Here is a 70,774-nt window from a genome sequence, read left to right as displayed (position 1 = left end):
CAGTTACTAGCCCAAGTAGGATTGAATGGTGCAGCTATACTGATAGGCTTCAGGGTAAGTGGATTCTTAACGTTCACTCCAATCAGTTCCTATGAATAGACAAACAGAGTTCAAGGTAGGTTTAAAATAGCATGAAATGTCATTTTTGCTGTGAAATCTGTTTCCTTCAGGATAGTAAGGGATAGACTTCAGCCTGCTTTCCTCTCAGACTCCTTATTTGTAACATAACTATTTTAATTAACTCTTAATTTTCTCCTTTTGTTTAGAGCCAGCCTCTGTAACTTAATATAGTATGGGTTTACTACTACTGCTAAACTTCCTCTGCCCGATTAAAAACTGGACAGGTGGTTAGCCACCATTTTATGAGCAGTTAAACCATTTAGCACATCACCACTAGTTTTGCATTAGCACCAACCCTGGGATTCATTACATGGTTCAGCAGTAGAGAAACCTAATGCATTATGCCCCAGCAGGGTTCACCTCAGGCTGAATTCTCTCTGTTTTTCACTCTTGGTACAGATGCAAAAAGTCAACAGTGTTGCAAGAGGCATGGTTACGCTAGACAGCTCGTCTTTGGACCATCTCTGTACACTTGCAGTGAATCCAGTTAGTGAAAAGTGCTGAATTGTCACCAAACCAGAGTCCTCCACCCACCCCATGAAGTTGCAGATGCAGCTTGGGTGCCTGATGTGCAGCCCTTGCTGGGAGGGTGCTTCCCATCACAGGCTGGCTTAGGGGAGGAGGGAAAAACAAAAAAAAACAAAACAAAAAAAAAAAAAGGAAAAATAATGGGGGGAGGGAGGGGGAAGAAGAAGAAGAAGAAAATGTTCATGTTCTCTTAATCATTTGCGCCCACACGCACCAATGAAGCTTCCAGCAGTTACTGCTAACCTCTGAGATGGTGTTTGTCATGTAGATACGCAGCCATTAGAAATATGAGAACCATCTGGTTCCTTTCTCCTCAGAGAGCAAACAGCTATCTGCCAAGGTGGGCTGAAGTCAGATGGATTGTTTCAAGATAAAAGGCTTGTTTTCTTGCTGTAGTTTCTCTCAGCCACCCAAAATAACTGCACCTATTTATTTTTTTCCCCTGCTGTTACAAAGTATAGCTATATGAGGGTCCCCCTTTTAGCCCTCTTTTTCTATCCGTTTGCCCTTTTACGTCCCCTCCCATCTCTTTCACCATTTGCATTTAATTCCAGCTCGGTATTTGCCTGAGTAAAGCAGTGAAATAGCTGTGTAGTCAAATCTACAGTAAAGATTAAACTTGATCTGTGAACTGAGTTTTAAAGAATATTTCATGTATTTCTTTAAGAACGGCTAGGATTTTCAAAGAGCTGTCTCTCAAAGGAGGAAAAAAAAAAAGGCATAATTTTGAATGGCTGATGTTTTCTCATAGACTTTTACCCTGAATAAAGAGGAGTCTTCTCAGAAGTTAGACAACTTTTCAGGACAGTCCAGTTCTTAAAGATGACTATATGGATAATCATATATGCAAATGTGGTCTAACAAGTCGGTCTGACTTAATTTTTTCTACTGGGAAGTTTTGAAACTTGCAGAATCCCCTTTGGGATGTTGGAGCTGAACCTGTGCCCTCTGAGGCTCCTTTGGCCCCTGCTGCTGTGCTGCTCCTTCCCCTGGCAGCCTGATTTTGGGAGATGCTCGGCCAAGGGTGCAAGGAAGGCTGTGAGCCACCAGCCGTGTCCCCTGGCACCCTGCTCTTTGGGGAAACTGCAAACTGTGCGATGCCAAACTGCCAAGAAATTTGCAAAAAAAGAGAATTCTTTCTGGCAAGCAGAGAAACAACAGTTTACAAGTTGGAAATATAGCTATTGACGTTTCATTTCTTGCTGCTCAAACATACTTCGGGGCTTCATTTAGCCTGAGCTCAACTGCTGGTTGTTTATATAGGCTACTGGCTGTTTACATTAGGTCAACACACAGGATGGACTGTTTATACCAGACCAGCAACAAATTCCACAGCACGGCCTGTGTCTACCACTGCTGCTCTTTTATATCTGCAGAGCTGGAAAGAAATAAAAACTCAGCTCTGGAAATAAACAAACAACAAACCCTCCTATGTATGGAGTATTCCCTCTTGCCTGAGAAGTGACCAGCACCATAACTTTTTAATGGTCTGTTCAAAAATATACAGCATGGGGAATTAGCCCAGCCCAACGTAAATGGCAAATGATGAAGAGCTGGGAAGAAAGCAGATGGTCCAAGTTGATGTTTGTCTCCATCTGCAGGGGACACAGAAGACCCATCTGTCACCACTTCTTGGTCTCTAGTTCAGCTGCAAACGCAGGTTTGCAGTGCACTTTGCTTGGGGTGTGGCTGCTCCAGCTCCACAAATGCAGGGACTCCCTATGTTTAATTTAATTCAAGTATTTCTCTTTTAAATTACTTCATAGGTTGCTCTGGCAGAGCTACCACAGAGCTCAGGTCTCCCTCCCTGGATAAGCAATGCTATTTGTATCCTTTGCAACACCAATAAACATCTGCAATGCTACTAAAAGCTGCTTGGCCACAGAGCAGTGGGGCCCTGTGAGGCTGTGGGAGAAGGCGGCTTTCTGCTCTGCTGCTCTCGGGAAGCCCCTGCTGAGCTGAGCTGCCAGCGTCCATCCCTGTGGGATTCCTCCCAGAATGGAGGTTGTAGCAGGTACGTTTGGTCCTGTCTCTGGCCCCAGCTCCTCACCTACCTCTGTAGCGTTCCTCCTCTGCTCCTGCCCTTTCCCAGGAAGGGTGCTGCCAGTTGGAGGGAAGACAAGAGAAGAAAGCCTGTCTTCAACTTGCTTATCTTGCTGGTTCCAGCAACCCCATCAAGACAGGTGCTGACTGTCCCGATGCTGTGGGGGACCTCAGCCCTGTGCTGGGACAACGTGGATCCTGGAAGATGAGAAATCTCTCATTGTTTCTGGATGATGCAAGCTTGATGCCTAGACCTTTGGGTCTGTGTATTTTTTGCACACCTCGGCAGTTTTGTTTGCATTTGACTTTAAACTGCGAATGCATTTTGACTGACTTTTGATTCTGGGCCCGCAGCTGCCTGTGTGCTTTCCCAGCTGTGACCCTAGGGAGGAGTGCAATGAGAAAGGGCGTAAGGTTGAGCAATACCCATCCGGAAGGGCATTATCTCACCTACCGCCAGTCAGCTCAGCACCCTTAACAGCTGATGTAGAGAAGAGGAATCTCCCAAGGGTGATTCTTCCAACCAGACCCAGAAATGGGCAAAAAGCATGTGAACAGTGTCTCATCCTACCTCACCTATGCACTACTGATTACAGAGGAAGCCTAGATGTGCAGCTTGCACTAGCTATCTGACTTCTCAATGACTAAAGCGAGAGCAGAGGAGTCCCACCCTGCTTCTCTGTCCTTTGTGAGTGCCTGCGTGCGCCAGCCTCGCTGGGGCTATCATGTAAGGTATTAGCAAACGAGTTTTGTGAGGATGCATGCAGAATTTGCAATTCTGTCTTACTTCCATCTGACAGATCCAATTCCCCTGTGACTCCTGTCTTTTTTTTTTTTTTTTTTACTTCAAGATGTGCATTTCCATGTTTGTGCCATGCAGGATCAAATGTGAGTTATGTTAATGGTAGATTTTTATTAATAAATCAATTGCTCCAGGAGAGTGCAACTGGTTTAGCATAGCTTACTATTTCCATCAGGAAGTGGGAGCCTGTGGGGGCTCCCCATGCTTGCCCTCAAGCCGAGAGGTGATTTAATGAACTGCCTCCTCTAAGGGTTGGCTTACACTTAATTCTGAATAAGAAATTACTGCCATGCTAGTTCTTTTGTTTTCCCTGCAATAACATCATAAGGGTGAATTTAACACAGTATCAAGGTTCTGACCAGGTTTTATGTTTCACATGAGCCCTTCTCAAACACCCCAGTTACAGCGCTGGGTCACAAGGCACCTCACTTGGCAGGTCTCTTGGAGTGCAGTATTTTATTATTTTTTTTCTACCTGCTCTTCTTGTGGCTATTGCTAACAGCCTGAAAACTCACCATCTTGTATCTTTGAAACCTTCCAGTTAAATGATTTTAAAAAAAAATTGTTCATGAAATAGGCAATGCTGGACACATTCCTGACGGTTACACAAGAAGGAACTGAAGCTGCAAAGAAACAGAAGCTCTTAAATTTTGGCAGCATTCAGTAAACTGTCTCCCATTAATAAATAACTGACATAATTTTCAACTTTTTACTCCTTTACAGATGCCTCTCACTTGGCAGCTGGCCTCTTCCCAGCCAAGTCAGGAGTAGTAAAAACTCCGGATGGTTTCAGCTGGCCGAAGGGTCAGGAGGCTGAAGCTGGAGAGCTGGATGCTGCGGTGCTTGGGGCGGGGGGGGCGAGCAGGGAGCGGCGGCCACTCGGAGAAGCCTTGTGAGTAAAAAGGTTCAATCTGATCTTCTTTAAAAAGCTTTTCTCTGCCTTTTAATCTCGGGCATGGATGCACTCCACAGGAATTTGCTTCCAGCGCTGCTTCACAGACTCCCTTTGCTCGTACTTCATCCAAAGGGAAACAAGCTGTGTGGTACGTGGCAGGTCTGGGGAGGTGAAGACCGTGCATCCAGGCAAATCAATACCTGCCAGCAGGCATGAGGCGGCTGTACCTTTCTTTCCCTCTCCCCTAAATCAGTCCCCCTTGGCCCAGGTGAGGCAGGCTCGTGCATTGGGAAGTGACGTTACTGTGCAGCTTCCAGCGCTGTGTTCGCACTGGGGCTGCATCTGTTCCTCAGCCCCCGCTGACTCCAGGCGGGGAAGAAATGTGCCCCTTGCAGCTTATATACCTGTCGCTGGCGCAAAGCGGCACAGGCGCAGCTAAAAAAGGAAGAATAAAAATCCCACTTTTGTTTTTAAGCCCCAAGTTGCAGCACTGGTGGCTGCTCGTTGATGGTGTCTTTTATTCCAGCGGCTGAAGGCAGGTAGGAGCAGCACGCGGGCTCCGGGAGGGCGCCTGCTTTTCTCAGAAATTCAGAGCCCATCCCGGCAATGCGGCACTTACCGGTGTCAACCTTGGGGGATCTCTTCTGCACTGTGCAGGGCTGGGCCTGCAGCTCCTACACTGGCCGTTTGGTCCAGCCTAAATTTGGAGCAGCTCGGGATTTGAAGCCCTGTAAGCTGAAGCAGAAATTTGCCCTTAGCAAACGCACTACTGCTTGATAGGGCTCTGCGCCTGCTTGTTTCGTCTAACTGCACTGGTTTTCTAACAACAACTTTAAATGCCATTCATCAATAAATCCATTGGGCTGTTCGGCTTGTATTACATGCCACTGATTAACTACCATTAAATTAGCAGTTAGTGTAATCAGATATAAACATTCCTTTGTGGCTAAGCTGTTAAACTTTTTTTCCTTTTTACAATTGCGTGTAACATATGTCGGCACGAGACAGGCTCAGTAATTTCACATTACTGCAGCTAAATTATGTTTGTGGGCTCCAGAAACGCTTCTGGTGCTACCAGGCTCATAAACACCTACCTGGCAGGGAAAAGCTACAACTTCTGCCCCAGAGCACTCCGGGTTTAAGGGGATTCGGCGTAGTACAGTGAGCAAATTTATTACACAAATATGTGCGTGGACTATGAGCAAGCGATTGATACGAGGAGTTCAGAATTGATTTGCTGCCATTCGCTGCTGGTTTTCAGCCAGGGTCACGTTATTAACTGGTGTGAGTCAGCACCCACCGCGTTACCAGGGGACGTGACAGAAAGGTAGGGGTGTGCAGTTTAAAGGGAGAGCGATGTGACTTGGTGTGGCTTTCCAGCTCTGGGAACTCCAGGCTGTAGTAGTCAAAGTGGATTTTGATTTTTCAAAAGGAGACATTTTATGGGTATTGATTTGCAGAGTAGAATTAACCATATTTCTTTTCTATGTAGCTCTGCATCCTCTCCATTGCTAGGCTTTTTTGTAACTCTTTTAAAGACAGGAATGAAATACACAGCTGTGTAACGTTCATAAGCCATTTTCTTATATGCCTGTGCAGTACAGCACACAATGAAATTATTACTTGAAGTTGCTATCTCGGTGCCAATGATAAATCACAAAAAAAATAGCAACCAGCAAAAATGTTATCATAGTCTTCCGTTCCCTCACAATGCAAGAAAATAGCTACAACTTGTGGCACACCCAGAAGATGGACAAATTTATCTTCAGACAAAAAAAAGACTGTGGAATAGAAATTTTTAAATGTTGGGGTGATGTTTTGATTTTTTTTGTCTGTATTAAATCTGATTGTGTTTTCATTATTTAGATGTCATTGTATTGGCTTTTAGGTGCTTATATGCTTTAGATTGTACTTGGGTATAATTACAGGTGAAAAATTGCACTAAGAGGTACTGGTGTAAATAACTTGTGAACTGGAAGCTGACTACTAGATTAGCTGTTTCAAAAACTTAGTCTTGCTTCTTTAAAAAGCCATAACATCCAAAACATATCATTCAAGTTGTTGGGGTTTTGATGCGTTGGGTTGTTTTTTTGTTTTGTTTTGTTGGGTTTTTTTTCATTTTAGTTGTACTGTTTGGAAATACTATGTGGATTGTTATACTTTGATAATATGTTGTCATTTGCTTTTGTGGAAACCCGTAGTTTCTCCAGCTCTGTTCAGACGGCTTTCCTCAGCTGTCGGCCTTGAAACAGGAAAGGAGAGAATTCAGCTTAGCTGCATGTGTTGTCTTACATTATGTTTCACGATTTCAGAAACATATGCAACAAATGACTTGGGTTTCCAAAGCCTAATAGTGGGCCACTCTCCAAACGTATTCTCCCTCACTCTATGGGAAAGGGGAATTTATATGGCTGCTCTTAATATTTTCTTCAGGAGTGTAAACCTGTAGAAACTGGATTAGTATGTTGACTCCCTCAATTAACTTTAATCTAATATCCTGCCTATTTAAATTAGTGTAAACATTGGTGTATAGGGTTAAGGGAAAGAGTTGAACTGAAAAAGATTTATTTAAGGATTAGAGTAGTAGCTAAATTAGAATTAAATCCAGGAAGTAAACATCCCAGCAATGCAAGTTGTGGGAAACAAGAGACCACAGCAAAGACCAGCGGTTTGAAACAATAATGTGCCACCATGGGAAGAGAAAGGAAGGAGGAGAGGAACAAGTAAATCAAGCATTACTGTACAAATAAGACTCTAAGCCTATTACTGCCACACAGGTTGTGGGGAAACTCCCAATTAAATGCAATGGAGAGAAACTTTTATCCTTTTCATCTTTCTTCTTGATTTGCTCAGTTGAATTACATTGTGAAGCGAAATACCCACAGCAATTAGAGTAAAAGGATAAATTTGTAGAAGAATCCTTGAAGGTACAGAAATTATCAAACTTGCTGGCATCAGATTTGCTACAGAATCTAGTGAGGGTTTGTTAGAGCCTTTGGATGAGAAAACAAGCAAAAAAAAAAAAAACCCACAAGAAAAAAAAAGTGGCTTCACTCTGCTAGGCAGCATTAGGAATCACCTTTGCCTGGGATATAAATGCATGAACGTTTTCTCAGACTTTGCCGAGATTGTCTCTGTCCCATCCCGCAATGCCACAGCAGACCATGCGGGCTGCGGCTGGACCCTCGCTCTCGGTGCGGCCCGCGGGGCACCGTGCAGCAGCCCAGGGTTTGCTCAGCAGCACCGCGCTGGCACAGAAACTCTGGTGCGGAGCCCACTTGTATCGGTCTCCTGGACAAATAGGAAGGGTTAAGATTTGAGCGCACTCCTAAAGGAAGTATCTTGGACTCCAGGAGTCTTCTGTGTGCTGAAGGCCGAATGGAGATGACTACCCTCTCAGACTATGGAAAGTTGCCTTCCACATCTCAAATAAAAGTACAAAGTCTGATTCTGGGTGTTTGCTTAGTAATACTTCAGATAGATAGAAACATGCCATCTACTGAATTATCACTTTCAGACCCGAATTTTTGTTGGCCTTCCACGTCCCAATTTCATCAAATCGTTCTGAATCAGTGTCAAAAATTCAGCCTGAGGTAATACGGCTGAAGGCCACTCTGGCTGACTAATTTATGAATTAGATAAGGGCTTGTTCATTCAATAAATGCAGTTTTAACTGATTTTCTTCCCACGTACCTAACAGCCTCAGCAGATGTCCTCTGTTACCGTCAATCCTTATTGGCAGAAAAATTAACCCATCGCAACAGTGCTGCCAGAGAGAGCGGGGGTCCTGCGTTAGGTGAGGCTTTGCCCATCACGAGCCAACGCAGCAGTACTTCAGTGAAAGGGCCGTGAGAAGCCCGAGGAGGAGGAAAGCCTGGAGCTGCGGGCGCCCGGCTGGCGGGGCAGAGTTGGGAGCACGTGTGGGGTACTCTCTTCCAGCAGAACACACAGATTGCTTCCCAGCCACATATATAACTCATTTTTTTAATTATTTTTTTTTAATCATTTTGGCAGGGTTTGTGCTTTATGCCCCCAAAAGACCGAAATGATCCAACCAGCTTATTCCAAAGGAAAATGTCTGAATTTCAGCTCCTATGAGCTGTTGTCCTGTAAAGGCAGGCGGCTTAGTATTTCATCTTTCTGACTAAAGCAGCTTTTAACAAGCTCGTTCTTGGCAAAAGGTTTTGGACTTAACCATGACTGAAATACATCATGTGTCTTAATAGCATGCTTTGCCTGAACTGCCCGCCCTGCTGGGCAGGAGATGCAAAGAAATGTTGGTCCAGGGGTGACATGAACCCTTGTAGTGTGCCTTCTGAGGGATCAGCAGGGAGGAGGGAAAGACTGCAGCATCAGGCTTCATGTGGCATCCCCTCACTGGACAGGGGAGATGGTTTACGAGGCTGTTACTTCACAGGACAAAAAAGAAATTGCTCAGAAAACTTAATTGCTCTTGTTCTGATCCTCTTCTCCGCCCACATGCTGAGCACCCTGTCAAGCAAACCTTCTGGGTCTGTTGGGTTGGATGTGGATGGAAAATACGAATGCGACAACTTTGTTCTTCATTTGCCTTAAAAAAAAAAAAAAAAAGCACAGTGACATCAGCAGTATTAAACATGCAGCAACAAGGTCTTTGAGTAAAAGCTCAACCAAAGAATTTGCTAAGGCAAAAAAGTTTTCAGGCTGCACCTCAAATACTGTGTTCAGTTTTGGGCCCCTCAGTACAAGAAGGACATTGAGGTGCTGGAGCATGTCCAGAGAAGGGCAACAAAGTTGGTCAAGGGTCTGGAGCACAAGTCTTATGAGGAGCAGCTGAGGGAACTGGGGTTGTCTAGTCTGGAGAAGAGGAGGCTGAGGGGAGACCTTATCGTTCTCTACAACTGCCTGAAAGCAGGTTGTAGTGAAGTGGATGGTGGTCTCTTCTCCCAAGGTAACTTGCGAAAGGACAAGAGGAAATGGTTTCAAGTTGTGTCAGGGGAGGTTTAGATTGGATATCAGGAAGAATTTCTTCACCGAAAGAGTGGTCAGGCATTGGAACAGGCTTCCCAGAGAGGTGGTGGTGTCACCATCCCTGGAGGTGTTCAAAAAACGTGTAGAGGTGGCATTTTGGGACATAGTGGTGTTGGGTTGATGGTTGGACTTGATGAACTTGGAGGTCTTTTCCAACCTTAAAGATTCTATGATTCTAATAAACCTCCCCTGTCTATGTAATTCAAGCTTTCCCTGCCACTTGACACCTGTTCCAGCTGAGCTGCTTGGGTTTAGAGCTTCATGGTATTTTTAACGATGTTGCTTGACTGCGTCCTCGGTTGAGGGGTGCCACTGTGGCCCTGGGGCGCCCCGCCACAGCTTGGGTGATGAAAGTGCTCTGTTGGGGACAGAGGGTTCAGCACCCACCCTTGGGGCTGGGAAACCTTCCTGCACCCCCTGCTCGGCAAAGGCTGCGCTGCCCCAGCCTGATGCCGCGAGGCATGACTGCCCTCGTGTCCCGCCACATGCGCGACAGAAAGCAGCAGGTACAGAGAAGGCGGAGGATCAGGCATATGTCCATCCCTAATCACCATCTGCTTTAAGGTTTTGTTGCTCTTTTTCATGGTGCACAGTATCTCGCTTTGGGAGTAGTGCCCCTGGGCCAGCCATTGATATCTTCTTCATGCTAAGCAGATTTGTATTTTCCTGACAACACAGGAGGACTTAAGTCTTTTATGAGAGTCCTTTTGTCAGATGCTGGGGAAGAGAGGTCTTGCTATAAGCATGAAGTGGAGCTGGTCTGTGTAGAAAGGGCAAAATCTGTCCATAGTACCACTGGATATAAATAATTTAACTCCACTTAATTCTGTTACCTTGGAGTCCTAAAGAGTTACAAGAGGCCCCTTAGTTTCAAAGGGAGTATAAAGAAAGAGTTGAGAGTACTATTTCAAGGCTAAGTCCCATATACCTGTCTCTGAAAATGAGATCTGAAGAGGTCTCAGCTGCAGTATTAACCCTGAGCTATTCACTGGGCGCCTTGGGCCAGTTTGGATCCATTTATCGGCGTCTTGACAGGCCCCTCAAGAACATACATATTGGGAGTGTATATTATTTAAACTAACGCAGTTTGCTGCCTCTACCAGTGTCTGCCATCTCACCAGCTTTACAGTAGCCTGGCAAGGGGGAGCTTTTGCTTTACAGCAAAGCTGGCAGCACCAACCCTGGTCGGTATTTGCTGGTATTGGTTCTCTGCATGGCCACATCCACGCTCGTGCTGGCTGGAGCGAGATGGTTTAGCAGCAGTGAGGTGCGGTGGCCAGGGCAGGAGAAGGCAGTGCTGCCTCTGTGGCCGGGCTTGCCCGTGTGCATGTACAGTGCGTGTGCAAGTATGGTCTCGATGCAGGACACACGCAACTCAGTGGGGCTTTTTTCATTGACATCAACAATTTTTCAGAGCAGGTCTTTGGACAGGATCAGTAGGGAAAAAGCCAGTTTACTTGCAGTGTCGTACTGCCCATCGCATTAATCCTCTGTGTGTATATATATATATAAAAAAAAAATCACATCTGAGTAGTGGTTTCCTTCCCTTGTTTAAATAAATTCAACTGCTCAGCTTCTGATTTCCCCACCAGAGCTCCACATCAGTCAGCCCCATTTGTGGAAAAGTCAGCAAGCACGTTTCAGCCAGCGTGGGGTATTAACGTAGGAAGCCAACGCTGGGTCGGTTCTCCTTGTTCCTCTTACTGGCTATAGAGTTTCACAGCCTAGGATATTAGTAAATATTTATGTTTAATTACTTTCACTTAAGAAAAACAACCACAGCCAAGAAAACTACAGAGCAATTTAATGGGTTTTAACTTGCCACACTAAACCGCCTTCTTAAACATAATGAATTACATGAAGTCATCCGGTTTCAGACTCTTTTAAAGAGGTAATTTAATTCAAATAACGTTGCATATTACTAGCTTCAGTGTCTGAAAACATTTATAGTGCCAGTAACTGTTCCATTGCCCTGAGTTATTCTGCAGCCTGAAAGACAATAGCAAGCTAAGCTTAGAAAAGTGTGCTGTGGTTTGGTGTCACTGATAGATGAAATTGCTCGGTTCGCTGCCTCAGGCGAGAAGTGCTGCGTGAGGGTGTTGCAGTCTCCTTTTAGGTTAAAACAAAAACAGAAAAGTAAATATGGCATTAGCTGCTCAGCAGCATTGTTTTTGAATCTTTTCCACAAGAAAGCCTATCAAGAGCTTCTTCCCTCTGGGTCCTAGCTACAATGCTGCCTTTCTTACGTATGGGGATTAGGTTCAGGTATATGTCCTCTGGCTGATCGTTGCAATACAATATAAAGACACTTCTGTTCTCTGGCACCACTGCGGAGCTCATATTCAGGGAGAAAAGAAGGGGAACGTTGGGTTACCTACACAACTTTTTTTTTTTTTTCCCCCGACAGGTAATTAGTAGAAGGAACTAAAGAAAAATACCTGTACTCTTCCATCTAGAGATCCCCAACTGCTGAACTACATGTAGGGTTAGGAACATCCATCAGGGTATTTTTCCCTTGTGAGACAAACTGTTACCATTGGTTTGAGTTTGGCAGTTAAGAACCAGAAGGTCTTGCCACAAAGGCTGTAAAACTTTGTGAGGCTTCCAGTGTCCTTTAAATGGTTGTCCTGTGAAGTAATTGCATACTCTAAAGCTCCTTATGGGGCTTAAGGGCTTTTTTTTTGCCTAGGACAATTGCACACCTTGTGAAAAAAAGCTGTAATCCAAATCCTGAGCTTCATTCTGCCAACTGTCCAGATGTTGATTGCTAAACTTGCGAAGGCTGCTAGATGTTGATTGCTAAGGACGTAGCCTGCACGTATGTCTGTCAACATGTTAGAAGGTGTGCAGGGAGAGCCCCTATGTTCTTGATATTTCTGCAAAGTTTGATACACAACATCTATTATGAGCACATATAATGAATGCAAAACTGAGGAAAGATTACTATATTAGAAAGTGCTGCAAGTGTAATAAACAGTCCACGCATAAATGCAGTCCCATCATACTTGAGCTGTTCGCCATGACTAGCTGTGAAGATAATACTTTGCCCACTTTTGAATAGGAGTGTGAGCACAGACAGCATTCAGTGGAACTAGCTTTGATTTCAGAGCTTATGAGGTGCCAGTGAAATTACAAGGCAAGGCTGTTTGACGCTATGTTTTCCAGTCATCTCCTAGTTCAGATACCTTTTCCCATCGATTGAAGTCTTACCTGAGAACACATTCATTCCCCTTGATTCATACGCCAGCTTTGAAGGAATTCCATGCATTTCAAGTTGACTGATAGAAGAGGGAACCTCTGATAGTACTTGTATGGGTAACAATATCAGCTTTTGGATTGTTTGAAATCTTTGAAGATCGCTTCACAGAATGGCAAAGGGTTTCTTTTCAGTAACAGACTTGTGGGATAGGGACTGTCCCCTTCCAGGGATCACACAGCATCTGGCTGAATGGAACCGTGAGCTTGCAGGCTCTGCAAACTAAGTGACTGTATTAATTTGGTCTGATTGCAAGGTCTTCACTTCCGTTCGCATCCAGCTAGCTCTGACTGCTAATTAATTATGTGCTTTAAAGTTCTACTCTCATAATACAAAAGTCACCCCTGGGAGAACATTGCTGAACACGCTCGATCAATGTATGATGTCTTCTTTAAAATAAGCCATGTTTAAAGTTGCTTAGGTGTTCTTACAGAAGACTTCTGATAGGATTAAAAGGGAACACAGAGCAATGGAAAAAAATATTCTTCATTAGAAGGGATTACATTTAAACCTTTCAAGATGACTGATTTTTTTTTTTTTTTTCCTTTTAACTCAAACTTGAGTCAGCTGTTAAATGGAGCTCAGAGATTATTTCTTGTCAGGACCTATCAAAAAAACCTGAGGTCACTAAGGCATCTGAGCACGCTGAGAATGAAATTTTCACTGCTATCTATGTTGCATTTTTACTATGTCTAAAAAACTGTATTCACTTCTAAGTATACTTAGCCATCTTCTAGGAGAACTAATTTCATTTAAGATCATGGTCAGCAATCAGTCTGGAAATGAAACCATTAATTTTAATGCAGTAAGTGCACATATACATTAAATTTTATTGCTTTTTCTGATTTTAAAAGGGCAAAAGTAGGGTAATTTCAGGCCAGTGTAAAGTTGCAGGTGGCTGTACCTTACTGCTCACCTTTTAAGAAAGAAGAGCTCAGGGTTTCAAACTTTTAGTCCCACATGTCACTGAAATAAACCAGAAAGGTTTCAGGAAGATTTAGATCAGGCTTTTGGACTATACCATTTACGTGTGAGGATCTTCTCACCTAAAGATACATCATCTGTAAAGCGCACAACCGACTTGACAGTGTGCTACCATTACGATCGGTAACGACGCAGATTTCACGAGTCCTGAAACTTGCTACCCAGGCTTGATAAATGTAAAGATCTATTGTGCCAACTATAAATGCATTAAAGAAAGCACAACAATAAAAGCGCAACCAAAGCCAAGAATATTTCTGTTTTTTCAAAGGCTTCCAAACATTTTATATGCCGTAAGATCATATGCAGAGTCTAGGCATCACATTTCAAGTTAAAGTCAGACCTTCAGCTGTAACTTTGAATGTATGGGTTGGAATCAAACACAATATTTTCACATTACTTGAGTTTAGACTTTCTTTGTGGTTTTATGTTCCTGTTCAAAAGAAAGGAAATCCCTGATACCAAGACAAGTAATCTGTGTTCTGAGCCAATAAATCCTTGGGGAATTTGAAGCAGGTAGATTGTAAGAGGCCCTTTTGAGGAGTCTGAAAAGCAATGGGTGACATTAGACGGATCTTAATGAGAGTTGCAGGTGCTCAGCTTTTAGAACGAGGTCATTTCCCGTGTGTTGGCACAATGACAAAGATGGAAGATTGAATGGTTCTTCTAATTCACAACTCAGTAATATATATTCCTTAACTAGAAACGGCTGAAAAGATACCTTTGGAATGCTCTCGGTGGCCTAAACACGTCCTAAAGACTGCAGCCAAGTCTCAGCATCATTAAAGTAATAGATGCAAATAAGAACCTGCTAGCCAGTAATCGGCAACAGCTCCTTTCCCAACCCTTATCTTTTGGTTACCTGCTTAATAGAGATGTTCTGTGGCTTTGTTGCCATCCCGACTTCAGGAGAAAAAAACGAGCAGTGCCAATGCATGCCTTTGTATTTAATTTTAACAAGAAAAATTGCTCAGGTGGAGACTGGAGAGGCTGAGATGTCTCTCCGAGCCTTCTGGGAAAGCTTGACAACATGTCCAGCCGTGGGCCAGGCCTAAAACACCATCTAAAATCACCTAACCTTCCTTGTTTGTCTCTTGACCTCTGTTTGTAGTGTCACAGCTAAATGATTCAATACAAATTCCCTTGAATAAACCTGCAAATAAGACCGAGTATTTACATTTCAAAGGGATCGTCATTAAGGTTTCAAGCTGTCAATAGGACCAGCGCAGGAAAATGTTATTATTAGACCTGAAAGTCTTCAAGGGGATGTGTGAGAAGAAAGGCTAATATCAGGGGACCAGTAATCTGTTCCTAGCCGTCTTTCAATTCTGCTTTGCAAACACGAATGATTTTGAGCGTTGAACGAAGAAGCAAGCTACAGAACCTGCACTGGTGCATCTAAACTACAGCTGGCTGGAATACTATATGCCTGAAGGCAACATTTTTAAGTTCAAAGGTAAACATTTGGTTTTTTATAGAGAAAATTAGTTGTACAGCATATTTGATTTAGTGTACCGCTACCTAGTCCAACTTGTAATTGAAATGTATTAAAAAAATAACCCTACTTCCACTGACAGTATGCAGTTTCCTAGAGAGCCGCATGCTTGCTAGTAAACATCAGTCCTCTGGGCCAGGTCTAGAAGACAGAGGTCAGAACTTCTATAACTTAATATTTTTCAAGGCACCCTAAAGACTTCCTCTTGCCTCCCCATGTAAATTGTTTACAGCCTGCTCCAAAGAGGAACTCCCCTGCAGGACTTTGACCATGCCTGTAAACTGATAAAAAACCTCTCCCTGGAAACTTCCCCTGGTGAACCTTGCCGTAATATTTTATTGTCTTCGATGCTAAATGTATACACAGGGATCATTTCTGGTAAAAACTCAGGCAATAAATAATGCTGAGCAAGGAGAGGTCTGTACGTTGAACCTTATTAAGGAGTAACGGTGGCATTTTTGTAGTTCTTCTTGCTGTTGGATCAAAAGGGTAAAGGAAGCCTTGTAATGCTGCTCCAAACGCCAGCACACGCTGACCTGCAAAGCTGTCACATCGCATTTGCATGCCATTTTGGACATTTTAGTATGACCCGCTTAGATTTTATTTCTTACAATTGTGAGGCTTTTTTATTTTTTTTTTTTCCTGTTAAAGTAAACTTTTTAAAAGTGAGGAAAACCTGTGCTGCACAATGAGGTATTGAGAGCCATGTGTTCCATGGTACAGAAAGATATGTTATGATTCTTATCTTTGTGAGACTGTGAAAAAATAGTTCTTTGTCCTCAAACTCATTAAAAAGTTATTTAATAAAGAACTTGAAACCATTATCAATATTTACAAAAGAAATGCTTGAGAGCTGAGTTATGTGTTTTGAAATTCACAGAAGGCTCGGTGCATTGAAGCAACAATATATGTGATAGGAAGTATAGCTGACATTTTCCAAATATAAAAACCAGATGATGGAAGGTTTAATTTCTATGAATTGGAGCAGTAGCTGAGAGCCTACTAATCTCTCAGGAGTATTTTCAGCCCATCGGGGTGCTCAAAGAATATAAAATTCTCAGCATTTCTGGAAAAGCAGTTCAGATTAATGTGATTTTGCTAGATTCAGAGGTGGCTCCAGTCTTTGACCTAGATTTGAAGACTAAAACAATTTTTAAGTTGGGTTTTTTCCTGAATAACAGCATATTGGTTTTTTTGTTTCTTTGGTTGGGGTTTTTTTTTTAATTCTCAGTATAAATAGAGCCAAATTAGCAAGGAATATTTTATGAATAATAAAGGGCTTTTTTTACACAAATATACAGTTTTTTCTACTTGCAAAATAACGCTGCTGACTCTATTGGCTGGGATCTATCATGCTTTAGAGAACAGTGGGAATAAAAAGCCGCGAAAAATACCAAAGGATCAAAAATACGAAGCACCACGTTAGGCAGTACTAACAGCTACAGCCTAGGGCACGGGCCCTGCACAACACAGTGATGCCCTGTTGCCCAGGTACTTACTATTGCTGCAGGCGTACTGAGGTCTGAAAATTCCTGTCTGGGGTCCACACACACAAATATTCAATTACCAAAAGTAGTTATGTGAGATGTTCTCCCACATGATGTGTGAAAATCCTGAATGGTTTCGAGTGCAGATCCTGAAGTGCTTTTAAAAACTCTGTCTTTAGCAGGCAGTTGGGTTTTTATACACGATGCAGCGTTGATGCTGTGTTTTTTCACCGTGAGCATACTCCACTGCTCATGCTGTCAGGGCTATACATTTCCTACACTGCAGCAACAGTTGATTAAAAAATATCCAGGCAAAAGACAATAAAACCCCCACCTATTTAATTTTTAATTACACTCCAAGGACTTTAAATCTATACTTTAGCAGGCTTGAAAATGGTCAGACTGGAATGACGAGATGGCAACGGGGTCACAGAATAGACATGGCAACCAGAATCCCTGCAGAAGGTGGGAGCCTGACCGCCGAGTGCGTTAGTTTTCCCAGAAGATTCCAACTTGGTGAGTATTCAATCAATATGCTAAGGCTGAGCTTTAGGCAGTAGTTGGATGAGGTCTAATCCATACATCTGGAAACAGCCTGTGTATCACAGAGAATACGTGCAGAGGGGGCTGCTCGTATATTTGTCCCATGTGTTTGCTTTTATTTGATTTTGTATTTGGGTGGGAAAGGGAAAGAGGAAATTCTCTGACATTTTCACATGCCTTTTTTTTTAAGTGGCTCTGAGAAACAATTCAAACATCTTGTCTATTCAAACGAGAGGCTGTAAAGCGACCTGACATTTTTTGTGGATGCAGTCTTGGGTAGGAAGTACCACATTCCCATCTCTAAGAATCACGACTGCGATTATCCTGCCAGCATCCTTGGAGGTAGATACCAAAGGCATAAGAATAAATTACAGATCTAGGTCTTCCTCTTTGCCGTATCTTTGTGAACTGGTAGATAGCAAGAAGTCATCTTCTGAGTACAAAATACTCTGCTCCTAATGCTAGAAGCAACTAAGATTCAGAAAAACACCCTTACACACCTCTTCAGTCTAGCCCTTGTATTTCTGACCTGATTTTAATCCAAGATTGTTTAGGCCCTCCAAAAATCTACTACTGCTGCAAAGGATTTTACGGCCTGGTAAAATAATTGCATCAGTATCTTCTACAACCGTGTGTAAAAGCTCACGGGTCCTAAAGCTCTTCAAGACTATGGCAACAGAGATGTTAAAATAAAAACACTGGTGGTGATTAATTATGGATTAACAAAATGCCAGCCTTTGCTAGTTGTTCTGGGAGCCAGGAGGAAAGGAATCAGCATCGCCCTGATGGAAGTGGCTCAATGACTGCAGCCATCAAAAGCGAGGAGGAGGAGGAGGAGGCCAGGGCTGAGAAAGCGCCATGTTTTCTGCTGGCAGGAGGAAGGAGCAGAAGCGATGGCCGGAGGGGCTCGCTGCACGGAGGGAAAAGGGGGTGTGCTAGGAGAAGCAGGCTCAGTTGGTGAAGATGGGAAAGACAAGAAGACCACAAGCGGAGCCTGGAGAGGTGAGCGCTACAGACACATGGGAGGAGGCAGCCGTCCCTCCCGCGGCACCGGGGCAGCGAGGCAGGCAGAGGGCAGCCACTTCCAGGGAAACGCCAGGGCTCTGCCTCTGCAGTCTGAAGTCAAATACTGGAGTTTCAGGCTTTCTGGCATTAATGCTGCAGCTGCCCGGAGCCATGGGTTGTCCCAGGCTTCGGCCTATCCTGATTTCTCAGAACAAGCTCCCAAAGCTTTTTTTTTTTTGATGGTACTTATGGAGAAAAGCGATGGTGGTAATGGTAAAATATATTGATTTTAATTCATCAGTCCCAAGCCATTCAGTAACCACGTTTGCATGACTGCGCACTATGCTCATGTAGTGTCATGCTTAGCGCAAATGTTCCTGTGACATTGCCTGAACACTGTGCTTCCCGTAATAACTCAGCGAGCCATGGCCAGAGAGAATCACGTCCCGGGCTCAGCAGCAAGTACAGCACGCACCCCTGCCCTGCAAAATAGCTCCCTTCCGACCTGATCCTTGGCAGAACCCCCGGTTACACGTGCTGGGTGGTTAGACCCCACGCTGCTGAAGCTGTTCCTTCACTTCTGAGCAGGTTCTCATTTGATGTCAATTCATAAAGCTCCACAAATGAAGCCTATTCACACCTGGGGCCCATCCCCCTGTGTTAAAATATTATTGTTTATTAGGCTGAACGGATATTATGTACATGTGTGTATGGTTTTTCATTTCAGATTATGAAAAAAAAAAAAGAAGTAAAAGTAAGAATGTCAAGAGTACCCACAAGCCACGAAGAGCTTGGATTGAACTACAAACGTGGGGACAAGGCAAGGTGGTGTGAGTCACTGAGAGGAGCGAGCCCTACCTTGTCTCCTGGCCGCTGCAGGATTGGAGAGAAGTCATTTCCCACTTCCCACCCGAGGTGCGATGCCTTCCACTTCCCTTTGGGAACAGAGCCCTCTGTGAGCAGCACTGGCACCCCAACTACTACTCTGGGGTCCTGACGCTGGGGACGCGGGGCATTTCTAATGTAATATAAATCATCAGATGAAAGAGAGGATTTAAAAACAATTTATTTTGTGGCCGGTACTTCAAAATACTTTACAAGTCATATCAAGAGGATTTTTAAAAATCTTTCTTTATGAGTTGCTTTCTTTTCCAGAGTAGTATCCTTGGAAATGACCCACTGGTTAAAAACAAAACAATAATAAATCCCTGTGAAAAACAGCCCTTTGAATTTCCATGAATGTCATTACCTTCAAACGCCATAGGAGCCTGCACTGTGTTTGGGTGGCACTGTGGAGAAGACAGAACAGTTGGAACAGAGGACTGGCAGCAATGAGATTACGCAAAGATACCATCAAATGTCATCCAGGCTGCTGGTAAGTACATTTGTCTGCATACCAGGCTCAAACAAAACGCTTGCAGTGTGAATTCAGGTCTGCACCAGGTCAGGATGCTACAGTTCACATCAACACGGTCCAGCAAGACACAGCCACGCCACCACAGTGAAACCAGTGGGAAGGAAAAACCCACAGAGTAAACAACTCACCTAAAGAACTCACCCAGAAGCTCAGTGGCGGTAAGTTCAGGCAGCTGCCCGTGCTTTTACCCCGTTCTGCGCTAGATGATGTGACTCCTATTTGCGTGTAGACATTTGCACCCCAGCTGTGCTGGCAGGTTTTGTTTTTCCAGGTGCCAGGCAGCACCCAGGAGCTTATGTTCTTAGACTAAGCAGACTTGAGGCTTGCTGCCATGTCACTCTCATCAGATCAAACATGTAATTTTTGAAATGCCTGCGAGAGGTGACCTAGAGTCTTTGGCATGTCCTCAGGGAAGGATCAGCCATGGGAACTGACATCAGCTTTTTTAAACAATTACTGGAGGAGTTCGCAGGGATATTATTCACAGGCTAGTTAGTAGAGGGGCCTGCCGTATGGGAGCTCAGCCTTTCCTCCTGGCACAATGAACTAGGGGAGCTGGGCAGCAACGAGGAGGAGTAAAAAAAAGTACTTGAGGTGCTTGGAAACATATGCCTGTCCTCAGCTTACCTACCCTCACCTTTGTAGAGACGTGGGACAGGCCCTGTCCCTTTGCCAGTCTCAGCGTGCCAGGAGGAGCGGGGCTGCTCTGCTGTATGTTTTGAAGGCACCTTCCAAGCTGCCCTCATACTTCTGCGCATGGTCCTGCCATTTTATTAAATTCTTCTGAAGTTGCTCCTGACCTAAGCTAAGTACTTTTCTATTGACATCAACTTTTGCCACTTCACTATTCACCCCCAGGTTATTAATAAAGCATTAAACAATATTGGTTTGAGTCCTGCTCTCTAGGGCACCTCATTATTAATCTCTTTCCCTACTAGAATTGGCCATTTATTCCGTACCCATTTATAACCAGATTTTAATCCATGACAGGACTTTACCTTTCACTTTGTGGTTACCAAGTTTCCCTAACAGTTTCTTGTATGGATGTTTATCAAAAGGCTTTTGAATGTCCAAACAAATTATATCCTCTGGTTGTTCTTTACCCACTATTTTATTAACTCTTAAAAGTGTAAAAGGTCTGACTCGCAAGATTTATTCTTATAGCGGCTACATTACTTTTTTCCTTTGCTTGAGACTTGATATTTCCCTGCAGATTGTAAAATATTTAGAGCAGCGACTCTCTGAACCTTGTGCCTTGAAGCACCAACCAGATATGTTGTCAATGTTTAATTAAAAATAAAAGCGAATGTAATACACCGCTGACTTTCTCGACTGCTTCCTTGTAATGAAGTTAAGCTAATAATGTAAAATTTCCATGAGTTCGTCTGTCTGTGTAAATATTTACAGGGTCTTTATCGCTGCAGTACCAGATTTCCACAGGCATTAATGGAGTTCCCCTTGTAACACCTCTCTGATACAGGGAAGGTTTAATCCAAATTGCCTGAAGAATCAGGGCACACTGACATCTGGCACATAAAACCCAAACTGCTGTGCTTTGAGAATACAGGTTAGGAGATAAAACACCTTCTTCCACTTACAGACACTGTATTCACAAAAAAATGCAAGAATCATCACAATTCAGAAATGTAATCAAAAAGGCACAGTGCCCCAGCATCTCTTTCCAAGCTCTTTAAACCCCAAAGTTCATTTTTCCCTTTGGAAAAATGCAGAGCCCCGCAGGTAGAGTCCAAGCTTTTCCTTTTTTTACAGACTGCCTGCGCTTGCAGGTTTTTGCTGGCTCTGCTAGTGACCATTTATTTTGGACTCACACCACACATCCAGAGTTTCATTATGCATTTTTGCTCCAGCCAGAACTAATACAATTGGCTGCATCTCAGCTCGCTTCAAATATACAAGGGAGTGGGTTTCCTGAGAGAAAAGGAACAACATCAAAAAAAGAGCTCTTGTTCAAAGTAAAAAGCACTAGAAAGATTTTGCTATGTAAGAAAACTCACAAAAGGCTACAAAATATATGCGTGCAAGGGCCCACCACTGGCCTCGCATCCCTGAGGAAAAGGAGGCTTTCCAGCCTGCCCTGAAGGCTGACAAGACCTTGGCAAAGCAGGGAATGACACAGAGTTTGGACATGGAGGAGCCCTCAGCAAAAAGGCATGCAGGATATGGACTTGCGTTTTCAAGGGACTCCTGACCTCACGGCTGAGGCTGGGCTTTCCAAAAAAAGCTCTCCTTCCACATAAACAGCCAGAACAGGTGGCCAGGAAATCAAAAGGTTATGAAGTCCTTTAAAAAAAAAAAAAAAAATTAACTCCTAAGTGTCAAAGGGGAGTGAGACCAACAGTGGGACTCGCTTGAAGATGCCTGCTTGTGGGTGTAAAAACAGGGATAGTTGAGCTTAGTTTGGCAAATGTCATTGACTCCGCGAAGCTGGGCTGGGAACACAGAGGGGGACAGGAGCCCGGGCGCTTGAGATTGCTCCTGGCCAGATTTGGATGCAGGCTCCCAAACCTCTCTTTCCCATCGCCCGTTCCTGAAACACAAGCTTTGCCTCCAGGATGGCCGTGGCTCCTGCAGCAACAAAATGATTTCCCCAAGGAGCAGTCAATATATTGCCACGATCTTAATCTTATTTAGCGCGGTAGCATGGTTTTAATTTTTCCCTGTTTGATCCCTCAGCTTTAGGAATATTGATAGAAATGGGGACTGTGAAGATCAAATAAGGAGCAGCCTGCAGCATATGAAAAAATACCCTTCAGTCCTCACTCTCTCCGCGGTGATTCAGCTTTTCCAACTGCGCTGCCGAGATAAAAGGCTCGCATGTGAGCAGAAGTGTTAGCAAGGTCTGTAATGCTTTCAGCGCACCGTCTTGCAACAGAGCCTTGGCTGCGGGAGCAGATACCGGCTGCTCCTAAATCTCCTTCAGCGGCGGGGAGGCCGGGGGTGCGGGTGGGGATGCAGAAAAGGCTTTTGCCCCCTTTTCACGCCGGCACGGGCTGTTTGCTGTTCGCCGCAGCTCGCTGTTGACTTTATTCGGTAGCTCTGTTTGCGCACCCGTGTTGATTTTCCCGGCAGCGCGGTGTAAGGAGGCTGGCAGCCCCCAGAGCCGGGCCGGGCCGAGCCGAGCCGAGCCGGGCCGGGCCGAGCCGCCCGCCTCGCCCCGGCACCGCCGCCCTAATCAGTGGCAGACCCCGGGCGCGGGGTAATTAGAAACATGGCAGGGGCTTGCCATCTTTTGAAATCTCGCAACATCAAAGTGCTCCGCGCAAGTCGTCCTCCAGAGGTCGGCTCCCATATCTAAATGACTGATGTATTTCATGGTATCTGTCGGGAGGGATATAATGAAGAAAACCGGCATAGAGATGGGGCATGATGTGAAAAACAGGTGGCCCACTTTAACGGGTTGCGGAGCATCTGTTTTGCAGCCCGGTTGCGTTCCCGTAAACCGCGCAAACACGGCGGCGGGCGCGCAACCTCCGCGGCGTCAGGCGCTGCCCGGGCCGAGGCGGTGCGTTTCTGGGGGGAAGCAAAGGGGAAGGCAGAAGGAAGAGGGGCTGCTCTCTTTAAACCACTGCCTCCTCACGGTGACAAGCAAAGCCCGACCGCCCCCCATGTCGCTGCAGACCGTCTCCTTCCCGTCCTGCAAGAAGAGCGGGCACTGCCTCCACCTCGGGGAGATGCACACCCCGCCAAACACACCCGCGCCCCGAACCACCCAGGGGTGCAGGTGCCATGCGAGGTCCCTGGCAAAGCAAGCTTCCCCCTCTCTCCGCTCTGGCCCTCAGCCGCTCCCCGAGCCTGCCTGCACCCCCCGGGCACCCTCCGCTTTCGTGGCGGGGAGGGCCCCTCAGAGGAACCGGCTCCCCCCCCCCCCGAGAGGTTGTTGGCCTCGGGTCGCCTCCTTTTTGGCCTGTAAGAAATATTCCGCTGAGATCACGCCGCTTGCTGGTAACGTTTCCAGGGCCTCCTCCTTTCTCGGCTTGCACAACCGCTCCGACTTTATTCTGACTCTATCTGTGCAGTAATAGAAAGTGTTGGCTAACATCAGCTAAGCCATAAATCCAGCCAAGCGTGTACGTTTCATGTGCTCACGGGCAAATCGCCGTGATTTCCCGGGAGGACGCGCGGGACGGGCGCGCTGCGCGCCTGCTGCGCGGCAGCTGCGCTCGGCTCGGGAAGCGCGCAGTGGCGAACCCCTCCGCGGCGACTTGGCCTGCAACGTGCGGTTCAAGATGACCGGCTGGATAATACCGCACGGTGTCTCCTCGGGAGCCGTCTGTCCCTGCCGGGGAGGGGGGTGAGGAAGGGCTCCGCACCGGGGGAGGTCCGGTACATTCAGATCTCCAAACCTACCGCGGGAAGGCAATCCGAGCCTCCCGCCGCCTGCGGGGGTGGTGGTGGGGGGAGAACCCAATCAAAACAGGGAAACTTGCAGGTGTCCAACATCTTTGCAACCGCGTTTCGTATCGTTATGAACCCTCTTACTCTGGAAAAAATAATACATTATCCCGGCCTGGAACCCTGTCCTCCTCTACACCCATGAAATCCCACTGACCGCAGCAGAAAGGGGCTGGCTCGGGAAATCTCCAACGAAGCTGCCCTGGCATGGCTGAAAGGTAAAAAACCCGCTGCTCCCGCTAGATAACAACAGTAACGACTGGGGAGGAGGGGGGACACGACAGAGGACGACGACACCCACTCCCAAACCCCAACACCCTCAAAGAAAAACCCCTACGCGCTACAGCAAGCATAAAAACCCGCCTCATCAACACCGGCAGCCAGCTTCGCCCCCACCCCCGGCCGTGGTTCCCCCTGGGCCGGGGGGAGGGCAGGTGGCACCGCCCCGGCGGGCGGAGCGAGTTCCGTGGGGCTGCGGGCGGGGAGTGGGGGCTGGGCGGCACGCCACGCCACGCCAGGGAGCCCGCTGCCCCGCCAGGCACAGCCCCTCCCCGCCCCGTGTTATTTTTTATTTTAATTGGTGATTACGCGCCCCCCTGTTATTTTTTATGTGGTGCTTAGTGCCGGGCTCCGGGAATCCCGCTGGGAAGGGGCGCCCGGTCCGGCGTGCCGCGGGCGGGCAGCTGCCTGCGCTTCTGCCCGCCCCGTGTGCGGGGCCGCGGGTGGGCCGCGCCGCCGGTGACTGTGAAGGGCTCTCGGGAGGCAGCGAGAGAAAAGCGAGGCGGCTGGGAGAGCCGGTGAATCTCCCACATCCCCTCCAGAGGCTGCCTCCGCCCGCCCTCGCCGCTGTCTCCGGCCCCCGAGCGCTTCCCTGCGGGTCCGGGCGCCGGCAGCGGGCGGGGGCCGGGGCTGAGCTTTCCCGGGCTCCGCTTGCTGTCGGCGCTGGAGGAAATGCTGGCTAGCACGCTAGCTGCTGGGAGCCGCCGCCGATATTTTTTGTTTGGTTTTGGGGGGGGGGAAGTTTGTATTTTTTTTTTTTTTTCGCCTTGTGTGTCCGATGTGTATTACCTAAGTGTCTCGTCCCTTTCCCTTATTGGAAATGAATTCCCCCTTCCATTGTGGTGAACTTTGCCTCGCCTGACTCTTTACGGCTTTTCTCTTGTTGATGGGCTTTCCTTTGTGGAAGTTTCGCGGGCCGATTGTATTTGTTAATTAGTTGCTAACAGCATCGTAATATGGGCTTGATGGATAACCATGTCATTAGCACTCACCCCTGCAATTCACATTTCCAACCGGGCAGGGGCTACCCCATGCCGAGACCGTGATTTGTGGCTGTAGTCTCGTGTGGGTGACACGCACCCCGAGCCCTCCGCTCCCCTGCCCAGCCCTCCTCCGCGCCCGCCTTGTGCCGGAAAAAGGCATCGGAAATCCCATTTCTGTGGGTACGCGGCTGCTTGTGCCCCCTCCGCGGTTGCCAAGGACGGAGACAGGGCATCCCGCACAAACCAGTGCCGGCGCGACTTTCACCGCACGGCTCGGACACGCGTGGGAAGAACCGCAGCTGCCGCCCAGCCCTGCGGCACCGGCCGGGGCCCGCCCTGCCCGGGAGCCCCCGGCCGCAGCGCCCGTCAGGGGGGCGGGGAGGGGGGGGTCCGCCCGCTCCGTCCCGCTCCGCCCCGCGCCTTCCCCGCCGGGGGGCTCGGCCGAGCCTGGGAGATGTAGTCCCGGCTCCCGGGCTCGCCGGCGGCCGGCGGGGCTTCCGCGGGGGACTACGTTTCCCAGGCCCCCCTGCTGCTCGGCCAGGCCGCGGGAAGGGCCGGGCTGTCAATCAGTGCGCGTCGGCGGGGGTAGCGAGCCGGGAATCCCCCCCGCCCCCCCGCCCTCCTCCGCGTCCCGCTAATAATAAGTGCTTCAGAGGCTTAAAAGCAGGGAGGCAAGTGTCATGCGGGCGCGCCGTAAGGGGCTGAGCTCCGGCTGAGCGCCCGGGTCCGCTCTGCCGCCGGCACAGCCTGGAGAAAAAAAAAGGACCAAAAAAAAAAACCCAAAACCAAAAAAGCCCAAAAAGCCTCGGAGCTGGTTCCCGGGAAAGGGGCGAGAGGAGAGAAGCCCGAAAGGCTGGACAAGCCGGCAGCGAAGTGGCGATGAGGCGCAGGAAGACGGCGGTGGCGGCCGGCTTCTGCCTCGCCTTCCTCCTGGGCACCCTGCTCAACCTCCTCTTCATCCCCGGCTCCGAGCACCCGCCGCCCCGCGACGGGACGCCCCCCTCCCCGCCCGGCGCCCCCCTCTACCCGCCGGAGGAGGAGGGCGGCGGCGGCGGCCGGGCCGCCCTGGCGCAGCAGATCCGCGAGCGCTACGAGGAGGTGCTGCGCTACCGGCAGCACCGGGCGGCGGCGGCGGCGGGGCGGCGGCCGCTGCGGCCGCGGGAGCGGCGCCTGATGGACCTGGCGCCGCCGCGCACCTCGGCGGAGCAGCCGGGGCCGCGGGGCCGAGCGGCGGCGGGGCCGCGGGCGGGCGCCTCGGCTGAGCTCTCGCTGGAGCCGCCGCTGCTGGGCTGCCGCGACATCCGCAATGTCAGCGGCGTGCAGTACTTGGGCTCGGGGTACACCAAGGCGGTCTACAAGGCGGTCCTCAACCGCACGCTGGCCGTGGCGCTGAAGGCGGTGGACTTCGGCGGGCACGACATCGCCCACTGCGTGCGGCAGTTCTCCGCCCTGGGGGACTGCTACCGCCTGGCCGCCTACAAGATCGTCAAGGAGATGATCCTGCTGCAGCGGCTGCGCCACGCCAACGTCCTGCAGGTACGCGGGTCCTGCGCGGGCGGCCGCGGAGCCCCGCCGAGGCGGGTGGGTTGCGCCGGCTTGCCGCCGTTTCCTTGGCCTCGCCGCGGGCAACCTGTCGGCGCTACCGCCGCCGGCCCCAGCGTGAGCAGGGAGCCGGCCGGGGCCGTGCCGCGGAGGGCCCCCCCCCCCCGAGAGTTTAACTCGCCTCCCTCCATCGGGAGCCGCAGCCCCGTCGAGAGGCGCGGTGGGGGCCGGCGGTGCTGGCACAGAGGCAGAGAGGTCCCTGCGGGCATGGCGGCTCCTCACCTCCGCTGCCCATCGCGGGTCCGCGGGGAGGGCGGGAGGCTCGTCGATGGGCGCTTTCCGCCGGCAGCCGCACACCATCAGCGGTGCTCCCCCCCGCCCCCGTAAGTGATTCGCGCCGGGCCCGGGCTCAAGGCCGAGGAAGGGTTCGGGATGCGGCGCGTTCCGCCGGCCGCCTGGTGCGGGGCGAACCTCACCGGCGTCCTCCCGCCACGGCCCGGCCTTGCGGCTTGCTTTCGCCCTCGTAAATAACGCTGAGGTGAGGAAGGGGGCGAGGGAGGGGGCTTAGGGAGGACGGGGGACCCCTGGCAGTGTCTGCGGTGGCTCCCGGCGGGCGCAGCCGCTGAGACGGCGCCGTGCTGGGTACGCGCAGCCCTGGCACACGGGTCAGCCCACGCAGTAACCAAGCGGGACAGGCCGAGTGTTTGTCTCGTTAGCCAGCGCGCCGACACCGCGGCACTTGCCAGAAGGGCTGCGTAGTAGGACTGTTACACATCAGCATGAATCTCAACGGGTCCATTTGGATGTAAATGCTGGTATGGAAATTCCTATTGCGTTTCGCATAGCGTGAGCGTTGCAGTAGAATAAAAAATGAACGTTAGACCAGACGGTCTCACAGTAGGTGCTTTTTGAACTGAATCGAGTAAAGGAGTTTTGTGTTTCTTCAGCAGCAGCAGGAGTACCAGCTCCCCCACGAGAACTTCAGATCCCAGCGATCAAAGCTCTCGAGTTTCATATGCTGTTCAAAGAAAGGGTAGTCATGATTTATCCACAAGAAAATAGATATTAAAATTCCTTCCTTCCTTCCTATTTCCATATTCTTTCCTCCGTGGTGCTGGGTCTAACTATAATACACAAGGAGAACAGCATCTAGCAAGCTACAAAGAGCTGTGCTCCTAGTAAGGATGTTACTTGCCCCTCTGCTGCTGTGATGAATTCTTGTTGGGAAACCCGTGCTGGGGTGCAGCCATCGTTACTGATTGAGTTGACAGCAGCAAATACACCCTACAGTTGTAAACGCGGAGGGTTTGGTTTTTTTTTAACTTCCCCCCCGTGGTTGTTTTTCTCGCTCAGTGGAAGCGAGCTGGCCAGGTTGAGTTTGGTAGGCGCTAGCGTTTCCTTCCCACGTTACTCGTGTGTAGTTCTCTGCTCTGGAAAGATTAATTCGGCATTAGTTTGGATTAATCCCCCTCACAAAATGGAAGGGGGCTGCGTTGTCTGTGAAGGGTGCCGAGCAGCAGCAGCCGCGGTGTTCCCGCGTGTGCGGGCAGGGGGACCCCCGGCAGCGGGCTGGCAGCGCCGCTGAAGCTGCCTGGAGCACCGCTGCCTCTGCAGCAAACCTCAGAGGAGCCGCAGTAATTCACTCCTCCGTTCCGTGATGTCAGGTGGACTCTGGAGGGGGAAGCGAAGGTGAGGTGTGGGGTGTCCTTTGGCCAGGAGGGCTGGGGCTGGAGCAGCTGGAGGATGAGCAGGCGCTTCCACAAGCGCCGGGAGGAGAAACACGCCCAGCCTCCGCGCTGGGAAAATGCTCTCATGGGCAAAAATCCCGCCTGTTAATTAGGGCTTCATATTTACATGCCACCCAAGTTAAAAATAGGTTACACTTGAATCAGAAACATGTTTTGGGTTTCGTTCCGATTTTGTCATCGCGTTTCCTTTTGTCTGCCCTCCGTCTCCATCAGCCCCTGGCAGAGCTGCCTGGCTGAGATCAGAGGAGCCCTGACTACATCACCCACCTTTCCGTTTAACGTATTTCATTCTAGGGACGTACGGGGCGAGGTTACTGCGGCGTAAGTGAGGGATAAACGTTTGATAAGACGTTACCTTGAAAGGAGACTGTAAAAACCGACCTGATGGGCTTTATCTAGGCACGGTTGGGGCAGCCGTAAGCGCCAGAAATAGGTCTCTGGTGTCAGGCCGGAGTCGTGAAACCGATGCAGAGAATGGGCACCAGCGAGCGACGTGAAATGTATTGATGATGTCTCTGTTAAAATCTCAAAGGTGGTAGGATCTACCCACCTCAAGACTGATTTTTAGCTTGTTTTCAGCGGAAGCCGGCCCAGGGCTTAGAAATCACTGTCCAGGGTTTGCGGCCGAGGGACAGAAAGCAATGCAAAATCTCCTCCCCTCTTCTGGCTTTTGACAGGCGCTTCAGCTTCCACTGGAGCAGTAGGACCCGTGTGCCTGCAGATGCCACAGGCACCACACAGCGTCTGCTGGGCCAGCAAAGGCCGGGAGCTTTTCGGCTTTCCTCCTTACCTCTTTCTTTTTTTTTTTTTTTTTTTTTTGCTCCTTATCCCCTCCCGGCGGCTCCCAAATACGAGCCGGCTGCTATCAATAGCCCGAAGGACGTGCCACCCTCCTGCCACCCTGCCGTGCCGGGGGAGGGCAGGCCAGGGTTGGCGGGCAGCCTGCAGCAGCCCCGGCTCGGGGCAGGAAGGGGGGGGGACCGGGAGGGTTTTGGGCACGGAGGCGGGCGAAGCTGTGTGTCGTCGTGTCCCCCCCCCGCCGCGGCGGGAGCCAGCACCCTCCCGCGCTGCCACCGCGGCTGGAGCCGGCGGGATCCCCGCAGCCGCCCGCCGGGACCTGGAGACGATCCGGGGCTGGCTTGAGGCAAACGGGAGGTCTTCCTCCGCCTCCCCCCGCCGCGGGGCGGGGAAGCGGGTCCGGCACCCGCGGTCCCATCCACGGTCGCCGTGGGCAGCGGAGCGACAGCCGGCCTCCCCCGGGCTGCCTCGTCCTCCTCCGCGCCCGGCCCCTCCGGAGCATCCCCGGCCCCGGTCAGGGGCTATTCGGGGTGAATGCGTTCGTGAGTCTCTTTTGCTGGAAATAAAATTCCGTGTAGGTTGAGTCCTAGGAAGGGTTTTTTTCCTGTAAATCTCTGGCAGCTGACAGCCTGAAGTGTAGTTTGTAAGATAACAGGCTTGTTCTTTACTGTCTCAGCAGTTCCCATTCTGGCCTGTCTCTTGTCAAAATCAGCTTTTTTTTTTTTTTTTTTTTTTTAGCCATCCTTTTAAAAGACTCGATTATTGTACAATATATGATAGAGGGGAAAAGAGTTCTTTCCAGAAAGTACCACTGCCTTCAGACAACATGTTGACATATCCACCGTGCCCTCCGCCTGGGGAAGGAGCCAGATGTGTCGGCTCCAGCAGATGTGGCGAATCAAATCTATCAAAAGAAACGTGGAAAACCGGCAAGAGGGAGAGTAGTTCCGCATTAGCCAACGCTGAGGCGAAGGCAGCTTGCCTTCTTATTTTTATTTCCCTCTGTGATGCTCTGCCCATCGCTCGTATGCCCGCCGCGGTGCTAGCGCTGGGCCGTCGCCCCCCTTTCCCCCGCAGTCTGGGGTGCCCCCCCCCGCTCCCCCCTTGCTGCTCGCCGGGGTTGCCCGAGGCTCCCTGGGCCGCAGGGAAGGGCAGGTGCAGTCTGCAGTGGAAATATATTTGCTTTGGAGTGGGGAAGAGAGGGGTGGTTCATTAAAGTTGATTTTATAATGAAGGGCACTGGGGAAGAGGGGGGGAACTGGGTCACTGATTTATTGTAACAGAGGATTTAGTGGCCCGCTAATTGCTTTGCAGTCGCTCTGTGTCAAATGCGGTGCCTGATCTTTTCCTTTCCCTCCGTGCTGCGGTTTCTTTTCTTGCAAAGTTCAAATGTTGCTGTCTGAATCCTGGCTTTCCTTGCATTTTAGTGGGGAAGATGATTTAGTGTGCTTTAATTCCTCCCTGCCCGTATTTGAGGAAGAAAAGAAAATCAAACCATTTGCAGTTAATTTCAAACAATGAGCGCGATTGTAAAGACACAAAGGCAATGTTTGATTTACTGTAATAATGTAATTATAGCCCTGGAGTATCAGAATTAGGGGTGTTGCCATTCATGGGCATAAGCGGTTCTTTGGAGGAATTCTTTCTTCCTCTGCATTGCTGAAGCTGAAGAGAGGGGAGGGAAGGTTTGAAACTGCAGATGTTTAGAAAAGTGCAAGCTTATTTCTGTGACAGCTATTTATCAGCACTTCTAGTGTGAGTTCACAATGATTCATTTAAGAAGGAGCTACCGCTTTCTTAAAAACAAACACAAAAGCTCAAGGAAAAGGCTTGGCTTTGTCTGAAGCCAGTGGAAGACACCAGCTGCTAACAGAGCCAGTGGTTTGCTGACTGCCCAGACAAGGCCGTTTCATTTGGCTTCTTTAGCTTTAGTGTAAAGTTAAAACGTGCAGATGAAATAGCGGGATGGCATCAACAGTAAAAAAAAATCACCATCCAAGTTATGATGTCAAAGCAGTTTCTGTATGGATTGGTTCAGTCAGCACTAGTATATATTTTTTTTTTTATTTGTTTTAAATGGTCATGATTATGGTGAGAATATTTATCACTTAGAAAATTCATTGAATAAAATAGTACTGAAAATAATACATCACTTGCTGTTGACAAGTTCAGTAGACTTAAGATGTGCTAGCCGGTCATGATATTTTTTAAATACCTATGTTTAAATAAGATTTTCTTTTCTTTACATGTGATAATTAGCAGACATTTTACCCTGATGGCTTCCCTATACATATGCGTAGCCAGCAGGATAGAGCAGTTTTAGTTTTAATGCGACAATTAAAATACTAAAGCTTTGTATACGCTTTGCTTATTCCAAGTGGAAGTAGACAGTCTTTCCAAGTCTGAAGAAAGTCAATATACAATTAATTTCCAGTGGAAATTTGTTTGCATGGGGAGCCTATGGACTCTTGAAGGTCTGGTCCTTCCCCATCCTTCCTGCATGAATCCACTGTTGTTTTCACAGAAAGGAGGGGGGAAGGGGAGATCAAGCCGTGGTGGAAACAGCTACTCAGGGATCTTTTCCCTGTTGCCAGCGGGTGGGCATTGAATGCCCTTTGTGGTGGCAATGGTGCGGGATGCCCAGCAACAAGCCTTGATCTGCAGTTGGCTGGAGTTTGACCATGACAGCTTTGGGAACAGCTAGGGATTGCTGATACTAGCTGGTGGGTGACTACACGGAGAATTTGTCATTCTGAATTTTGAATGAGGCAGCAGAAGTTCACAGCTCTAGGGAGCAAACCTTTCAAAACCAAGCACCTAATGAGAATTAACCTTCCAGGCTGGGGCTGGCTGGGCTCTGACCATGCGCTGCACACGCGGTCCATCCGTAGGGGATTGCTGCAAGTAGGAGGGTTGGTTCAGACTGGGAATTTTTTCTAATGCTTTTCTAAAGTGGCTCAGTTGAGCTTCTTGGGACAGGTTGGCTGAAGATGAATGAGGCCACCACACGCAGTGCAAGACCAGGCTGACACCTTTTGTTTAACTGGCGTTAGGATCAGAGGAACATCAGGTCCCAGGCAGATGAGCCTGCCAAATCCTGATGAGGTGGCAGGAGAGGTTCACGCTGCTAGCTTGCCACCTCATTCCTCCGGTAAAGCTGCCACCACCGCTGCCCGGCAAGCAGAGATGGAACTGCTTCTTTGTCCCAGTCACTCCGCTGCTTGACGTTGCCATAGGTGCACCTTGCAGGACACGAGGCGTCTAAGTCACTTGGGCATCGGTCAGAATTGTTAGTGGTGGTCGATATAGGGTGTCAGCACTGGACATTTCCGTGGGTGGAGGGAAAAAAAGCAGGCAGTGCCACCTACTGATGGCTTGGTGGAGACAGCTCGCTGCTGCTAGCAGATGTCCCCACAGCCCCAAGGAGCTCGGGGTGGAGTGGAGAAGGGCAGAGAGAGCAGACAGATGCGGTTTGGCGAGGAAAGAAGAATTACACAAAGTGCTTCTTTATTGCAAGACTGCTTCCCAAAAGGCCCAGATGTTATCCTGCACTTTTAAGAGTGAAGAAAGGATCTGTTAACAAGAACTCCAGAGCTGCTGGAAGCACAGAGCTGATACAATTGCAAACCAACTCTAACCGTTTGTGTCACTGGAAGGCAAGCTGTATGTCTTGATGCTGAACTCGCCAAATAACCTTTTTTCCCATTGATTTGCATGGGATGGCAGAGGGTGTTCAGCTTGCAAAGCCGTTGGCAGAAACAGCTTTCCATAAGGCACGTGCCATCACATAAGTTAAAAGAGCTACGTCGTCCTTTTGAAAGCAGCATTCATAAAACTAATCCCAATCATTTGTTGAATGATTTCTGTGATTGCTTCTCAGTTTTATGTGCCATGTAAATCATTCCAGAAGACTCTGGTTTGAATTTCTGCCTCCTTTATGGGAGCTGATGACTTGTAACGTCATCCAGCTTGCTTCAGGGGAGCCCAGCACTGCTCCTTCTGCACAGCGGCTTGGGCAGATCAGCGGTCACCACGGGATGCTGTGGGCACGATCAAGTTCTACCTTGCTGCTCTCCTTCTTTCATAAGGAGTGACAATGAGTGAGCAAGGCCACTCCACCCTGTGAATATCCTGGCCTGGAAATTAGCTATGACCAGGGCAGAATTGCAAGGGACAGCACGTGGGTTTTAGAGCTTCTCTTTTCACACCCCCAAGCGTGGGGTAGCTAGGTAAACCTCTTCTCCGTGGTATCCAGTGATAGTATGCGTGGGAACGGTTCAAAGCTGGGCTTTGAGGAGGTTCAGACTAGACAAGAGGAAGCATTTCTTTACCAAGAGGGTGGTCAAACACTGGAACAGGCTTCCTGGAGAGGTGGTCGATGCCTGGAGCCTGTCGATGTTGAAGAGGCACTTGGACAAAGCCCTTAATAACATGATTTGACTTCTGGGTCAGCCCTGAAGTGGTCAGGCAGTTGGACTAGATGATCGTTGTAGGTCCCTTCCAACTGAAATAGTTCTGTTCTATTCTGTTCTGCCCCTGGAAGGGCTCACCAGGGCTGGCAGAGCTCTGTTCCTCTGGCCCTCTGCTCACCGCACAGACACAGAGCGTTGGTGGACTCAGGCGTGAGCTGGCCCATGCTTAGAAGTGTTGCAGTCCTGATTTATGAAGTGTCTGTGTCAGATATACAAGCTGGTTTTTTTTAAAGGACTTTTTCATGGATTTTTGTGCCAACATAGTCATCTGATGGTTCAGATTGGTGCTTTGTGGCATCTAACTCCCATTGCAATTTTTCATTTCTGTGATGGCCATGAAAAACTTGACAAGAACTAGTTCTCACAGGCACTATGCTAATACTAATATTGACTCTAGACTAATTTTAAAGGAATTGTTATTTTTTGTCACACTCAGCTGAACCACTCAGTTTAGGTAGTAGACACCAAACATGGATGTTTTATATTGTTTTAGGCCAATTTGGAACAACATAGTTTGGAAAGAGTTGTTTTTTTCTTGGACTGTGTAGCTGCAGATAGACTCCAAGCTTATTTAAAGCTCACCGTGATAAAGTACACGGTGACATGGCTCAGATACCTAAGAAATAAGAATTGCAGAGATGCGTCTAATGAATCCAAGTCAAGCTTTTCCGAACGTGCAATGCGTAGAGGTTGTTTGATAGTTTTGTAGTGCAAAATCACATCGTAACGAAGGGTTAATCTGGTGGTGCGGTGGAGCTGAATGCAGTCCTGTGGATGGAGGTCAGGGGAGCTTCTGGTCTGGCTATTTACAAGATAATGAACTGTGCCTCCAGTGATATCAGCCCATTTCCATTGAAATCATGGTTGTATGAGTGATCTATTTGTCTCCACTGGAAGGCTTTACAAGAGTAGACTACTTGTGTGACTAAATATTTGCAGGGTTGGGCCTTGAGCTTGTGCAGTGCAATGCAAATTCAAAGTGCTGTAAATGTTTTTAGTAGAAGAATTTTCCACTTCAGAGTCTGAGGAAAGCAGGGAGAGTAAAAGGGAGATAACGTTACTAAACCGTAAGATTACAGCCAACATAATATGTGTCAGAACAGCAGGTATATATGGATATGTATACACACACATATATGTAAAATATATGGAGATATCTGTGGAGCTCTGTGGATAGACAGACAGATATGGTTAGATATACATACGTGTGTGTTTCTAAATAACACATTCCAGTTTTTCTATTAATGAACTTGCGTGTTTAGTAACCGTGCCAGGTAGGCGATTCTTGTACCTTCTAGCTCTTCTGAAGTTTAGTGCTAATCATAATAATACATTTATAAATAAAAGCCTTGGCAGACCTGTGAATTTAGAGCTTAGTATTTGAATTACCCACGGCCTGCTGTCGGTTGCAGTATCCAGCAGCAGAGGAAATCCTGCCGTACAGCTTTCAGCGCACAATTTCGGTCCCGCTCTTGAAAGGTTCTGCGTGGTGCTGGGGATGCCCTGTGTGAAAGTCTTTTTCCAGTGAAGCTCAGTGCTTGGCAGGGCTTGATTGCTAGATTTCAGTGAGGAAAATCAATTCACTTCTCGTGAGTCATCTCTGTATATCCTGTAGCAGGAAGGCTGACCTTGGATCAATCTTTATTAAGTTTAGGCCTTTCAGGGAACACACCTTTTTTCCAGGGAGATGTACGTTACAGGTTTGCAAATGCTTTTGGGCTGAGTAGGTGTGGCAGTGTATAAAAATATTTTAATATATAGTTATATATAAAACATTAAAATATAGATGCAAATATTATGTCTATATGTTATATATAGAAACACACATATGCACATATGTATATATACACAGATATAGACATATATTATATGGACATATAGGACATATATATGTGCTTCTGTGTATATTTATATATTTATATACCATTGGCAATGAAGGGAAATATTTAAAACCCGAGGGATGACTAGATCTTAGAGTGACATAAACGTCTTAAATCACGTGCTGGTAAATCACAGCTGTATCAGGCAGTGCTGTATGTTCCTGCTCTCTCAGGGACTGTCCCGGTGCTCCGGGAATGAAAGGTGAATCCAAGGATTTGTTGCATAAAAAAATATTACCTTCACTTTGCTAGCAATAAAGTAGCAAGAGCTTCTAAAATGTGCTGTTCTGGTTTTGACGTGTAGCAGCTCAAACAAATAGCTCATCAGATGGCTACCACTGTCAGTCAGTGTTTTTTATTTTCCCTGGGCACCAAGTCACTACAAAATACAATCTCAACACCACCAGTTCTGATTAGCTAACCCTGTGTCCATGTATTTTTGAAATTAAAGGCTATGGCAAGTGTTGACTACTGTTGCTCTTCGTGAAAGTGATTTTTTTTTTTTAATTGCACATTTCTATTGTGGGCAGCGGTTAGGCATTGCTGTAGTAAGTTTGGGCAAATCCAAATTAAAGGAGAAGGGAATTAGGTTTCTAGAAATTACTTCTGATGTAATGCAGTTGAGCCTGTCACTTCTATTACAGCTAGCAATAGTGTTCTTGAAGTTCCTGTTCCTGGAGTCATGGAAATCTCATGTTTGTTAAAGAAGAAAGGGGGAAATTTCCAGCTTTTGTGGTTGTAGAGAAAAATCTAAAGATTGTGAACATTAAGGGCTAAAAACTAGCAAGGCAAAGAAAAAGATTCACAACGTGTTGTAATTTTTAGGGAAATCGCGTGGTCTGGACAGGGGAGTTTTGCCCGCCAGAAGCCGGCGTGGCGGTTCTGCGGCAGCCCGGCAGTGGGGCAGAGCCGAGCCCGGCTTGGCTTGGGGAGGGTGGCCGGTCCCACCGTTCCCGACTGAGCAACCAGCCTCTATAAATGAAATGTAACACTTTGGCAGAGGTTCTGGCTTGACATTTATTTTTCTGAAAATCCAGCTAGGGTGCCTACGCTAATGCAGCAGGGCCCGTTGTTTGCACAGACTTACCCTGCTGATGACAGCTTAATAAGCTCCTTTATTTTGTGTTTTTATTCAGTAAGCTTGCCAGCTTTTGTTTAGGGGCTGACCTCTGCTTTCGCCCTCCCTCCCCGCCCCAGCTCCTCTGAAAGGGGCACCTCTGTCCCCATAATTTGTAGTAAAAGGGAATTGTAAAGGGAGGTGAACTGACCGGCTGTAGGGACATGGGCTCCTACAAAGCGATATAACTTTTGCAGGAGCTGAGCCTGTGTGCGCCCAGCGTGCCTAAAAACTGTTGAAGCCAGTGGGAGTTTTGGGTGGATAAAGATAAGGACTGAGCCTTTATGACTGAGAAAATCCAAATGGAGAGGGAAGGATTCGGTAAACAGGTCCACTCGAAATGAATTACGGCAAACAATGTGAGAACAGGTCAACATTTTGTATCATCTGGCTTATGTTTTTCTAAACAGACAGAAAGGCATCCCAATATTGTGACTGTTTGCTATTAGATTCTACACAAAAATCTATTGGGGTGGCATTTAAATGCAGTGACTCGAGATAGCAAAAAGATGTGGGATTGTATTTCTTTCCATTCATTTAATTGGAACCATGCTGAAAAGGCGTATGAAAACCATCACTCTTGAATATATCTGAAGTGTAGCTTTGCGATGCTGAGAATGATGTCCAACCTAATAGAATTTCAGATAGAGGAGATATTTTGGCTCATCTTTTGCTTCCAGCTATATTCAGTTTCCCCGTGTGGTTATTTTTCTTGTTATTGTATGCATCCAGCTATCTGTTTCTTACTTCACCGTCTGGGAATACAAACCATTTTGCTCATTTCAGACCTTAAAAAGGATTGGACAAAAAACAAAAAGGAAGGGGCTGGGGTGGGGGGGGGGGGAGTATGTTGGGTAGTACCTCTGTACTTGTTGTTTCTGTGTCTTAATAAGTCAGCTTCTTAAACGAAACGCCTAAGAATTACTGTCTTGGAATATTTTGCACCTATATATATTCTGTATTTTGTAACATCTGTATGCTGGGTGGTGGTTCATCAGGAGGGGATGAATGTAACCATTTTAGATGCTTAACTGGCTGTTGGGACTTGCCCAGTTTGTAATCATGGTAATTGCACATACAAATATGGCCACGTAATTACATGTGCATTTTTGCATTTAGTTTCAGGAGTTCATTTAGAAAAATATAAATGCGGGCCAAAAAATCCTTTATATCTCGGCCTTCTGTGCTTTTATAACTCTATATAATTAGTAATAACACTGCATCTGAGAGGTTTCGCTTAAGTAAAAGCAATAAAGAGCTCAGGTTAGATTATATATTTTTTTGAGGTAGACCTACACCAACTTGCTCAGTATTGTGTTCTTCAGCTTGTAAGATTAAGTTCAGCAGTACTCGTGCAAGGAAATTTTCTTGTGAGAATAGAGAGCAATTTAATATGAAACCAAAACTGAATCAGGTAACTTAAGCTTCCACAATGACAGAAATGATTAAACAGGCATTGATATAGTAAAATACACCAAATACTCAGATACTCGGGCAGTAAAGACTTTTGCCAAGGTACAAATTGGATACTAAAATGGAAGAATTACTTACGAGCAAAGTTCCAGCTCACCGAGAACAAATCTAAATCGTTATTATTACTATTGGCATTCATGGATTGAGAGAAAATAGATACAAATAGGTAGTGTAATTCATTACTACTTATGCATTCATATGCACATAAATAGATAATAAGACTAATTTCTCAGTGTTTTGCAGGTACAGATGTGTACGTATTATGTTTTTATAATCAAATGAGTATATAATTGTTGTTTGTCTGCAGTATTTCTATTCCTGGAATCGTTTTCACAAACGTTGAGAATGCCTAATGAAGACTGGTAGCTTTTTTGTATTCATTGTTACTGTAAACCAACAGTTATTGCGATACTGTCATTTCCCAGTCTGTATTCCTTGCTAATTTTCCCTTATGGCTTTTTTCCCAATGGATAGTATTACTCTGCTAAAGACAAGAGCAGAACTCTGCAGATGATACAGAAACAGATGTTAGATTTTGACACTCAGAAGTGAGGGTTTTCAAACCCACCCAGCTTCATCCTGCCTTCTTAGTCTGCCCCCACGCAAGGGAGATGTGAAATACCTCGTGAGAACTGCAGCATCCAGCTCCTCTCTGAGAAACGATATATATTGTATTAAATATTTTCATTTAATTTCATTTCTCGTTAGTTCAGAAGGCTGAAACAGAATTGTGCCAATGCGATCCTCTAAGGTAGTTTGTGGCACATGAAAATTTAACTCTTGTCAATGAGCTGCACAAATATGGTGTCCCAGGTGATAAGGAACGAACCCAAGTCTGGTCTGAATGGCTCTAGATTAAGAAATGATTGGTGTTGCGATCTTTGTCGTGGTTATGGCAGTAAAGAGAAAGGTCCGTTTTCCTATTTGAAATGTTCATATCGGCATCTATCACAAATCTCTCTTGTGCATTGATGCCAAATAGTCTTTCTGGCATGTTTTAAAATAAAGTCATCTAGCTCTTTTTTTTTGTTTAGGTTAATGTCTGTGTTTAAGCAGCTGTTTTGAAATGCAGTGCCGTTTTTACACCAAAAAGAAAAATTGTTTACTTCTTTTACATTTTTTGGCACCCTTTTTTCCTTTAAATGTAGACAGCTACAGTCAGAGCTAGCAGAGCGGTTCATAACAAATCCCGTATTTGCTGAGTTTAGCCCGGTCTTGGCTTTTCTGTCTGGGAGGGTCACAAGGCGTAAGAATGTGCTCGATACTGGAATCTGCGCGGAGCGGCCGTGTTCAGCCTCACCGCGCTCCCTCCAGCCGTGGCACTCGCCAGCCTGGCGCTCTGCTGTCCTGGTGAATTAGGGTCGGTCCCCGTTCTGGTCTGCGTGAGCCTGGCTGCTTCTGCAGGGCCATATCGGAGTCCCCTTGGCTCAGAGGAGACTCCCGCCAGCTTCCCTGAGCTTTTTAAAAACTAAAAGAGGTTTGAGAAGTCAAATTACTCAGGGCAAGGCAGTGGAGAAATAGCAGCGGGGCATTTTGAAGGCTACATTTTCACACAGACCCTTTTACTGTATGGTTTATTTGACTGGGGGCAGAGATTACATTTAATTTTACTTCGTGTGCATGCTGTTCTGGCTGGAAAGTTGCAATCAGATCCTTATCAGGCTCATTTAACCGCCGCGCTGCCAGAGCTTGGCAGGGAGTTTGTAAAAAGCCTGTCCCCCAGCCCTGTCAGATGTTGTCCCACTCCATATAAAGCAAGACATCGCTTCTCCACAGTCTTTAAATATTCTTCTTGTGCAATTATTTGTGCAAGTGAAAATTAATCATTCAAATGTCCTTGGAAAGCAAATACAAGAAGGAGCTGGAGCATAGCCGAAATTGCCATTTAAATGCTTTTAAATTGACGAAGCTACTGGCAGATAATATTTTGGAGTATTTGCCCTTCTTTAACGATACTGCACACAAAAGTCCAAGTATAGCAAGAGACAGTTTCTGGCTGGGAAAAGATAAGTTTTGGCACTTCAATTGTTTTTCAAGCTACTGTGTCATCGAAATACACATTGCCACTCAATGACAAACAGCAGTCCTATGGGAAATGTCATTAAAAGCTATTTTGTGGTGTCTTTTAAGCAGAAAGGCAAGGATTGCATGGGCAACTTTTCCTCCAATAGAAAATTGGAAATAGAAAACTGATTTCCCCCCCCCCTTCTCTTAAACATTTATTGGTGTAGGATCCTGTACAGAGGGATGCGCAAGGAGCACTTCACTGGCCTCGTGCTCTATGATGCTCGCAAGAGACTCTGCTAGCTAACTTGGGAGTTTTAAGGGAGCATCACTCACACAAGAGGATATGAAAGCTATTGGGGGGCACTTCAAGGCAATACAGTATGTAGAGCTCAGGGCCTTGTAAGAAATGCTCACTTGGCACCTCAGCCACAGAGAAACGTAAAAGCGTGCCAAGATGTGTTACACTGATATTGCCTGGTTGTGATTTTTTTCAGCTCTATGGCTATTGTTACCAAGACAGCAATGACATCCCAGACACGTTGACGACCATCACTGAACTAGGCTCACCTTTAGAGATGATTCAGCTTTTACAGACTTCCTGGGAAGACAGATTTCGAGTAAGTAACAACTGTTTTAAAAGGCCTTTTAAGAGAGCAGTGAATACAAAATAACATCAGGCATGAGGCAGGGGTTACGTACTGTGCAGTGCAATTCATATTTATTAAACATTTGCTTTGCTTATGATTACATCTTGGTTTAGAAACAACATTTAGCACTCCCTTTCTGCAGCGTTTAAGATAATGTGCTATTTTGTCTGTTGATGTTATCTAATTGTAGCCGGTCATATGCTTTTTATGTGATATCTTCTAACATTTCTTACTTGTTAAAGCTCGAGGCCCAGAATTTTTGGCGTTGAGCATTGTGTTCTGCAACTGGGATTTAAACAATAGAAGGATGTTAGATTTCTCTCCTGATCCTTATCATAGGTTGGTTTTATAATTGTCTTCTACTGCTTCCTGCTCTGTTCGTCTTTTACTGGGGGAAGACTGAAATAAATGTACACAAATCTCAAACCCGGGTTGTCCACCATGTTGGCAATTTACCAGGAGCACAAAGGTCGCATTTATTTGTCCAGAATGAAGCCAGACTGCAGCAATGCTTTGATCAGGACAGCGCTGTCTCGCTCAGTGTATGTTGGGACGTGTCGTCGGCTGAGGTTAACTCCCTAAGACGTTGCAAGGCAGCAGCAGTCTTCATCTGAAACACTTTGGATCGCATGGCTGCATCTGTACCAGAAAATTAAAAGTGCTCCTTACTGATCTCGGAGACGAACCAGGGAGGTGCAGCCCGCATCTGTACTATTGAATTTTTGTGCTCTCTGAAGGCCGGGTGGCTGCACGCAGGATGCCCGTCGGAAGCAGAATGCCCGTCGGAAGCGGTCCCTGGGCCGTGCTGCCTTCCGGATCGCGCCTGGGGACTGTGCAGGAGAGCAGCCTTGGTCCCGGTCAGACCCGTGCCGGAGACCATGCTAGCGAGCGTGCGGGTGGGATTAAGTTCCTGTGTCCAGGAATGTTCCCTGCCTGGCAGAGTTTATTTTACTAATATAGATGGAGCAAGTGTGTTCCCAGCATTAAGCTTCAGCTCCCTTTTCCTGAAAGAAGTATGGTTTTAATAAGCGGTAGAGGTGTTCGTCACGGCTCCCGAAATACAGGACCTGTCTGCGGCTCATCTCATCTGGGCAACGCAAACAATGGACTGACGGCAACTATGCATGAAGTAAATGGCCATGAGATATGTTAGATTATGGGTAATAAACAGGGAAGTTTCCTTCCAACATGGATATTTCTGAGCGAGCAATTGCAAAGGGAGAATTGGATGAAGGTGCTGAGCTGATTCACAGAGGTGGAATTCCAGATGAAACATTCCTGTGATCGCTGTAATGATGTCTTAGATAATGTCATGCTCATTAGTTTGTCTAGGATGCATCTAACACAGAGGAGGAGGAGGAAATAAAATCATACCTACCTGATATGTCAGACTTGTTTGTGGTCCAGTCCTGAAAACGGCTGCGTAAATATTTGACCTTATTCCTACAAATAACAATTTCCTTGTGTTGAAGGACTCGGCAGTGAGCTTGCTCCAACCTCTGCGCTCAGCAGAGGTGTGTGATTCAGAGCAAAGCCTTCATCTGTGTGCTCAAAGCTTGTCGTAAAGCCTCCATCTGTGTGCTGCAAGCGTGTCGTGCAGGGGCGCTGGCAGTCCCAGCCTGGCAGCAGGTACACAGGGCAGCGGCCCGTCAGGGGTGGTCACAGAGGTTGTCACTGCAGGGGCAGGTGTTTGAGAAAAGGCAAAAATGCCAGATGACAGCCTGTGTTTTTATCCAAGCTAAATTCTGCGTTCACTGGTGATTGAAGATGCGTGCGCTATAGGTTAGTTTGGGCTGGATGTGCCTTTTATATACAGTGTATTGCAGGATGGCGCGTACATGAATCCTGTGTCCTTCCAAAGGGAGGAAAGGGTGGTCAGGTCTGGCGTCCCGTAACCAGACCTGTGTTCATCCACACTTAGAGGCATCTCCACGCGAACTGTGGTATCCTGCAAGTAGGACAATAGTGTTCTAGTCCGGTCAAGCAGGAGAGTGATTATAGAAGCATGAGATAGTCCTAAGGTCCCATGGGTGAAGGGTCTGTGAGGGATAACCTCAGATATAATCAGCTTTCTTATGAAGGATGCATTTAGGTGCTCCCCTCAGAATACCATTTATGCCCGAGATTGAATTTGGATTTGACTGCTTCAGTGCATGTGGCCTTAACAGTGTATTTTAACAGAAAACAAAGATTGTATATAAACAATAAAAAGCTTGCTAGACTGAATAAGACCTGTTATTAATTTCATGCATAGAACAAAAATGCCAGTATTTAACTGCGTTCATATTAATGCTACGTTTGCATTAATACGTTACGTAGTGGACCCGAAAGGAATGCTTGAATTGGAAACAGTACTTTGGTGAGGGGGCTGAGTTCAACGTTCATGGAGTTTGCTGTCTAGCAACACTCACTCAGGTTTCTAACCTGCGATTGAAAAGCGCAGCATCAGCACAGAGCTCCCACCCCAGCCGCAAAGTGGCATGTGAGGGTCCACCAAGGTAGACCCACCAAGGCAGACGGATGTACGTGCTCACCCTGAGGCACACTGAAGAGTTATGGAGGAGCTGTGGAGCTCTTCTTTCTGGGAATTTCCTTCCTTCTCCCCTGGGAAGAGGCAAACGTAAGAGGAACCAGTGGAAAAAAAAATAGAAAAGCAGTCCAAGTCCAAAGCCGGGGTCCGTACGGAGGCAGTACAGACACCGTCTGCGGTTGGAGCTCCACGCACCGGTGCAGGGCGGTCCGGCCAAAACACCCAGATCTGGAGTTTGTAAAAGAGCAGAATCAGACTGCGTGGTCAAGGCCTGTGCATAATGTGTTTTTAAAAGTTAATGCTTTTATTTCTATTAAAAGTAAGAATAGAAACAACGAGCCCTGCTTCAGGAATAGTGTGGGAAAGCACTGGTAAAGCAGCTTATTTTTGTTTCAAGTCTCTAAGGGTTTTACAGTTAACTATGTTAATCCTATGAAAAATACCTTAGTTGCAACATTCAGTTTTGAAGATAAGTTATAATGCTTATATTAAGTCATATATTTATGAATATATCTTCAGCTAAAGTGGTTTCATTTATATACTTTGCACTGAGAAAATAACATGAGGTACCCACATTTTTGCATTTCAGATATGTCTCAGCTTAGTTCGACTTCTGCATTATTTGGCTCACTCTCCTCTGGGCTCCGTGACGTTACTGGATTTTCGCCCTCGGCAGTTTGTGATCGTGGATGGGGAACTGAAGGTGACGGATCTGGATGATGCCAGCATCGAGGAGAGCTCTTGCACCAGTAACAGCGACTGCTTCATGGAATTCCCTGCCAGGAACTTCACCCTGCCCTGTTCTGTTGAGGGACGATGTCAGAGTATGAACGAAAAGAGGAATCTCTACAATGCCTACAGGTATGTGATTGGGTAAGACAAAAGAGAATTGAAAGCAGGCAAAAAGTCTCCAGCATCCTTGATAGTTATTCATGTCAATGAGTACGTATTGTCTCAGAACCGTTACTCAAGAGTAAGCAAAGCCATGAATAATTGTTTCATTTGTGAAAACACGTAGCATTTATAACTTTGGAAATGTTTTGCATACTTTGAGTGTGATTCACCACTTTTCGTCTAATTTTACGTTGGTTTCATTCCCCTGAGTTCTTCACACAAGTAGAGATTTTCATAGGAGGGAAGCAGGGGTGCCTGCGGAGGTGGGGGCCCTTTGGCTCCATGATGAGACGCTGGTGTGAGTTAAGAAGGGTCATCACGCGTTTTCCACCACCGGCTGAGGAAGGGGCTGGCTTCAGAGGCAGTGTTAGACCTCAGCTCTCATCCTGCGCTCCAGCTCAATGCTCCCCACCTCACCGGAGCCTGCCTCGGTAGGGTGGCGGCAGTCCCCGGTGCAGCCGCGGGGCCACAAAAAGCACCCTCAGTTGCTGATGATCTGGGGCATGATGCCAAAGCTTTGAAAGCAAGGGGGGTGCTCCCTTTCGCCCCTCTCCCCTCCCAGCCCCTGGTCTCTGCATGGGCAGACGCTGGGGGACGGGCTCCTGGTGCTGCTCCCGCTCCGTGGCAGCACTGTGCCCGTGGTGGGGGACGTGTAGGTGGCCGGCCACACCAGACCAGTCGGCCATGCTGGAGAAAGCGTTCAGCCGATGCAGCCAGCTGACGGGTGCTGCTGGGGCAGGCGTCCGCCTTGTCTGATCCAGATAGGAGGATCTCAAAGCAATGCCATAATGGTGTGCTCATTTCTTAGACTTCCCTTTCAAGTATCATGCCATTCACTGCCTGCCAGACCACAGCGAGGAGAGGCTGCTCCAAAGAGAGTCTTCTGCTTTGGTCCCAGGGCGCTCACCAGCATGTGTGTTGCATTAGCTGACCACACTGAAATGGGCCGCGCCACATGACAGCCATCTGCAGTTGTGCAGCGCAGTTTTTAGTGTGTCCTGCAAATTTTTCCGTTTCCATCTGCTTGGCTTAAAGATCCTGCTTAGCTTGCTAGCTTTTGGTTAAGACCGTTTTCCTGCTCTGGCTAAGAAGCGTTCAGTAGGCACCCATCCATCTCGGATGCGAGTGGGGGTCCGTCTGCGGTGTGGTCGGCTTGTGGCAGGTTGCTGGTCTCGCCGAGGGAAGCAGTCTTTTTCTATTACGGTTCGTAATATTGCCTCCGAACCGCGCACCGGCGTGTAACGCACGCACAGTGCTCCAGTGTTTTCAGCCCCTCCTTTTGCTTAATTCGATGGAGACAGTGGGGTTTTGTTCAACAGCAGATTCACGCTATAGCAGGCTGTGACCACCGTGAATCTAGGGCATTAGCAAGAAGACTCTGCGCGCTTGTTTCAGAAGGCTAAATCTTCGGTTCGTTAGGTATCAGCTACTAAATTTTGTGTTTTCATGGGTGTGCTCTGTTGCTGTAGGGTTAGAGATTGCCCTCAGGAAAGGGTTGCTGGGGCCGTTAGGTAGAAGCCAAAAGCAGCAATATGTCAAACAATCCATAAAACCCTTGTCATTTTAAAATACAGCGTGCCCTAGCCTTGAAAGCGTAATTAGCCTATCTAGCTGGTTTCTTTATGAGGTAAATAATTAAAGGAGAGAAAACATTTTGGAAAAAACCCTACTATGCAAAACTGGCCCATCTTGACTTTCAGATGGTTACCTTCTGTTACAAATGTGCCTCTATGGGTTTTCCTCCAAATGTTTGGAGGTACAATTTTCAAAGCACTGGACAGTTTTAAAAGTAAGGATGATTTTGAACTATTAACCAATGGCTGATGCAAATTTTCCGTCATTGATGATTCTTAAATTAAGGTCAGATAGTTCTCAAAAAGAAAAAAGAAAGGAAAAAAAAGCCTGTAGGAACAAATGTAAAAGGATCTGCCGATCCGTGTTATGCAGATCACAAAGGATGCCACTGGCCCTGGAATCGATGAATAACAAATGTTCCTGCAATTAAGTTGTGCAGGCGCCAGCGTCTCTACATGTCAGAATTTCACATGTGGGTGTTTGCATTAGAACAAGTCGTATATTTATAGAGCCATGGAAAAACAATAACCTTCGTCAGTCGCATCCATCCAGTGTTTAGCAAAGTAAATGACAGCTACTGAATTGTTGCAAAGAACTATTCACAATCAATCGGACTCTGCTTATGGATAATCTCTAAGCAGAAAAATAAGGCAAAATGTACCAGGCAAATTATTCTTTATAAATGTTACGCTGCTCTTTAGATTTCTGTGTGTATTTATATTGCCTATTTCATACTTATCGCTAAGAAAACCTACCTGGGGATAATCCTGCTTAATAACTATATTTAAATATATAAATACTATAAATATTATAAATATTATTTATAAATAGATAATATTATTTTTGTAAAGGATGAAAAAAGGAGTTAAAATCTCAATGAAATATTCATTGTGTAAGTGGAATATGTCAGCTTAATAATACCTGTGTCTATGATAAATTTTTGCTTTACATTTTACTGATAGTAACTTAATTTTTTAATTTGTGCTTATGATGTAAGACGTCTGCTAGTCTCCCTCCTGAACGTGAGTCCCTGGAGGTCTCTCTTTGACAATGTGGTCTCTGTACGTGAAAAAACATTTACTTTGCAGGTTAGATGTAAAGCAGGGCAATTTCCAATTGTGTTCCTGTTCTGCTCATTACCTAATATTTATGTCCGATACTTCTCTTTATATTGTCAGATCCTGAACCGTCCATCTCTATCTTAGGTTGCCGACACTGTGTTTACAGTGGGTAGTGATATTGGCAGAGTAGTAGAAATTTGAAGGAACAATATGAAAATTAAGTGTACTTCAAGTGATGATAAAGGCATATTGTTTTTTTCTTTTGTAATTAAGAATGTTAAAATGGAGAATATACATCCATCGATGAATACCTACATGAATGCATCTTGAATTTAGATAAATGGTGAGAACACAGGAGACATTCTGAATGGCAGTGGCATTAAAACAGTAGAAAAAAGTCTTTCTCCTGGCCATTCATTGGAAAGTCTAAGAAAACTGTGGAAAAGAAAATAACAGTCAATTATTTGAAATGAGCTGAAATTTCATTTATGCATTTTCAAGGTTTGGAAAAAAACCCCAAGACTTTTGGGGTTGATGGCATCCTTTTAGTTTGTGAAAGTACAGGCAGCTTGGCAAATAGTCACAATCCATGGGGCTTCACAGCAAATTTCTATATTAATGGAACATTTACACGTAGTTACAAGGCAGCCTTGTGCATAACAGCGTGGTCTAGGTATGCCAGACAGCTATGTGAATAGTCTCAGCTATATATTTATTTGACTATAGAATATGATTATATTTCCTGAATAGGTCTGTGGCTTATAAGCAATAGGAATTTTATTCTTTATGTTGTTCAGTAGTTACCAGACATTTGTTAAACTCTTTTTGTAAAATTTTTTAATACGGGTTACTTTTCCATTGCAGGTTTTTTTTTACGTATCTTCTTCCACACAGTGCTCCAACCTCACTGAGACCATTACTGGATAAGATAGTCAACGCAACAGGTAATGGCAGTAAACGTGGTAATGCCAAGTTTTTCCTTTTTTTTAGTGTGACTATCATGTTTGAGACGGTGGGAATGCTGCTCTTCTGTTCAGTGCAATAGTTCACTGGGGAGAACTGCATCAGAATGCAATTCCTTGCAGGATCTGGAGGAACCCCTGTCTCTGGCAAGGGGAATTTTAGTGGTAAAACCAGGATACTTCTGCATTGCCAATGGCAGCAGTGGGGCTTTTGCACCTCAGAAGCCAGAGGCAAGTGACATTACCATAGATCTTTACTAATTACCAAGGTGTAGTGCCTTTGGGACAAGAGTTTGCATGTGCCTGTAAATCTGATTTGAGGGCTTTTGGTGCATTGGTCTAGGGGTTTTATAGCTTGTACTGCGTGTATTCAGCGGGGACTTTAATGATGCTGGGCTATAGCTAATGAACAAGCAAAGCCTTTGGAGTTGCCTATATTGGCTGAAGTTTGTCGCTGGTGGGGAGCTCACCGCAGTGTTCCCTGCCCGCAGGCCTGGGGCTCCCAGCTGGATGAGCCGGCCGTTGACATGCCTGGCTCACGTCACGTACGAAACCCAATTTGTAGTCACTCATGGACTCCATGACCACATCACAACGGCGTTGTAGAGCAGGGCACTGCTGGGCTCTGACGCTTAGGGTTTTATTTGAATGCAACCTCGTGTTGTCCTGTGCACGTTGCTCCTCATCTAACTCATTCTCTTTCTCTGCTTTTAAAGGAGAACTTCACTGGGGAATAGATGAGACGGCTGCTCAGCTAGAGAGAGTTTTGAATCTCTATAAGAGTGGAGAGTACCTACAGAACACGACCCGGATGCCGAAAGCTGGTAAAGTGATTTTTCTTGAAACTTAAAATCAGAGACTTTGTCTTTATTTTGGGATTTGAAAGGGCAAACGTGCAGAAAACAGGGCTCAATGGCCCTTGAAATCATACACGCGGTAATCTGTTGTCTGCTTTTTGCTTCCTGGGAGCCTTCTGAAGCCCTCCTTACTAAATGAGGTAGCTGCACATCCATAGGTGTGAGCAGGCTGTAATAGGGATAAGGAAATTCAATGGAGCATTGCTCTTCATAGCAGGTTTGTGGAAAATGTTTTTCATCACATCCACACACTTACTGTTGGAGTATCAGAACCTCCCCAAACGTGAGTCCAGGGCAATCTCATCAAGATGCCGTAATCCTCTGTGGATTTCCTAGGATTAACAGGAATTTCTTACTATGTAAGCACTTGTAGATTGGCAGAATAAAATTTTGCAAGAGAAAAATAACGTGTCCCTCAGCTTCTGCTAGTAATAGAATAAAAAAAGGAAAGAAAAAAAAAAGGACAGGATTAATACGAAGCTGCATAGTAGTATCTTTTTCATAAAATCTCTGCAGCACCACAGGTATGTAAAATGCTATTTAAGCTGCTATGATATGGAGGGATGCGTATCCTTCCCGGAAGGATAGCTTGTGGAATTATACACATCAAAGAAGATTATGTATGATGGAAATGACTGTTAAATCTAACAATTGAAAAAGCTGTTTTGCAAATTATTTTTGTGTACTTACAATATTCATGTCAAACTGTCAACGTAATTGACTGCAAGTTGATAGGAAAATTATGGCTTTGCTGCAAAAGCTCAGTAAAGAGGGAAAGATGGGTTCTAAATGAAGATGAATGTTGGCACAGGGGGTTTGAAAAGTTCAGTGAAGCATTTGCTCTGTGAAAGAGACACAGGAGCCAAATTCATTGCTGTCGTAGCGCTGTTAACCTCAAAGGGCCATGACACCAGGGATGAATTTGACCCACTTATCAGAATAATTCAATATTTATTTTGTTGTAAAATTGGCAGGAAAATTGTTGCAGGTGTTCATTTAACTTTCTAATTTTCAGCTTTTCATCACAATCTGTGCTGAGTGATGCCTGTCAACACAGCAAAATTATTTTCAGCAGTACAATCAATAGTACAAACACGTCCTTTGTTGAAGAAGTGCCAGGAGGGCTGAAGTTTTTCTGTGATGCTGGTTGATTCCAGATTTAACTGCCGTATCAGGACAAGATGAAGTTTTGAATTTTAGAGGGCTGTCGTGTTTATAAAGAATCTTGGAGATTTAAGCTTAGGACAGCGGTAGGAAATGTAACAGTGCAGGTTTCTACTAATATGGAGCAGCGCTCCACGTATATTTGGCTACTGTAATAATTACACATTTTTGTGTTAGTTTAATTCCATAGAGTCCTGGATAATATAACGCAGAATCCGCTACCCGTGTTCACGGTTAGTAACGCCCTTCTGTGCAAGGAGCCCTTGCTCTGTGTAGGACACTGCTCATGGACTTTGGCACTCTGCAGCGTGAGCAGAGATGTTGAAAGTCCGTAAATGCTTTGTGTAACATATTTGGTGAGTCTACATTAAAGACCGTGAGTGTAATATTGAATTCCTTGATAGGAAAATGTTCTCAACCAAGGCAAGCCTGAGGAATCAGAGATCTTAGTGGAAATTACACTTAGATGAGATGTATTTTCAGACTTAGCTGCCATGCCTTTTAAGATGTGCAGGCCTGTTTCTTGTTTGTTCTAAGGCTACTTTAACCAAACAGAAAAGGGGTTGTAATTTATTTCTATTTTAAGGCTCCCTTTCCTTGCCAGAAAAGTATGAAGAAGTTATATCGTGAGGGTGAAAATACACCTACTTAGTCATTTGTATCACTTTTATTCTGAACACATTCCTTCCTCAACCAGTATTTGGTTGGTAATACCATGCTAGAATTAATTTATTCTCAGTCCAGGAGTTATGGAATTAGAAATTGTTAATTAGAAATTATGCAGAGATTATGGAATGAGAAATTCTCCTGCGGTATGGTGAGGTTGCAGGAGAGGGTGCCAGCGGTGCTGGAAAGGACTGGTGTCCGAGTGATCAACCTCTCCCCGCTGGCAGGATGTTCCCAGCTGAGCTGGTGTCCTGACCACCGAAACCAGGGCTGAAATGCTGAGCAGATCGAATAATGTGTGTAACTCCTGCTGGGCGGCGGAGGGGGAGGTGGGTGTGGAAAGGGACAACTGTGGTACTTGCCCAGGCTGTCAGCAGAGGTCTTGCTTTGGCCCTGTTTGAGGTCCAGGAGGACATGGCGTTACTCTCTGAAAGCAAAGAAAAAATATTTTTAAGATCGTTGGATCCTTTTAAAACATTTCTACCTTGCTCTACTGCATAATGAAAGTTCAAGGAGAGGGTTTTCCAACCCAGTGCTAGGTTAAGATAAAACTAGAGACGGTGGTTTGGTTCTCAGGCCAGATCAGAGTTAATCAGAGCTTTGCATTTGTACACCTTTGTGCCAAGATCGAGCAGGCACAAGTTCACATCGGTTTTTTTCCAGGTGATGGAAATCTCACAAGGTGACTGGCTCCCAAGATTTTTGCACTCTCAAGCGGTAGAAATGGCAAGAATTAACAATGCCAGTCTCTTTTGGCTTCGAAAGGGTTGTGACAAAATAAGGCCTTTCTGGTGTATGATCTATTTTGAAATCATAAAAGCAGAACTGGAGGAGAATTCAGATCCAAGAATCGGAAGATTTTGTTTTGGTTTTGTTTTTTTTTAAAAGAAACCACAGAAGGTTCAGATAACGGTGCTTCAGAATTTGTCTTTGGTCTAAATGCTTTGAATTATCTGTTGTCTTGGATAGAGCATTGTAAATTCGTACTAGGAAGGAAGAGATCATGATCTTGAGCAAGTGATCTAAGGCCGTAACTAAAACATAAACTTTGAGGAAACAGTCTGTTATCTATCTGAACCTATGTTTTTGAAAGGAAGACCTCCTCCTATGAACACCATGAAGTGAGAAAGGTGATATTGATAATCAGTAGGGAAGTGACATGAAGAAAGTTCTTGTCAACCCTAGTGTTCCCATAAATAAAGTTTAACAAGATGACATAGTCATATTACAGAAGGTCTTGGATATTAAGCTTTCACTGTGCTTCAGTTGTAAAAGATTTTATAGTGCTGTAAATTATATTATGCTCTGGACTTTGCTTTAGTATCTTAGAAACAGAGTAGAGGTGCGGGAGACATTTGATAGCTATGTATGTGTTCTGTAATCATAAATCACACTACTGTTCGTGTTGATATAGGAACATTACAGTGTTTAAAACAACACCATGAGCAAATACATTTATATTCCATTGACTGTTGGTCTCTCTTGCTGGAATCCAGAAGAATGTGAATTAAAACAGGAACCATGTATTTTTTCTGACATACGTTATCTAAAAACGATTAAGTCATTCCGTTAATTATCCAGATTAAGACGACTATAAAAAAAAAAAAGCTGCTGATGTTCATCAGTAAAGTCCTGCGCCAGTATCAACATCTTTATGACTTCAATCAAGTGACACTGATTTGTACCAACTGGGTGTCTGGCCCTTGAGCTAAGCCCCAGCCCTTCAGTTAACTCAGAATTTACTCAGAAATGCGTGAAATCAGCTAACACTAGTAAATCCGATAGCTTTGTTATTCATTAAAGCTAATAGATGACCCATTATTAGGCCTGAGGGTGTGCAAGCCCACAGAAAGGCATAATTAGCTGCTGCTGTTAGTTGAAAGTACATTCTCAATGCTAACAAAGCTGGAAGGCTGGACATAAAGCAAAGACACTTCATGTTTCCCTTTGTCTTAAGACAATTTGGCAGGATTATGCTGTATGTAAACATTTACAGTACAACAGTGTTTTGAAAAAATATTCTGCAGGGTCACTATAGCAACCTGCTTAGGAAATTGTAAATCCACCCAAGAATTATTGAAATCGAGGGGGATGTTTGTGGGCGTTTGCGCACATGTGTATGTGTGAGAGAGAAATTTTGCAAGGTTGCTGGAATATTGTTTGAGGCAGTTTGTGTATCCTACGGCAGGCCACAATGCGAAGGGTAAAAGTCTGCTCAGCCGGGAGCGTACTGCAGCCCAGATTCCTGCTTTACCTGGCACTCGGGCGGTTGGTGTTTCTTTCCCAGGGACGTCAGGGCTGAGGGGGAAAGGTGCACAGGGTGCAAGCGCGGGCAGAAAGTCTCCCTCTGCGCCCTGCCTTGCACAGAGGGCTTTCCCATCAGCAGCCGGGCGATCCCCGCACACAGAGCAATACAGGAGCAGGTTCCTTTGCACCGTACGGCACTGGAAATACAGTGGGGCTGTACAGCTGTATGGCGACCGGTTGGTTGTCGCTCATGCGTGTATCTGCTGTCGTGCAAACCGTGCACCCTGTTCACTGAGCAGCGTGTTCTGCCGTCGCTAAACTTCTTCAGGTCCAACTTGGCAGCGTACAGCAAAATGCTTTCTGCTGGTGGGTTAGGTAGTCAGCTCCTTTCAGGAACACTCACTGAAGAAGTCACCGAGTGTATTTTACAAATCCCACAGGCATCTGTCTCTAAGCTTAAATACCCTGCATGCGTGGTCCCAGACACCTTTTGGTTTGTCCATCATCAGCATCGTTGTTTTTACGAGCGAGTGGGCCAGATGCCGCTTAGAAGCATCTGTGGCACTAGTTTGGGCTGGTGGCCCACAGTGTGCACAGTGGAGGTGGCCGCGGATGCCCGGTGAGCGGCCCTGGGACGTGAGGCAGATAAAACACTCCAGCTGTGTCACGTTAACGGGAATAAAATGTGAGGGAACATGTCGTTCTTCTCCTTATTTATTTGTGTTTTGGTGACAGCCTGCATACCGATTTAAATGTGGCTCCGCTGTAGAGCACAATAGAAGCATATGAAAAGTGGCAAGCCTTACTTCTCTTCCAGCCCGCGCACGGGAAACAGCCAAAGGACAGAAATACTTACCAGAGAAGCGGGGCTATCTCCCGGTCTGACGGCAAAGCCGTGTCCTGCCAGGCCTGTCTGTCCTTCCAAACAGTTGGGATTTGTCAGAAATGATTGAAAGCAGAGAGACGCGAGACGCGCCTAGCATGTCATTTTCACAGACATACCAAAAAATAGTTTTGTGAGGCTTGTTGTCAGAAGCGTGTTTAAATGTGAGGTATTGAGGCATGAGGAAAATTTCAGCATAAAGCGAAGCATACTAAAAACATAAGTGTATTTTTGTCTATTTAGGATCTGAGTCTGTTCTCCATAAGCTCCCTGGGAATCGGTGGGGACTGTTTGTAGAGCAAAACACCGCTCAATACCACTTTATGCTGAGATTGGCAAGATCAGGCTCTTTCTGCTTACTTGTAAGCAAAGCAATTGAAAGCAAATTCAGAGTCGACTGCCAGTGTTCCTCTCGAGAATGGAGGAAGAGAGGAGGATTTCTCTCTCAAGGATGAACGTTACTGTGTCTGTGTCATTGACCCACGGTGTATTGGCAGGTGATAACTAGAAAAGAGAACTGGGCAACTTTCCAACGAGTAGCTGTAGTTGGTAGTAAAAGTGCAATCTGGCTGCTGTGGCTGAAATAAACGGTCATTAGGACTGATTAAAGTCAGATTTAGGGTGATTCAAACAAGCTAAAAGGGGGAAAACCACAGGCGGTTTCACATAGTTTATTATATACTTGCCGAGTTATTTATATGATTCAGTCTAGTCCAGTGAAAATGAGTATGTTTATAGATTGTAGTCAGCTTTGGGACAACGCAGGTGATTTTTGATGGAAAAAAATTCAAAGGAGATTTTAAAGCATTTCTTTTGTAGCGCTTGCCCTGGTCAGTGCTGCTACAGGTTGCTTTTAAAGATGCCTCTTTTACCTGTCACGAGAAGGTGCTCAGTTTGAAAATCACTGTGGCTGCTGTGGGGGCTGGCTAGCGCTGTAAGAAACTTGTAAGAAGATTTTGGCCTGATTGAAACAACCTATTTCGATTGACCAGAGCAAACTTGTAAAAATATTTTAAAACTATTAAAAATATTGCAACCCAAAACTTCTGAGGATTGCCCAGATTCAGCATAGCAAGATATTTTGAAGTTTCAAAATGTTTACAGGGCAGCACAAATGTTTCCTAGCAAGGATTTATTTGTATAACTGTGAGCAGCAAATCAGCTTCCGTACGTTAAACCAGAGTAAAGCTGTCATAAGTGACATCAAGATCAGGCTTACTGCATTACATTTATTTGCTTCAATCTTCACAAAATCAGTAGGTGGAGAAAAGGATTCTTTTTCCGTTGTGATACTGGTAGGAGCGTCTTGCATTTCTCTGATCTATTCCTTGCCATTGCCTTGATAGACTTTATTTACTCTGTGTCAAGCTATGTGTATGTATGCAAAGTGTAAATTTATGGCTGCATTTATAGTATTAGGCAAGTATTTATTGGTTTTAAACACCATTAGTCTGGAAATCGACCAGAACTTTGACCTTTTTATGATGTGATTTACTGCCATCAGCCTTCAAATTCCACAGACTCCATTTAAGCAAGTTTCAGGTCTTGGCAGGACAAAAACCTGAGCTAGGGCTGACTTTAACCAGTGGAGTTTTGCTAAATTGAGCAGATAACTGCACTGTAGTGACCAGGATGACAATTTAATGGTATAGGGGAAGCCCAGCTCTCCTGCGGGCTGGGGCTGATGGAGTGCAAGCAGGAGCAGGAGGCGCCTGTCATTGCCGGGGCACATCTGGACGGAGGGGCATCCTTCAGGAGCGTCCTAGTTCACGAGAGGAGTGCATTTCTTCACAACTTGTACAAATAAGGGCTAAGGGGTCAGCCTCCTAATTTGTCGGTGCGTAAACAAGAGATTCCAGGGATATTTGCACTCGCTGTGCAAATGGGGAAGGCAGCTACCTTGCTCTGCTCAAGATAAAGTGAGTTTTGGAGAGAAATGCGGTGTCCTCAGGCCAGCGCTCGGTTGGTGTTGCAGTGAGTTTCTGATCAGTTCTGACTGTAATAGTTTCAGAGGAGATTCTGTGTTGGTTTCCCGGGGTGGAGGGAGCACCTGGCTGGTTTGGGAGCATGAGCCATGCGGGGCCATGGCATGTCCCACTATCTGCTCCTCGTGGCCGCCTTCCCATCGGGATGCTCCTGGGGGAAGGTGCTCCCAGGCAGCCGCCCCTGCTGCCTGCCATGCAAGCGGGGAGAGAGGCTGCCTTCCTGCCTTTCCCCCTCGCTCCATCCCGCTCCCCTTCCTGCAGGCAGCGTAGGCAGGATGCTCAGATCCCCAAACCGCTGGCATTCAGCGATCTGCCAGTTCGGGGGAGCTGCCAGAAGTTGCCTTTGTGGAGCCCGTGTGACTCTGTGCTTTCACTTAGACTCCAGTGGCTGCATTTTCACCTGCCTGGTGCTCGATGATCTCCCAGCCAAGGAGAATGCTCTTTGCATGTGGGTCGCACTGCTGTGTACCTGTTAGGCTACCCTGTTCCCACGAGTCGTTGCAGGTGGTGGTGGCTTCCCTTGTGTAGGAACCGGCAAGGAGAGCAGGGACAGCCATAGGGCTCTGCTGCATGGTGAGACCACCCAAAGTACCGGCGTGGAAGTTTCCATCCTCTCTTGCACCTGCAAGCCAGGACCTCGCCATCACCATCGCAGTTATTGCTGGCCCAACTCCGTCAATTAATGTGTCCAAGCTGCCCAAATGATTTACCAGGCTCGGTCACCTTGAAAAAGTCAATGGAAAGGGAGAACTTTATCTCCTACCTCTGACAGAGCCTTAGGTCACGTAAATCACTGGTGCTCTTTTGAAATCTGTTTACATCAGCAGGGAGCCTAACTCCTGACAGCTGTAACAGGAACAGCATTGAGATGAAAAAAAGTGCTAAAGGCATATTAAGAGGCATATCTGTGTGCAAAGGAGTTAAAAAATTGAACAATAATTCAAAATATGGGTTTTCCAGATGAGCTTCTGCCTTTCACGGAGAAAAATACATGACGTGACGTGGGGCTGCTCTGCCTGCTGCCCTGATGGCGTGCCGAGGGATGCTGCAGCTCCCTCTCAGCCCCGGCACGGAGCCCGGCAGGCTCCGACAGCACCCACGAGAAGGGCCGGGCCGGGCTCCCTGCTGACGTGGAGAATCAGGCAGATGCTTCATCTTCGTCTGCTGCAGCAAGTGCCATCATTCTGTGAACATCCTCTGTGGCGTGGGCTCTGGCGCAGTGCAGTGTTAGGTGGCACTTCTGTAGCCGTGCAAAGAAAAGTTGTGAATAGTCACATTTTCTATCCGGTCACACGGCACGCACACTGACACAGATAGGTGTATGTGGTGCTGACAACGGTGAATTGATTTTTTTGCATCTCATTTGCACACACCATTTTACTGACCTTGGCTGTGAGGTACAAATGAATACTCAGCAGTTACCATGCAGACATAAGAGAATATTATTCAATTACATTCAATTATTGTTAACACTGTACGGTTGATACAGAAATTCAGAAAAAAACAAAAGAGACTTTACCTATCCAGCCACTAGCTGTTTATGTTCTGACTTTTCTTCAGAAGAAATGTATACATATTTTTGATGGAGAAATGACCATTTGTAATGTGAAACTACATTTTTATTTGTTTTGTTCTTTTCTTCATGTGCATGAGTCTGCATTTTCTGAATTAATGAAAACTTTTTTTGCCTTTAAGCAGCATGCGTGCGATCAGCTCTGATTTTGCTTCTTGTTTGTGAATGTTTCTTATGATGCTGTTAATGAGCCAGGCTTAGAATGCACTTGCTGCATTTGTTCCCCGGTATTTCAGACTGTGCAATGTGAATGAGCACTTGTGCATGTGAACTTTTCCCAGATGAAATACCGGCAGTTCAGAGTAGTAGATCCACTCACCTCTGACTCGGTGGTGTTCATACAATGTGCTGCCTGAAATATTAGCAGGCTGAATCTGCAGTGTCAGGCAGAAAATGCCTGAACCAAAGTGACTTAAGAATAGGCTGCAAGTCAGGGCCGGCAGCTCTGGTTTCCATAATAGATACAATAAGAAGAAATACAGAATGTTGGGTTTTGGTTGTTTTTTTTTTTAATAGGATGTAGGGGGGAGAGAGACGGGGGGAACCATCAATTTGTGCGTCTGGATGCTAAAGAGAAATGTTTATAAGTGATTAGGTGAATTTGCTGATGCATTCGTTAGAGAAACTCCCATCAGCGGCTGGGAAAGTGAGAGGAGCTGTGAAGAGAGAACAAGAGGCAGCTCATAAAGGCAAGTGAGTCTGAACGGCAGCCAAGGGAGAGGAGTAATCGGCAGGGCAGCGCGGAGGCGCTGGGCGAGGACCACGCCGACATGCTCCCTCTGCTTTTTGTTTTTTCTTCTCTTCGGAGGCCCATCAAGCGACTCCCCTTTTGTGCTAATCTGAGCAAGCAAAAAAAAAGTTTGCTTAATTAAAAGCCTGTCTTTTCTTCCTTCTCTAAAGGGGCCGGAGGAAAATAGCATGCTCTTCTGAGGGAGAGGGAGGGCTAGGAATGCCTGGTCGGGTCTCACCCCAACAATCCCGCTCACTGTTAAGAAGTAGGACAGTGAGTCAGTTCATTCAAGTGGATGCTGTTTATTCAATGGGACATTCTTCCTGTAAAACTCCTAATAAAACCATAGCCTCGCCTACACGGTGGGGAAGGGGAAAGGGTTTTGTGCACAGACTGTTTATTTACAGACGCTTTCTGGAAAAAAAGGTGAGAAGAAAAAAAGAGGAAAGGAAAAGGAAAGTAAGGTGCAGAGCTATAAACACGTTTGGGAGCAAACCGGGGCTGGTACAGTCTAGCTCGTCACGTTTTCCGTCATATATCCTGCTCCTAAGCTGTTATAATAAACCTTGCCTGCTAAAAAACCAAGCAGTTTGCTAGAGCTTTCAAAACGATTGTTTTGCTCTGGTTATTTGCAGAGTACAGGCGGGTGCCTGAAGCTTTTATTCCTGATGAGAACTACAGATGCTGGCCATCTTACCATCACAAGGGCTGCCTCCTCTCTGTGTTTGATGTCAACGAAGCCATTGAGATCTGTGACAGCTACTCACAGTGCAAAGCTTTCGTCCTGACCAACCAGACCACTTGGACAGGTAGGTCGTGGATGCCGTGGAGCAGAAGCAGCAGATGAGTCACGTATTCTGGCTGCTTTAGGTGCTTTAATACAGTTCGGGGAGAGTGCCGCGCTGGGCTGTGAGAGCCACCACCAGCAGCTACAAGTTTCTGAAGCTCCAGCTGAGGTGGTTTGGTTTTTGGTGGGGCTTCTCTTTGCCAGCTGTCGGGGGAGCAGGCACCTGCCGGCAGGCTCAAAGGAGCTGGCACCAGAGGGCTGCGGCACGTGGACCATAGATCTCCAAACCATGCCATCCGAAGTTTTCTTTTACAATACAACAGCAGAAATGACAACAAAAGCCTGTGACCTGTTTCTGCAGTTGAAGTGCAAGACATGGTCCAACATCTGGATTTAAATAAATCTTTCCAATCCATATTGGTTGTTGTGGTTTGACACAAAACCAAACAGGTTCTCCTGTGCGTCTAGCTGGGACTTCCCGGCTGGTGTCAGAGATGCCCTGCCGATGGTGAGAACACTGTGCCTCTAGCAGTAGGGCTTTGGCTGAAGGACAGTGAGGAGGGAGGGTTTAAAACCAGGTAGAAGTAGAATCTCCAGGGGAAAATCCCATTTGCTACCACAACTCATTTTCTTGTCTAACAGAACGCGCCTGTTGGAAAGAGCAATACGCTTTCCAAAAGGTCTGTGGGCCTGGCAGTCCCAGTGTGGTTCCCCTGAAGGCAGGCAGTCAGTGCCGATTGACATCAAGTGGAGAACTGGCCCCGGATCCCTGCTTCTGCACCGGACTTGTGCCTATTTCAGGCAACTCCAGACCAATCTGAGAAACAAAAATGTTACAAGTCTATGCTAAAAATCTCCAGTATCTGCAGGTCCGGGGTGGCTGAGGGTTTCGAAGAGCCGAATGCTGCAGCCGGCTCCCAACCCCGTGCCCCTTCCCCGCGTGCCCAGGAGAGCTGCGTGCCCCACGGCCGACGCTGGCCAGCTCAGCTCGCAGTGTTCCCCTGAGCGCATTGCGACCCTTGAAGGGTAAAGAAAAAAGACGTGCTTGTGTGTATAAGTTGCAGCGGACCAAATCCGTGTTCTTTCACAATATTCCCTCGAGATAAAACCCCAACTGAAGTCAGGGTGAGTTTTTCTTCTTTGTGTCGTCTCCACATGCACAGGGCTGTTTCCCTGCCTGTGATTGCCATTTTCTGCTGGGGCCAGGCTGGCTCCCTTGCTCCTGTCTTAGGCGGAGAGGCTCAGCTTTCTGTCTGTACATCTGCGATCACAACATGTCTTAACCTTAAAGTCAAAATTTACCCTGTGTGCAGCTGAGTTGTGCTTAGCTGAGCAACATAAATACACACCTAAGCCAGGCTTATGTACATGCCTAGCAGGTCCTCAACTCTGAAAGCATCACCGACTAGTAGAAACTTTAGACAGTTCATACATTTCAGTGTTTTAGGCACTGTACTGCTACAGCTTCTGCGTTTCTTTGTGCTTCTGAGAGGTTTGAACAGAGACTTCCATGGAACCTAGAAAAAACTGATTTATATTAACCTTGCCTGTGGTTAACTAGTGACTACTAAGTCATGTCAGACTACTTATAGTCAGATTACTGAAGTTAATTGATATGCTAAAAAAACTAATTAATATGACACAGGGAAATTCATAGGAAATTTAGAGGAGCTCCTGTCTTAGGTTGTAATATTAAAAGCAAATGACACATATCAGTAATATTTCTAGTCTTATTTATCATTCCCTTTAGTGTGCCGTTCTTGATGCATGAGCACTCGAGTCCCTGAAATCTGCAGCACAGAAATTTGCTCCATAGTTGAGGCATCCTGTTTGCCCTGGGATACTTTTTAAGAAAATAGAGTTATGGGAGCCCCTGGAGAAGCAGCTGGGAGTAAATAGCATTTAGTTTTCTGAAGTTTAGAGAGAGGGAAGGCAGAGGTTGAATAGCTGCGGAAAACCTCTCTGTGGGCGCTGCTTCGTGGAAGGGCAGTGCCAGTGAGGGTGCGTGGGACGGCAGGTACTCGTCGAGAGGCAGGGATGCGAATGAGATGCCAGGTCAGTAAGTGTGGGGAGATACAAGAACTGTGCTGCGGCTCCTGCAAACACTGCTGAGTGAAACCTCACCAAATTCAGTCCCCCCTGGCCTCGGATGTATGTGAGGCAGGTGCCTTATGCTGCCCAGGGTGTTACCACTTGCTGGCCATTTCTGCATGGGTAGAAACCTTGTTCCAGCTTGTTTAAAACCCAGAGCTACAAAGTGATCAGCAAGAACTATTTCAGGGGAAGTGATGTTTAACATACATTGCACTGGTCGCTTTTGCAAAGATTCAAGCACGCGAAGACGATGTGGCTCCTGTACAATCAAACCAACGTCCTTCATTTAAGCCCTGAACTCAAGCCTGTTGGTATCAGTGGGAGAGTCTTTAAATACGCTTTTAAACATCATGGGAAATTTGTATTAAGCTCTTCAGACCTTTCCTTCATTTACCATGTTAGCTGTGCACAGCCATATCTTGACCATAATTAGGAAAGAGTAAACATACTGAAAGTGGAGGAGATTCCATATCATTTTAGACGAAAGCATTTCAGGTTTATACCAGTTGAAGTTAAGAGAGAGTTTTCCATCTTGGGTTGCCTGAAGAATGCGTAGGTTGAAGAAGAATATGAAATGTCAGTGTTTTAAGGTAGGCAACCTTCTGCTCATAACTTCTAATTTATTTTTTTCCTTATTCTGCCCCCTTTCCTATTTGGTGCAGGTCGGCAGCTTGTCTTCTTCAAGATGGCCTCAAATCACATCATGCCTGATCCTGACAAGATAACATACGTGAAGGTGACAGACTGACACCTAAAGTGGCTCGGTGTGACGCGTGAGTGACAAGAGCTGTTTGTGTGTAACTATAGGCAGCTGTTAGGTAGAAGGCGGCTGTGGCCAGAGAGATAATTGCACTATTATTCATTCTAATCTATAGAGTGCTAAACAAAACTTTAAAGAAATAACCTGCATGACCAGGATGAACGTGCAATAAAACAACATTTTGAAAATGTGATTTTTTTTTTAAAAAAAAAAAAGCAAAGAAAAATACAAGATATGATACACTGTTAGGGTATAACGTTGGTTATAAATCAGCTGGCAGCTCTGGCTTTTCTAACCAAGGTTAGCATAATGTTTCTGACCTGTACATGTGCATACAGGGGTGAAAGTTGATCATTTCTGTGGGAAGTCTGTATCCTCCATGCTGGTATTTATTTGGGCACGTACAATCACAACAGAGTAACTGAAGCATATCAGTTTGTAAGCTGAATAGCAAACGTTACTGAAGACAATCAGCATTTGTGTTAAAGCTATCGAATACGCAATGCCGGCGTATTTGTCAAAAGGAAGGAACTGGTTATGTTTAGAATTGCAAGACTGCAGCTAATTTTCATTTTTGCTTCCAATGTTATCATGAAGTTTCATTTTTAATTTAAAAGAGCCATTTTGTCGATCTAGCAAATCACATAAGCATATGAATAGTCGCACTGAAAGGCAAGGGACTTACCCAAGTGCCGAGTGCTTTGCTGAATAGGGATAGGCCTAAGCATATGCTTACAATTAAGCCCGTGCTTAAAACTTTTGTTGAATCAAGTTTGAATTGTTCAGGAAGCCACATCTTTGACAGACTGGCAAAACAATCCAGCTGGTGGAACAGTACTAGTTTAATGACTGTCTTGCAGTTATTCGTATTTTTTATCATCAAATCCTTGGTTTTCTAAGGCACCGCTTGCTAATTCTTAGAGTGAATGAAGCAAATGACCTTAATAATGTCAAATGAATGCTAGCCTTAATTATATATAAAGTGCGTTTTACAGGCATGGTGTGTCTAGAGAATTTGCTTTCAGTGAAAGCAATAAAGTAAATGCTAAAGTGACCAATGTCATACTGTTTTGTAGTTTGTACAGTCAGGAAAAAAAAGTGCTTTTGTTTCTCAAATAGTTTATTTTTGTAAAAAAAATAAAAATAAAAGATAAATACAATTTCTTTCCTACTTGTTTTTTGTGTGTATGTGTTGCAAATAAATGCGTAAATCCAGTGAAGACTTAGACATAATGTCTTGTACGTAAACTTAAGCCTGGGATATGTTTTCCAGGAAGGAACTGAGGTTGTTCCAGTGAGGAGTATGTTTCTGGGGTAGGTGGTGGCTTTGTCTGCGCGGTCACCTGTCACAAAGCGAGTAGCTGTTGGAAGACAACGCTTGAGCAGCCTTTCCTGCTCTGTGGTTTGAGTCACGCTGGTACCAGTCTTTCAACATTTGGAAGGGGCGAGGATGAGAGCAGAACCTGAAGGAGTTGCTCATGGGGCTAACTGGTGTATTTTCTTTACCAAGGAAGGTCAGGGAAGGAGAGTAGGAGAGCCAGGGAAGGCGGGCAGCAGTTGTGACCATACGGGAGAGATGGTCTGTCCGACGGTGACACCGTTGGCAGCCCATCTCATCTCACCACGGTTTCTCTGAGGTCACTGATACCCTAATGACTTCTGGCAATGGACTGAAATGACATGCTGTAACGGCCGTAACTCACAAATTATCAAACTCCCAGCCGTAATAGCTCAGCTGATTGTGTCGCTGTGCACTTAGGAACCCATCAATCATGCTGTGGTAATAAACAAACACTACAGATTCTTTTAAAATTGCTACATAAATCATGCCAACACATACTGCACAGTTCATTGAAGTGATATGGGTTGTTAGCACTGAGGTGCTGGCATGTATTTTGAAAGTCTTTAACCTCTTGTGATTGCTCTCCTATTAGGCGCTGTACACTGTTCCAAAAATACTCAGCATTTGAAAACAATGTGAATGGTTAAATTCTTTAGCTGCATTCCTTGGTAAAAAATATGAACATTTAAAAGAAAGAAAAAAAAAGATATCCAGGGTAATTTTTTAATGTTGTAGGCAGGTAACTTAGGATAATTTCATTCCATTGCTTCTCGTGCACCGGAAAAAAATGCCTCTTAAGTCAGGAATTGTTTATCTGTGGAATTAAACAAACTTGCCAAACCAATTTACATCAGCTTTTGCAAACAGAGATCAAGTAAGCAAGAAAGAAACTTAGCTGTGAGCCAAGAAGCTGGATTCTAAATTTCAGCGGTAATCAACTTTATACAGGCAGTTTTATAACTTTCCAGTGGAAATGCTGATTAAAATCTTAATAAGAGAGGCGTGATACTACAATAAGTGAATTTAAGAGCTGTAATAAGTGCTGGTAAAAGTCTGAATTTACGGGGAGAAAGTGGCTTTGGCAGCAGTGGGTCTGATTCAGCAAAGTGCCTGGCTGGTGCTTGTGGCGTGGAAACCCCTGAGAAGCCACAGAGATGAGGAGGAGGAGGAGGAAGAAGCAAGGCACAAAGTGAGCTGGCAGATCCGGGCCAGCCAGCCTGGGAGCTGCTCCATGTTTTCTGTGGAAAAGGCATTTCTATCTGTTTTTTCCCCCCCTAATGTTTTGACTGCTTTTTACATTTCCTGGCTTCCTGAAGCCACAAGGTAGAAATACGAAAGAAGACACCCACAAGGCTTTAAACGACTGATGTCTGTGTGCACGCATGCACGTGTGTGTATGTGTATATGTATTTATGTATGTGTTACTCTGAACAGGGAGAGCTTATTTCCTCAGTGAAAAACCAATTGGCTGTGCACAAAATGAAGTGCTAAACAGGATGTTGAGTTCATCTGGAGAAGTGAGAGCTGTGTGAGGCAGTGGGTGTCGTGACTCCGCGAGGGGCTGTGCTGAGCGTTTGGTCCCGTCCAGCACTGCAGTGCCCTGGCCGGGCTGCGGCTCGGAGACTTCCAAGAGCTGCCCTCCATCTCCATGACACTCTCATGAAGGGGTGACACTAGCCCCACCACTGGGAACAGACTCCAGGCAACGAAGCGGGCACTGCTCAGCATCACCTCTGGCCCAGCATCCCGAGGGATGTAGTGGAGGCATGCTGAGATCTTTGGTCTTTGCTTAGACCAAAATAAAAATGTGTTCTATTTTTCTGTATCTTGTCTGAGCCTACTGTTTTCTCTCTGGTCGTTTTTCAAAGCTTGCCCCCAACTTCAATGCGTCTTTTTAAGCAGAAAGCTGAGGTCTCACATATTCAGCTCCAGAAATAGGTTGTTACAACTCGTATCACGTGTAAGAGATGTGTGGTGAAACTAGTGATATCACCACGAGCGTTCCTCACCCTGACAGAAAGCCTGAAAACAAGCGGGCCCTGTTGCCAGCTGAGGAGCTCAGGTAGGTTTGTACAGAGAGTGAAGGGGGTTGGATGGGCTGCGAGACACTGGTGAAGAGTTGCAGGAGAGGCGTTCTTCCAGCATGAGATAAAGGAATTTAGTGTAAGTACGACTACTCCTGACATGCTTTGCCCTGCCTCTAGGCGTTTTGCTTAGTACTTCTGTCAGCTGTGACCACCAAGCTTCCCAGAAGATTTGTGAGAAGGACGGCCGAGTAGAGTGCAGGGTGGGGGCGGCAGCTTGGAAGGAAGAAGGCAGGCCTTTCTATCACCAGCTACTCTATGTGGTGTGGTAACTGCTGGGGAACACTCCTGGAGCAGGACCTGACCATAGAAGGTGTACAGTGAAGACCTTAAGACCTTGACCCTGCCTCTGAAATTCAACTTAACAAACAACGTGTACTCACGGTAAGTCAATGCAGCCTTGTGTTCATACCAGGTGAGCAAAGGCATGGACTTGGTGACTGATCAGTCGCAGACGAGCATCCTGACAGGCGTAGCTACCCACGCGGCGCTCTGCTGTGGCTGCGGAGAGCAGAGCCCCAGCAGCTCTCCGCAGGGCTGCCCTGCATGGCCACCCACCGCAACAGACACCTGGGGACGTGCGGGAGGCACGCGTTATGAGGAGAACTGGAGAGGGGCAAAATGTATACCGCTACTCCACTTCTAATAGTGCTGACCCTATTAATGCTTACAAGGCACCGCGCCTTCATGCATTGTTGCTATTCAGAGCAAAAAAGACACTTTTGTTGATAATAATTTAGATTAAGCAAATGATTTAGAGGACTTGTAATTCAAAGCATATGGAAGATGATAGTGAACATCCAGAGATCATCCTATGTTGCCTGTCAGAAAGAAATATATGATTATGGGAATGTTCAAACTTTGATAGGGAGAGGCCTGTCTTGTATACTCTGGCACTGAATTCTTTGAAGACTAACTAAAACCTACTACCGGGGGAAAAAGAAAAAAAAAAAGAGAAATGGAGTGGCAAGACTGTTTTTCCAGGAAAACATATCCTTAACCTTTTGGTCAAAATGTGAAACGCTGTTGAAAGAAGGCATGCAGATTTAGGTTGAAAAGACTCGAGTGAAATTTTCATCAATCGACTGCAGAAAGAAGAAAATAGAGCTCAAAGAAGAGGAAGATTCGTAAAAAGCAGGCAGTATATAAAGACTTTACAACCATACTCTGCTTAATGCTTTTCGAGATACGATCATTTGATCCTTTTTTTTTTAAGAAAACATATATTTTTCTCTCCCTGAGTTTTAAGCAGGAGTGAGACACATTGGGCTGACTGCATCTCAGACACGTAGGGCGCATACCCTTCCTTGAGCACAGACGTGGACTGTGGCATTTTAACTAATGAGTAAGTTGCTTGCAAGTAAGTACAAGTGATTTTTTTTTTTCAAGTTGACATGGATGCTTTTAAGAGCTGTGTTTTAAAAATATGAAGGAAACAAAATGTTGTAGCTCTTCCCTTCATAGTTGCACGCAGTCAACAATTGCCTTTGTGTAATAGGTGCCCCTCTTCCCCATACAAACTGAGGGGAAATATAATTCAGTAGGAGACACCCTCGTTATGAAACTGTCTTTGATGTCAAGCCAGAGGGCAAACACCACATTTATTAGAAATTGTGACTTGTAAACAAAAAATCCCTGCTAACCACAGTTTTTCAGCAAATGACTGTGAGGCTGAGAAGGAAGACTAAACTATCCGGTGGCTACTTGAAATGATAAAGCCAGAGTCTGATCTTACTTAGCTTGATTTTAGTTCAGTTCATCCTTGATTTATGTTCATACAAAACAGAATCAGACTGTTAGATTTTAAAGTAGCTATGGAGTAGGTGCTAAATAAAACCTGCCTCTTGGACCTAAATGTTGGAGCGTTTAAGTGAGGAAAAACCCCACTGATTTTCCCATATGTACGCACACGTGTGTGTGTGAGCACGTGGGTAGGTTCCTGTGAGAGTTAAACAATGATAACATGAAGAATTCCCTTACTTCAAATGGAAGCTTTAGCAAGATACAGTAAATTAAATACATACTATTTAATAAATAATCTCAGGAAAGGAATAAGAGTAAATAAATGTGTAAATACACATTTGCACTCACTGTTTTACAGGTATAATGCCATTCTTATTTATCATCCTTGTGCTGACTTCAAGTATGCCCTAAGAACAATTTCCAGTTTTCAATATTACAAGCACCTGGCATGTATAAAGATAATGGTACAAATTGGTATTTACGAATTGCAGCTTTCTATAAATACACTAGAAGGAATGTGGAGCAGCCAGTCAGACAAACAGATGACCAGGGGCACAGTGGCACATTTAGGAGTGGGTGTACTTAACATTTTATACAAGACCTTGGCTTTGTGCGTGTTCATGACCTATTAAAAACCTTATATGACTTACTAGCAGGTCTTACCTCATTCTTGGACACAAGCTGTTGTTCAGTGTGGACACTACTATTTCTATATGTTTACCATCCTTGCCTTTAGTCCCAAGAGTGACAAACCTAAAGCTTGTTTGAAGAATGGAAATACTTCAATGAAATGTCAGGTTATCATTTGCATATGGCTCTGATTTCTGATTCATTATAGAATTTAGACAAAAGACAGCTCTTAAGCAGAGAGAATATTATGGAGGCAAAAAATAATGCCTGTTTTATCGTATAGGCAATGAGTTTGCTAACAGACTCTGCACAGTCTACCTGGAGAATTGAAAAGTTCAGTGACTTAGATTGTGGGTCAAGGTGGCAGATGTGAAAAGAAATCACCATTTTTCTGCCTTGTATTGCAACATATGTTCCATGACCTATAATTATTCTGATATACAGTCCATTTCGTCAAGACTGAGCTCCTAGAATCATATGTTTATAAGGGAACAAACTTTTCTTTGCTACTTTTTACCAACTATTAAAGAGTATGAATAAAAGAGAACTCTGTAAGTGCTATAATCTCGCAATTGAGAAACCACTGTAGTTGTGGCACGACTGATTCTGCACAGCTTCTTGGCAGTAACGATCAATAGACAAGAGTAGGCGACTAAAATTAGCAGTAATTCCAAAGTGGATGTTGATGCTAAACAAAAATATCACAGGATGGCAAACATATCTCATTCTAAAAGTAATAGGAAAGGGGCATGAGAACTACATTAAAAAGCCTAAGTTAAAAAGTATAGTTAAAAAGGTGTAAGAAAAACGGAGATGCCATTCATACAACAAATATTTGTATAATTTGCTGTGAGGGAAAAACAAATATGCAGTTCCGAAAATTCCACCCTAAATCTCAGGAGCAGATTAACACCCTTACCTCTCTGAAGTCACCAGCCCATGTAATTTCAGTTCTCAGTTTCTTTGGTACCCTCTACAATTTATTTCTGTCTGAATTTCAGCCTTCCAGTTCTAGCTCAGAGATGGTGAACTCCTTGTGTGTGACAGAAGGAAACTGCAGCAATGCAGTGACTGCTCAACCAGCCTTGGTTCTTGCTTCGTGTTGCAATTCCCTCACCAAAGTTGCATAGAACATGCCTTTAGCTTGCTTGGAATAAATTCCTTAGCTACTAGTGTTCCTAATAACTATGGACTGCTGACAACAGCTACTTTTCTCCTATGATGAGATAAAGCACCCTCCAATGCCATCTAGTGATGCTGATAGAATCTTTTTTCAAAAACCTAGATCTTGTGCGTTCCAAGTAATTTCTATGTGTGTGTATATCTATGATCCTTATACTTTCATAGCAAACCCAGAACAATTTTTCTTCAACTAATTTCAGCAGTTTTTACTAAGTTACTCAATTTATTGTATTATTAGTATATTGTATTTTTGTTCCTTCTGAATTGTTTGGCAATATAAGAGGCCACTGAATCTGCTCCAGCTGTCACCTGGGAAGGAAAGTTATTTGGTGCTATATTCCATGTTGAATGCCTTTAATTCAAACTCTACCACTGGACCATGTGAAACTGGCTGTTTGGTACCTTCCAAGGGGTATGCAGCTCACTTTAAAGCAGAGCTCTGAATGCAGAATCCTGTAGAAAAATACTAATAATTAAAAATCTGCACATTATTTATTGTAGCAAAGCAAATACGAATGGCATCAAATTTCTGCTGCCATGTCCTCTCGGAGCTGTTGAGGCTGATAAGATTTCATACAGCCACAGAAAATCTGGGGAAGGGAACACAGAGGGGATGAAGGAGGGAATGGCAAATTTGCTGTGTTTAATGTATTGGACACCATCTGTATTTTATTCAAATAGGGTTATATATTTTGTGAAAATAAAAACCAGCCTCATGAGTCAGTATGTGCAAGGCAGTCACTTGAATATCTGTAATGGGAAACATGTTTTAGGTTGGAAGTTGCAAAGGGAAATCAAATGTTTGAAGTGTCAAAGTTGGAAAAATATAAAATACGCCTGACACCGTAGCTATTGAAGCCAAAATGAATAAATCATCATCTCAGGAAAGAAAACCCCACCAAGCTCTTGGCTATAACCTTCATTTTCCTACACTCAAATAAAATTACATACAACCTGATAATTTAACCAGACTTGTCAATAAGAACTGATGGCTTCAACAGACACTATCACTTCATGCTTCAGTGTAGACTTCAGAAGCATCCAATATATTATCCAAGAAATAAATTTAATGTCAAACTTTTCTCTTTAAGTTGATAGATAGAAGAACCTTACGCAGTGGAGCTGATGTAAAATATGTCACATTGCAGAACACTAGAGTAAAATGAAATTAATGCCAGCTCAGTAGTTTATTCCCTATGTACGGCTTTTCCTGAGCAGTTATATAAGAAGTAGGGCAAGCATGACTTCCAAGAAGGAATTTGAGAAAAACTTTGAGGTTACAATAATAGGAGCCTGAGGTTACACTCCAATTTCTGGTACAGTCTCGGTATAGATTCTGGTCAAGTTTTAAGCCATTTTCTCTTCATGTTAGGCTCAGTGTCATAAATGTGATTTGCAAACATAATAGCACCTTTCTGTGCCTGTCTGGGGAAAGTTATTGGGACATAGTGTTTTCTGACTTTGTCTGCATCGAGACTTTATTTGTAACGAATGAAATAGCCTGACGGAGAGATGAGCATACTGCCTGTTTAGCTGCAACTTGACATGCAATGATTTGGGCAAACTGAGAACTTTCATTTAGTGTTTAAGGTGCATACATACCTATTTATATATTTGTCAGAAGGGAATAGTCCCTGGAAATTGCAAATCAAAATAACGCTTCATTTTTATTTGCTGAAAATAACCTAGCTGGCCTTTCACTTGCTAAATATAGATTTGTTGGTCTAAAGCCTCTGATGTGCGTAGCCTGAGCTGAATGCACTAGGGAGGGAAAGAGTGATCGGGACTGGTTTCGGCATCCCCAATCTCTTTTACTCTGGCCCTAGATACATGTTGCAAAAGGCCTTCTTTACCTGTTTGGGCTCTGTACAGGTCTCAGAGGACTGTAGCCCCCCTGGGAGAGGTTTTAGGAGTGATCCACCTTCTCCACGCTCTCTTAATTTCCTTCTCTTTCCCAGCTGTGACCTGTAGCGAGCAGTGCAGCTTCTCAGCCATGGTTTTACGTTGTGAGAAAGCCCCAGCTTCACCACGCGAATTACGTTTAGAGGTAAGCTGGACTCCTACAGAATGGTGCCAGGTGAGCA

At 45.7% G+C, this 70,774-nt stretch overlaps 1 protein-coding gene across 1 annotated transcript; it reads left to right on the top strand.

Annotated features, from left to right (window-relative positions):
- Window positions 1-25,900: 25,900 nt before the first annotated feature.
- Window positions 25,901-61,907, top strand: PKDCC (protein kinase domain containing, cytoplasmic). The gene is made up of 7 exons (XM_075749155.1): window positions 25,901-26,793; window positions 40,789-40,911; window positions 44,061-44,332; window positions 47,866-47,945; window positions 48,680-48,787; window positions 58,704-58,877; window positions 61,612-61,907. The coding sequence occupies exons 1-7, from the start codon at window positions 26,137-26,139 to the stop codon at window positions 61,695-61,697; spliced, it is 1,500 nt and encodes a 499-aa protein (XP_075605270.1). The 5' UTR covers window positions 25,901-26,136; the 3' UTR covers window positions 61,698-61,907.
- Window positions 61,908-70,774: the final 8,867 nt, after the last annotated feature.

The sequence above is a fragment of the Balearica regulorum genome, chromosome 3 (assembly GCF_011004875.1).
Source record: "Balearica regulorum gibbericeps isolate bBalReg1 chromosome 3, bBalReg1.pri, whole genome shotgun sequence".
In the NCBI taxonomy this organism is placed as follows: domain Eukaryota; kingdom Metazoa; phylum Chordata; class Aves; order Gruiformes; family Gruidae; genus Balearica; species Balearica regulorum.
Note: the sequence above shows the minus strand (reverse complement) of the source record. Positions and strands in the feature narration are given on the sequence as shown.

Coding starts and splice junctions, on each gene's coding strand:
- PKDCC (XM_075749155.1), top strand. CDS start 26,137: ATGAGGCGCAGGAAGACGGCGGTGGCGGCCGGCTTCTGCCTCGCCTTC. Junction 47,946..48,679: donor TAAGATAGTCAACGCAACAG/GTAATGGCAGTA, acceptor CTGCTTTTAAAG/GAGAACTTCACTGGGGAATA. Junction 58,878..61,611: donor CAACCAGACCACTTGGACAG/GTAGGTCGTGGA, acceptor TATTTGGTGCAG/GTCGGCAGCTTGTCTTCTTC.